The sequence below is a fragment of the Papaver somniferum genome, chromosome 10 (assembly GCF_003573695.1).
Source record: "Papaver somniferum cultivar HN1 chromosome 10, ASM357369v1, whole genome shotgun sequence".
In the NCBI taxonomy this organism is placed as follows: domain Eukaryota; kingdom Viridiplantae; phylum Streptophyta; class Magnoliopsida; order Ranunculales; family Papaveraceae; genus Papaver; species Papaver somniferum.
The window spans coordinates 146,343,609-146,415,697 of NC_039367.1; the positions used below are offsets into that span (position 1 = coordinate 146,343,609).

Consider the following 72,089-nt stretch of genomic DNA (forward strand, 5'->3'; position numbering starts at 1 on the left):
GGTCCTGTTGCGGACACGCCAGAAAGAAAAGATTTAGGTGAAAAACGAGATTTAATTGACAATATTTCATTGACTATGAAGTTATTAAGTTTAATTCAGAGACATCCTCTAAACTTACGACATATAAACTCTCCCACATTTTCGTGGTTGAACCCTCAACAATTCGGAGTCCCATTTCCGTCACCAGTACCACCTCCTCTCAATTAGGGAGAAGCTCCAAGGTTTTATATCAGAGTTTTTTTTTTTCCTTATGTTGATAGTTGGAATTTTTAACTGATTTTTTTCCATTATTAGGATGAACATTTGATTGTATGAAAGACAAATAAAATTACCAAACACTTGAAATATATATAAATTTATTATGTAAGGATTTTTTTTTTCATATATCTATTGTCTACTTGATTGAGTTTTCATAAATTTAGGTTGATTAAGTAAATCACAAGTTTATCTTATAAGATAAATCTTTCTCACAAAATGGATCAATATCCGGGAGGAAAGATTAAAGACAATTAGGGTATCTTCTATCTCCGAGTGCAAACCTATATAAGAAATTAGTCCAAGGAATAATAAAAAAGTTAGGGTATATCCCAAAATTACGATTATTACATCAAAAGATATTTTCAAATGCTCAAGTTAGAAAGTTATGGGTTTGGGTATTAGTGAATGAACCCAAAGATATAAACGTTAATCTTTTAGGTCCATGAACTAATCATTGAGTCTTTGGAGTAAAAGAGAGAAAATATAACTTATTAGCCTTGTAGGTTCACGAAATCATATAGGTAGCTTCACGAACTCAAATGTTAATAAAGTTACACGGGAAACCAAAATTTGTTAGGTTCACGAACTCACAAAATAGGATTCGTGAACTCAAACGCAAATATGTCTCAGGAGCATTATTTCTTTGTTAGGTTCGCAAACTCACCATGTTAGGTTCACCAACTCAAATGATCTAAAAATATCAGGAGGATTCTATTTGAATGGGTTTAGAACTATATTGGTTCGCGAACTCAAATGACATTGAAAAATCAGGACATATTTTTCTTCCTACGTTTGCAAACTCACCGTAATAAGTTCACGAATTCGAAAGACAAAATTTTCCAGAGAAACTCTCTATAATAGGTTCGTGAATTCACCATAATAGGTTCACAAACTCAGTGACCTTATTTGCCTTGAGTTATGATTTTAGTAAGCGTAAGATTCACAAACTCAATTCTTTGGTTCGTGAACTCAATAATATCTTCCTCGGCTCCTATTAAGGAAAATAAGCTAGGTTTGTACACTTTTTTTTGTTAAAATAGCAGCTTCTATTTTGAATTGGAAACTTATTCAGGTTTTTTCGGATCTTAATCTTATGTTGATTCGTTCATTTTTTTTTGTTTGGAAGAGACTACCGCTCTCCGTCGTCTCTGGAGAGACCATCCGAGGAAAAAGGTGTTCATAATAATGGATGGGGAAAGTGGTGGTGGTGACCCAGAACAAGTTTTGGGTGCTTCTCTGGTCAAAGGTGAACAAGCATGGAGGAGAGTGGGCATGAGTTTATCATCAGTATGAGGGTTATCTTTATTGGTATAAATAGTACTCAACTACCAAAGCACAACCTTACAAACTAAAGAATGAACTTCCAAGCCTTGAAATTTTCAATTACACTTGTGTTTGTCCCTCAAGATTAGTTTCAATTTCTCGAAAATCAAGTGTTTGGAAATCGAAATACCACTAGACTTAGCAAGAAGCTAATTTGTGATATGATCTTCTTTGAATTATAATCAACTACTAACTTCCTCGATTTTTCTATGATTAATAAATAGATATACGAAAATGATTTCAATAGGAAACAACTAGTATTTTTTATATATCTCGATGAAGCTTCTTCATATTGATGTCTAAGTGTGATTTTTAGTTCATCATCTGTCTTGAGTAAGTTGAAAAATCCTAAGACTCTACTACCTACTCTATCCCAAACCGAAGTTGACTTTAGCAGACTAATATCAAGATATAATTTTGGCATCTAAAATATGACAACATGCTTGAACCGAGCATTCACTCTAACACTAATAATTATATTCATTCATATTCGAAGAAATAATGATATCACTTTTAACAAATATTTAAGGAAATGATTGGCGCAATTATATCAACGGTTTTTCATCTTTATACCCTAAATTATTTTGCTTTCAGCAAAAAATAATTTAATTTACGAATAAATCAATTTATGATGCAAACATACAAATGCCCATATGTCTAGACAACATGTGTTGACTGTTGAGTTATATGTCAGATTTTAGTTCAGTACAAGATTAAGATATGATGGCATATTTTTTAATACATCAAAATTTTTTGGTTGCAATATGTATGGGTTATAGATGCTTACTGTTAAAGCACTGCTCGGTTGAACCCACAAGTGTTGGTATGTCAAGCTTATCGTCAATGTTAATGACCAAAACTATTTCTTGAATTTATGTCTATTAAAGTTAATCCCAGACTAGGTTTAGATTTAGATAGCCGAGTCTCAGAATTCATCGGACACCCTTGTCAAAAGATGAGGATACCAAGTACATTACCAATTCTTTTGTAATAACTTATATTATAGTACATTGTATAATCTTATCGTAATAATAGCGACTCAAGATTAGTTCAATAAGGTTATCTTGGATATAACCTACAAAAAGCTTAAGGTATAGATTATGGGTCCAATATGCCCTACGACTACAACCAATCTAGCCAACACACGTAAATCACCTAAAAAATCCAATGCAAAGTGTTTCTTTACCCCTGAAAAGACTTCCTGCTTTCAATTCCTTTGGGACGTATTACAAACAATAAGGGACCAATAATTATTTGCTAACACGCTAGCTCACTAGTCCAATCACAATACCATATGTAATATTATTAATTCAGAGTCAAGGGTCTGCCGCTCGGATTTGTGATACCAAGATGAACAAGTATCAAATATAAAACTCCTTGAAAAATAAGATCAGTCGAGTTTTATGATTGCAAAAGTAATCTAAAGGATTAATTAAATAGGGATTAAATGGAAGTTTAAAGTTAGTTAGAAAAGAATGACAGTGTTAGTAAATAGATACATTCCAAGGAAATGTGTTATAATGAGATAGAAAAGGAAAACATATAAAGGGATGGAAAAGTAATGTGGAGGAGATCTTCTCTCACTTACTTCTCTAGGAGAGCGTGTAATAATTTTTGTGACTATGAAAGGTTATCCTAATATCAAATTACCCCTAAAATAGTTTGCAACCAAGACAGAAGACTTGTCTCCAGCAAGATGCACCAGGAAAGTACCAGTTTAAATGCGAGAGAAAATCAGCTGGTTAACCCCAATGAAGTAATGATCGAAGTCGCGCGAGATGATAGCAAGGAAGAGGTGATAGTAGGTGAAAAGGCGAGGGTACCCAAATATACCTCAAGCTAAAACTTTTCCTATATATAAGTCCTTTCACCGAAAGTGATTGTCTATGGACTAAGTCGAGACAATACAACTAATCGGTTCACACTTCGTGTAATCGTCCATGGATTCGAGATCGAGACAATACAACAACGAAGTATGTTACTTGATAAAAAGGTTCGGACATAACCAAACACAATAGGATTCACTTATCAAGTAAATAATAATTAACGTTTGTGTAATTTACTTTAGTTATAATAAAACAATTATAATGCGGAAAAATAAAGTAAATGACACAGCAAGATTTTGTTAACGAGGAAACCGCAAATGAAGAAAAACCTCGGGACCTTGTTCAGAATTGAATACTCTCAGGATTAAGCCGCTACACAAAATTACACCTAACTTTGAGACCAAGCAACTAAACTTATAGTTCACCTGGTTCCGTCTACATTCCCACGCCTCTGACCTCAGTCACGTACTTGGAACAATTCCTTTGGTTCGTATTCCAAACAGTAAAGGAACAACAAATCTGTTTGGTATCGAATCTATTCAACCAAGTGATATGAGTTGGAAAAAGGCTCTTCTGTTTATATTAACATAAACTCCTTCATCAGGTCCTTAGATCTATCTTATGTTCAATTACCGAAGTAATCGTTTAAGATTAAGCCAACAACACTATTAATCCAAAGAATTGTGTTCAATCCAATCTATCACAAAGATAAACCGATTATTAATTGGATCCTCTTTTACCGAAACAAGTATTGTGCACACCAAAGATAATGAACCCACAAATTAGAAATCTTCAATATCTTCTTCATCTTCAAATCTTCTTAGATCTTCAATAATAGCATGCACACAATCACTTGAATCTCTTGTGATCAATCACATACAGAATGGAGTCTGTTAACAATGGATTATCACAAGATCGTCTTTAAAACTAACAACAGTCTAAAGATCCATGTTGAAACTCTGAACTAGGTTGAGTGAATCTTATATCAGAAGAGAAGATTCTCAAGCATAAACAAAGTAGGTGCAATTAAAGTTCAACCACCGTTAGTCAATCAAATCAATGAAAACAAAAGATAAACCGCAATTATCTAGTTTCCCACCAACGGTACACGCCAGAGCTTCTCAATCCCAAGAAGACGAGCGACCGTAAGAGATTTCTCCTAATTAGGTTACTCTCCTCTCCGAATAGGCGGATACACCAGTAACAACACAACAAAAACGAAGCTTGTTGTTACGAAGGATTAGTTTGCTAGAAAGACAAACTTCAAGTATTTATAGACAAGGAAGTTTGGACACCAAGGAATTTCCAAAACCGAAAATATTCTCAATATATTCATTAAAGCACAAATTCAGTTTTCATAATTCCTGGAAATGCTCTGTCCAAAAATAATGATCGAAATCTCTCGGAAAATCTCTAATTAGTAAATGCACATTACTAATTCTTATTTCCCTACAAAATGAAGATAAATACCTTAATTAAAAGATTCTTAACTTATTTATGTTTCGATCCTGGGATTCTCTTCCCTTCGGTATTAAGGAATAACTTTGAACAATTAAATAATAAACATTCATAGCACGTGTTCAAAGTATGTCGGCATCCTTACTTTGTAAGTTCTTTTTCACACTTACAACCTCGAAACCGATTTTCCACACTTCCAAACAAGTTTAGAATTGGTTCATCCGACTTTCAAGAACTATGCGATTGATCAAATAACATTCAATCACAATCATGGGTTTATCGGTTCTACCAAAACAAGTTTCGGTTCTACCTTCCATGTGAGTACTGTGCATAGTCACACTAGCTTTCCAAAATTAGATTGACTAGTTACTAGGATCGGTTCCCCGCTTATATATGGTATCTAACTTATATGTGTCGCACATAGCCATAGGATCGGTTCCCCTTTGCCTAAAAACGTGTTGCACATGTTCATAAGATCGGTTCCCTTTCTGCTATAAACCTTGTTGCACCTCATACAAGGATCAGTTCCCATTTGTGATGTACTGCACCTCTTACTAGGATCGGTTCCCCTTTCCTATATTTGGTCAGTCATAAAATCACAAACCCGATCATACCATCTCAGGTGATTACTTAAGATCGGTTTCACTAATAAAAGTCATACCAATACATAAGTCAGGCTTTTGTGAATAGCTCTACCAAGAACACAAACAAGTCGTGAACGGTTATACTCAATCACACATATTGGTTGTTCATAAGATATGGAATGAATAACAAAACCAATAACGCCTGACAATTTCCTTTTCGGTTCACAAACAAATTTATGAACTTACTTCCTTAGAACACATGTAAAACATTGTTCTCTCGGATGAAATCCTCACCTCATACCCATACATAATCACAATAGCATTCAAATGATTATGGCGATGCTTTATCTACAAAGTTTAATGGTTAAACAAATAAACCTCGTATTGTATTCCTTAATACTATGTCTATCTAGAGTTCAAATATGCTTCGCGGTTTTGTTTTCAATATGCACGACTTGAAAGATACGTTAGGGAATGAAAAATTTCAAGTAAAATATCACTAACCTCAAGTGGAAGGATGATTGTTGTCGTTGTAGCTCCTTGCTTCTTCACATCTTCAAGACTTCTCAATACTTGTAATGTCTCATATCCTAATACTTTCAAGCTAACCTATACGAAGTTGACTCTGGTACATAATCAAGCGACTCTTAACATGAGTTTTGATTCACTAAAATATGACAACCAAACTTGACATACCAACGCTTGGTGAGTTCAACCGAGCAATGCTCTAGCAATCTCCCCCTTTGTCAATTTTAGTGACAAAACTCTTACATCATATGGATAAACAAATTACAAGAATTCATTACACATACGCTTGATTCCCGATTCAACAACACAGTAAACTGCTTACATTCAACCCTTGAAAAATGCCGATGTTGACATTCAGGATACATGGTCGAGATATCCTCTTGGCACTGGCCAATTGCGATTCTTGGTATTGTTATGGGTACTTTTGGATTCCTGGACAGGTGGTATGGAACATGTGCTCAGAAGGTCTAAATTGTTGTTCATGACAACTTAAAAAAACCCGTGATTTCTGAGCATCTGGTATGGGAATTTTGCTCAGGAAATCCAAACCGAAGAGATTGTCCACAATAGTTTTGGTTTTGAATTTCGGGGAAGAAATTCTTTGAAGGGGTGAAGAGTGTAACACCCCGTGTTTTTATCATGGAGCATGCTAAAATATGTGTCATTGCTCGAGATGAAGCTTCATCCAAAGCTTCTGTTGCATATGAGATGCATTTGTCCCAGGACCAATATCCGGTGCCAAGTAAGGCACATCGCGCATGCATATTGGCTAAGGACAATATGACACTAGTTGGACGCTACATTGGACAAGATCCAATCTTGCATCAAATGATGCATTAGACCAGTTGGGTAGATGGCCTTGAATATGTACATACAACATGGCTGGACATCGGGTTGGTAATGTACAGCCATCACGGCTGGGCATAGGAGTGGCCTACGGGCCAAATCTATAATACAACCATCCTGGCTAGACATCGAGTTGACATTTGAATGACCTATGGGACAAAGTAGGAAATACATCCATCACGGCCCTTCAACGGGTTTGGCCCAAGAAGTGTTCAACAATCCTGGACGGGCATATGAGCTAGCATGTGAGCCAGAACTGAATGTACATCCATCTTGGCCGGTTATTCAGGAAAATACATGGAAAAGGCCATGAATAGTAAAAGTGGGGAGTTGATGAAGGATTTTTGCTCCCCCAATTTGAGTTCTAAAAATGTCAAATTAACATATATTGGGAAGGGTAGTTGGTTGAAGGTGCATATGCGGACCATGTACCAAGTAAGCTTCACAGCTTAGCCGGAACGCCATGAATGATGCCTAAGGCCCATTCTAAGTTGCGTAGCCTTACGAATGGAGCATATGATGCGGAGGAATCACTATGCCATTTCACGGACTCGATGATGCATCACTTGGATGTATTTGACGGAACGGCTTATACGGACTAGGCCATTACCACTATTTTTTGACCGCAACCTAGCAAACGAGTTGGATTAAGTTTATGTCCCTTCGATGATGAACTACGGTCTGTGTTTGATTAATTTAGAGTAGGGAAGGATACGTAGGAAGCCGCAATGAGTTGCAGCATTGCCGGTCCAGCATGTTGGCCCCTCATATCATCTAAGTTCGGTAGCTCGATGCAAGATATGATTGGGGTCAGACTTGATGAGGAATGTCGCATGCCAGCAAGTGGATGATCATACTTCCTATCAAGATACGAAGAGTCGGTAAAGCGGCGTAAGAGAATGGCAATAGGCTTAGAGCGGCCTATGCCTAAGTCCGTGGCTTATGCCTTAAGTCTGAATATGACTCGGGAGCTGACGGTTGCTCATATAGATAGGAAATTTAGTGATGAATTCCCTACATTGAGGCACAACCAGTGATGCGTGCAATACACATTGGCCATAGCCTCTATGGATTTAACTCTTGGCAACGGCCTAATGACCTTATACCCTTCTGCGGACAAGGGTGACTTTCGAACGGTGTGGAAGCTAAGTTAGTTGTATCATGCTCCACGAGCATGCTTGCAAGGGAAAGATGAACGTGCATTTTCCTAGCCTTAAAGTCCCGAATCGTAGCTTCATCATGGCGCATCGGGGAATTACGGCCTGCGGGGCAACGCGCCAAATGCGTAATTTTCCGGTTCGTCACATCTAACCTATACGAAGTTGACTCTAGTACATAATCAAGCGACTGTTAACATGAGTTTTGATTCACTAAAATATGACAACCAAACTTGACATACGAACGCTTGGTGGGTTCAACCAAGCAATGATCTAATAGTAGGAGCTATAGCCAGGAACCCGATTGCGCATGGGCCACAAGGAGGAAGAGTAGAAGTTGCTCACGATAAACGTAAACAATAGGCAGCTGAGGGCGCATCTCTGAATCAACCGTCCTTATAAGATATACAAAGGGAATTGGAAGGCCACATCCGGCGCCAACATGAATTAAGAATATTATAAAGCAAACAGAGGAGGCACATAGGGGTACAATCAGGAAAGCACCAAGGAAAATCGGGAATGATGAAAACTCGACTCAAGGGATGTCACAAGATGCGATTGCAAATAATTTTATAAGAAAATTACCGCGTACTAATGCATGATAGTTATGATTCTACGAAATCCCCATACTCGACCTAAGTGTGCGTCTGTCAATATCTGGAAGACTATACATCACGAAAGTCTAAAACTTAAAATGAGCGTGGGATCGTGCGAGAACACTTTAGTTGATTTCTGTTAACTATGAACACCCACGTAACTGGTGAGGATTTATTTCTGAGGGAGTTCCCAAAGTCACTATCAGACACTCTATTTCTTGGTACGACAATGTAAAACCCGGGAGCATAAAATCTTGGTCAGCAATGTTCGCCCTTTTTCTAAGGAAGTTCTACCCGACGAAGAAGAAGGTCATGACTATAGATATCAGCATGTTCAATTAGCGGATAGGCGAGGATATGGGAAGTTTATCACTCGATTTCAGAACTTCTCGATTACCATAAAGATAACATAAAAGAATCCCAAATATAATTATGTGTACGCATAATGATTTCTATACGCAGGTAGAATTTAGTCAACTTCACATTTCAAACGTTTGTCGCGTTGAAAGATGGAGCAGCAAGGATAGCCGATTGTGTCGATGCCTTAAACTTGAGCAACATGGGCCATACTTGGAAATACTCGGTGAATACGGCATCGACACCATCTTTCAACAACCGCACTGATGATAACCAAGCTTAAGACTGTCGAAGAGCATTTGTGTTCCATAGGTGTCATGTTGGAGGAAGGGTAGCGCTAGCCTTTACGAAGGACTATAAGAAAATTTCTAAACCTGTAAAGGTCGTTAGTTAAGGGAAGGGGAATCAAGTTCACATGGTCTTGTTAGATCCAAGATATATCGGTGCAAAATTACTGCTGATTAACTTGAAAATTATATTCGGTCCCAAATATATTCAAGTCCAAAGTCTAATAGTAGACTAGTATATGTAACAACTACATACAATATGTGTTCAAACTGGACGAGGTCACGAGGTTTTCTATTACATTGTTTTCCCCATTAAAAAAAATTCATGATTCTTATGTTATTTTGGATCAAGAAAGGGATTATTGGGACACGATGCAAATTATGACTCACTTATAAAAAGATGGGTCACATGGTAAATTAGGTCATGATAAAGATTTTCTCTAGGCATATTTTGGTGCATGTATAATATTTTGAGTTACATATAAATTTAGAGTCACGATAAAGTTTACAATAGTATTACGATCGACCGCGAGGCATGCATACTTTTTTTTACAGTTAATTAATTGTCCACGTCGCATATTTTTGATCACCTGAGAAATTTAGAGGCACGGGCATATCAAAAGCAACTCGCAAAGTTCGGGCACATGATATATTTCTAAACAATGTCAAGTCTTGATGCATATTTTTGATTTGATCACTAAGAATTTGGATCATATGGGATAATCTTGGGTCAAGTGTTAACTCTTGGGTGCGCAAAAATATTTAACCACAAGGCTGATTTCAGGTCACTATGAACAAATTGAGACATGTTGTATTTTGGGTTACGTGGAAAAAAATTCGGTCATAAAACAGATTTACATCCCAAAGCAAACATTAGGGCATGATACATTTTTGGTCACTTAGCATGTTTTGAGAAGCTGAATATTTTTTGGTATTGTGTACTTCGAGAGCCAAGATGTTAATTTTTGGTAAGTAAGGTCATGTACAAGTTTCAGTCATAACGACTGGTTTCAAGACATAATATTGACTTTTTCCCACGAGGTGTAAATTTTGTTTCACAACATATAATTTGGGACAAAATGTAAAATTTCATGAGACAACATTTTTGCTAACGAAGTAGATTTTCGCACAGTAAACAAGCATGGTGCGTTAAGCATATTTCAAGTCATATTTCAAAAGTCAAAATTTTGAATAATTGAGCGCTCAATGACAGATTATTATATATATGTTTTTAGAGCATTGCTCAGTTGAACCTACAAGTTTTGTTATCTCAAACTTGTTGTCAATGTTACGTGATCAAAACTATATCTTGATTTCTAGTCTACTAAGCCAAGTTTCAGATAGGTTAGAATTGTAGTTGAGTATCAAAGATCACCCTAGAAATATGAAGATCGACGAAGACGTTTAGGAGAACTTATGTATCATGTATATGAAGACTGAACCATTCTATTTTACTCACTATACCGTCATTCTATCTATTGAGACTATGTCGTATCACTTATAGTAGATTAACAAAGAAGATGTTTCGAGTCAAGCTTGTCTTTTGAAAAGACTCGAAATATGATTTAGTGATTGGATGTTCAAATATACTTAACATTATTAGTTTTATGAATTAATTTTTGGATCAATTGAAAATTACCCATGCAAATGATTATATCACTTCAGAATGTTTCAATCATTAAAAGAGAGATATATGAACTTAATTATTGAATTTCTACTTCGGGTAGGTTAGCGAACTCAGTTTGCAAACTATTGATATAAAAGATTCAGAAATACAGGAAGGTTGGCGAACCAGTTCGCAAAACACAAGTTCAGTTGGCAACAGTTCACGAACCTGGTTGGCGAACCGTGGTAATCTGAATTTTATAGGTTGAATTAATTGGCTGGAAGTTGGCGAACCCAGCTCACAAACTGTGGTCAACTGAGTTCCGGAGTCTAGTAGGGTTGGCAAACTCAGTTCACGAACCGTTTCACCCTGACTTGTGAACAAGCCCTACTGTTAGCGAACCTTTTTGTTAGAGCTCTTCTCGGTCGAAATCGCAAGCGTTGCTATCTCAATCTTGTTTGTCAAGTTTAGTTGCCAAAACTATAAGTCTTGATTTCTAGTCTACTTATAGCTATGTCTCGGACTAGGATAGAATGTGTAGTTGAGCTTTAGACTTCACAACGTTCATCGATTGATAACGAAGAACTACTAAGGGGAACTTGTGGAACTTCATCAACAAAAGGTATATAAAGACTTGAACTCATCTATCATTCAGAAGTCTATTTCTATTCTATCTCCTATTGAGACAAAAGTCGTATAATTATATAGACTTTATATTATACACATTTGATATTTCGAACTGAATTTAACTCGCTTACATATTTCTCGAAATATGTGTTGGTAAGCTTTCGCTTTAACCAAGTACATCTTTATGCTTGACGAAATTCAAAAGATAATCATGTGAAAATCGCCTGGTAACATCTTACATGTTTGTGTGAGACAGTCATTTGATGTAGATTCGGAATGTTTCGTATTGATCTATTGATCACTTGAAAATTACTTTGAAGCTAATAGTTTATGTGAGACAGCTATTCCCGTATTCCAAGAATGTTTCAATGATTAACATGGAGTTCAAAATGATTAACCATTAATTGGATATAACACAGTATGCGTACTTGTATGCTAACTGTTTCAAGTTATTCCAAGTCCGGGAACCATAGTATGCATACCCGTATGCGTACCAGTTTGATAGTTGAAGTCCGGGAACTTAGTATGCATACCCGTACGCGTACCGGCTTAAAAGTTTAAGTCTAGGAATTCAACTGAGTTTGGTCATCTACGACAGTATGCGTACTCTTTCGCATACTTGAGTGGGTTAAGTTCTAAAATTGGTTTGTTCATGAACAAACACATTTAAGGAACGCAATCTTTTTCAAACCGTGACTATAACGTTCATGAATTGATTCGAGTGAATCAAAATCGATTTTGGTTCATTTGTGTCTTGTATACTTCTATGAGAATATAAACAATTGAACAACTATAGAACTAGTTTCATTTGAGTCATTTGAACTAGTTGTGATTAAGATGAACAAGGTTGATATGAAAGTATGCATATGGCTAACTTCAGTTAACTATTGTTGAGCTAACTATGTGTACACGTTTAGGTCCGGTTACTCATATCTAAATGAGGTCACATTTCATTTGTGTAGAACAAGCTAAGTTCGATCTAACGGTTGAAAGATATTAACTTGACTCTAATCAGGTTTTCATCTAACTGTATATTGAATGCTTTGTTACCAAGGTATAATTGATTGCAAACCCTGATTTGAAGACTATATAAGGGAGAACACTAGCAACTGGGAAACCTAATCCCGACACCTCATGTGTGATACTAGTTGCGACTAGAGTCGATTCTCCTTTAACCTGGGATTTTCCTAAACCCATTATAGGTTAACGACTTAAAAACTTCATTGGGATTCTAAAGCCAGACCCAACTATTTTCTCTGTAGTTGCGTGTTCTGATCTTACTTTGTTCTATCGTATTGAGTACTATGTTCTCTAAGATTTGCTCGATATTTAATCTCTGATAGGTAAGATAAAAAGTAGTCACAAGCATATTCGTCTCATCGTTTTTGATTCCACAATATCGTGTTTTGCTACCATACGATTAAGATTATTGTGAGGTGATTAATATTACTAGGTTCTTCTTCGGTAATATAAGTCTGGTGTATCAATTGATTTATGTTCACCTTGATTTATCTATTCAATAGACTTTTCTGTGTGAGACAGATTTGTTAATCAAGTCTTCGACTTTGGGTCATAGCAACTCTTAGTTGTGGGTGAGATCATCTAAGGGAATCAAGTGCGCAGAATCCAGCATGGTTCAAGAAGCGTAAGGAACGCAATTGTACCTTTGTCAGTGTGAGATTGGTTAGGGATCAACAACATTCCAATCCGGAGTTAACTTATAGTAGGCTAGAGTCTGTGGGGTCTTAATACAGTGTGGTGTTCAAATCTGGACTAGGTCCCAGGGTTTTCTGCATTTGCGGTTTCCTCTTTAACAAAATTTCTGGTGTTTGTGTTATTTCTTTTCCGCATTATAATTTTATATAATTGAAATATCACAGGTTGTGCGTAGTTCAATCAATTGGTGAATCCAACTTTGGTTGTTGATTGAAATTGATTGACGCTTGGATATTGGTCTTTGGTACCATCCAAGTTATTTCTCATATTAATACGACTCACAGATTTCTATCTGTTCGATTTCAGATTGATTTGACAAATTGAGATATAACTCTTTGATGTATTTTCCTTGATTGAGTCTGAATGTCTAGTTGATTCTCTTGGAAATATATCGGAGTTAGTCCATATAGATTGCCTAAACGAAATATTGGGTGTGGTTGTTAGACCCCGCTTTTTCAATTTGTACCATAGAAGGAAGACACATTTAAGACCTCATAAGTCTGTGTTTGTAGCAATCTGACTCTATGGACAGTAGTGCTATCTACGACAAACACATCACCAGAAACAGAAGTTATGTTTCTGTGAAATATATTAAATAGAAAGACTTGTCTATCTCATATATAGATGAACATTATGTTCCTATGAAACAAACAAGTATTGATATGTATTACCCTGATTATTTATTTTTTTTTGAAACTGAAAATTTGAATTAAAATTAAGAGTGGGAAAGTACATAGTTTGCTTCCTCCTGCACTTTGGCAGAGATCCCTTGTAGAGGTTCTAGCAACCAAACACTGCTCAAACACTCAATTCTAGAAAACTTGGATAACTTATCATCTACTTTATTTTTCTCTTTGGGCACATAAACACAATTCCAAGAGGTAAATCTACTAAAAAGAGTATTAATATCAAGAATTAAATTACGTAGCCTCCAGTCGATGTTGAAGCTGTAGTTATTAACTGTGTTTACTACTATATTACTGACGAATTTGATTCTGCAATAGAAAGAGAAGAATCCACAGAGAGTGCAGCGATTCTAAAACTTGTTAGAATCCAGGAAGTTGAAATCAATAGGCTGAAGCACAAGGTCAATACAATGGTTGGTATGGTAAAAGATCGTGATTTCCAATTAAGGGTTCTTCGTGAGGAAAATGTTGTAGTTTTTTCATCTTGAACCTTACTCGAGGCTAAACTCAAGGAAGATTCCCATGAAATTGAACGACTATTGAGTAATCTCTCTATTCAAGATAAAGGTCTTCCTGGGGAATCTGTCATACCAACTACTTCTGACTCTGCTGTGATATTAGAAAACATGACTAATTCTAATCATGTTTCTCTAATGAAAACAGCTTCAGAAGATAAACTTCAAACCCTTCCTATTTTTAAAGAAGTGCTTGGTTCTTCCACTGATCATGGATTTACCATGTCTCATGGAAGGAAGAACCTCCTAACGATGTTTCTAATGCAATACACTCTAATCACTCCGATGATCAGAAAGAATGTCTTTTTTGTGATTCAAAAGGACATGTTCAACGAAAGAGCAAACTGAATCTGAATGACAATTACCTTGGTCGACTTCAGCACACCTTAGATTTAATACTCAAAGTTGTAACTGACATTCGGATGTCTAAACCTATTGTTTTTTGTACTCTCCCTGTGAATTCTTCTAGGAAAGTCAGTTCAACATGCTCGTCGAACGTTCCAACCAATTCTAGCATTAATAAAAATCATTCAAGGAGATTTCAGAAAGGTACTTCTCAATCCAATGTGAAGAATGATGTTCAAGATGTGAAAAGGTACCAATAGGTGGAAGCAACAATGGAGATATGATAATTGAAGGATACAAGGATCTTATCAACAGGCTGTCAAAATCCTCCATACAAACTTCTTCTGGTAAGGATTCGAACTTAGTCTCATACTTTGATGATAATAAGTTTTATGATACTTTTTCACATCATAAAGGGTTTCCTTCAAATATTAGAAGAAAAAAGAGGATTAACCATGAAGAATATTCATTTGATGAGCATAAAGATCATACTTGTGCTAATTAATCATAAGGGTTGAATGTTTACTCATAAAAATCCCGCTGAGTAAGATTTGGTAATAATCAGGTATACTTATTGGTAAAATGCTTTCTGATTAGTCGAGTTATTTTCTTATCGTCCATAGCTAAACTATTGTCTACAACAAGCTTTGCTTAAGTATTGTGTGTGTCTCAAGAAATTTTTTTATTTTTTATTTTTTCTGAAAAGGTTTTTGTTGCAACTATGTTGCCTGCTACTCTTGTGCTCTAAATTTTTCTCTCTATGCAAATATAAAATTTATTGAGCCAAAAAATTGTGAAAGGGAATCTTCATGTAGCAAAATGATACTGTTTTGTTTTACCTTGTTAAAGGGTTCGTTACGGTTTTAGTTTTGTTTTTCTTTTGGGTTCGGGTTGTGTTCGTACCGGTACCCATGACTTACTTGTCACGAACTTCCTTTAGAAACCCTAAAAGTTACCGTCCCTAAGAAACCATTTAAATACCAAACCTATTGAGTCACGTACGCGTACTCTAGGATATTTTCTTTTTGTCAATAATGTCTTCACCTTCTCGCACTTGTGATTTTGCAAGAGGTTTTCTTGATAAAGGTATTGGTTTCGAGTCCAAAGGGAGGAAGAAAAGAACCTTAGTAGATGTTGATGGTCAAAATCCTGATTCCTCACACTACTATGCTTATTCTCATCAAGATGTTGATAATGAGGAGATGGTTTCGTCCGAATTGGTTCATGGTTTTCTTAAATACTTTGAGGGAGCAAAACTGCAGCTCGTTGATACTATGAAGGGTCTCGATGTGTTAAGAACTAAGTTGAAAAAGGTTAACTCTAACCTTGTTCTCATGAAAACACATGTTAAAGATCTTCTCAATGAGGATATCTTCTCTGAAGAAGCAATGGATGCTATCAGTCACAAGCTCAAAGGTCTCAAGACTCGTGAGGGTTCCGGAAAATCTCTTTGATTTCAGTTCATGATCGGTTTTGATGGTTTAGGAGTCTTTCTGTTTTTAGCTTGTTGGTTTTTATTATGTCTAGGAAACTTCTTATGAGAATTTATTCTTGTATTTGAAGAAGGATAACTAGAGTTTGGAATAACATATATTGTGATTACACACATTTTTATTGCCAACGATTTCATCTTGTAATGTTTTTAAATTTATTTATTCAAATTCTAAAGTTTATTTGGAAGATGGTTTTGCAGTATTAATCTTTATTGGTTTTATGTATTGCAAAAAAATTATTATGGGATATGTGTGTTTGCGTCCGTGAACTATGATTTTCCCATATATGTCAAAAGTTAAGTCTATTATGTCATTATACAAATATTGATGAAAGATAGAATAAACTTTTGATTACAAAGATTAAATATATGGTATCATTATGCAAATATTTGATGAAAAATATAATGAATCTTTGAATATTCCGCAGTATTGATCTTTCCCTGATCCACTTCTATGTGAAAGTACTGTATGGTTCCGTAAGTTCTCTTATGTTGAGCATTTCAGATTAAATTAATCATGGGTTCTCTTGTGGTTAATTTAATTGAGTTTTCTGAATACAAATTCATATTTCATGTGATTTTTTAATTTCCAAAGAAATCCTTTTTTTCTTGTAAAAGTAGGGTCGCTTTTGGTGTTCTTTCGGGAATGACATTTTATTGGGGAGAGTTCTTAATTGAAATTGTTCTTAATTGCCAAATCTTTGTGGGGACTGTGAAATATTGTAGGAGTTTTCTTGTATCCTTATAAACTCCTTGATGAATACACTAAGTTTCGACTATGTGAAATCATCGAAACAAAGTTGATATGTTCTCTTTTATTCATGAAGTATCTATATGAGAATTTCATTATGACCCCACTACTTTTCGTACCTTTGCCAATTTATATTGACAAAAAGAGGGAGAATTATTGTGTATTTCACACTAAAAATACATATGGTTTACATATCATTATGTAAGGGGGAGTGGTTTTCATTGTGAGATGAAGTATTGACTAAGGGGGAGTGATACATATCACCGTAGTATTATTATCAAAGTTGTGATACAATTGGACTTTCATGTTGTGTAATAATACTATGACACTGTATAAAAATGATTGAGAACAATTTTTTTCATATTTTTATGGCTACGGATCTTCAACAACTATGATGCTGAGTTGAACACGTTCAGAATCACTGGAGTACTTGGAAGTGACGAAGATTTCGAGTAATGTTGAAGAACCAAGGAAATCAAGCATTTGGATGAGAATTTACAAAGTTTATTTATTTTGTAATCCATATGTATTGATAGTTTTTTCACTAAAATTGACAAAGGGAGAGATTGTTAGAGCACTGCTTGGTCGAAATCACAAGTGTTGCTATCTCAGGCTTGTTTGTCAAGTTTAGTTGCCAAAACTATAAGTATTGATTTCTAGTCTACTTATATCTATGTCTCGGATTATGATAGAATGTGTAGTTGAGCTTTAGACTTCACGACGTTCATCGATTGATGACAAAAGGTATGTGGAGACTTGAACTCATCTATCACTCAGAAGTCTATTTCTATTTTATCTCCTATTGAAAAAAAATTCGTATAGCTATATAGACTTTATATTATACACATTTGATATTTCGAGCTGAGTTTAACTCGCTTACATATTTCTCAAAATATGTGTTGGTAAGCTTTCGCTTTAACCAAGTACATCTTTATTCTTGACTAAATTCAAAAGATGATCATGTGAAAATCTCCTAGTAACATCTTACATGATTTGTCTGAGACAGTCATTTGATGTAGATTCAGAGTGTTTCGTATTGATCTATTGATCACTTGAAAATTGCTTTGAAGCTAATAGTTTATGTGGACAGGTATTCCCGTCTTCCAAGAATGTTTCAATGATTAACATGGAGTTTAGAACGATTAACCATTGATTGGATATAACACAGTATGCATATGCGTACTTGTATGCTAACTGTTTCAAGTTATTCCAAGCCCGGGAACCATAGTATGCATACCTGTATGTGTGCTGGTTTGATAGTTGAAGTCTGGGAACTTAGTATGCATACCCGTATGCGTACCGGCTTAAAAGTTCAAGTCCGGGAATTCAACTGACTTTGGTCATGTAGGACAGTATGCGTACTCGTTCGCATACTGGTGAACCCAGACCAAGTCCGGAACTTAGGTATGCGTACCGGTTTGCATACTTGAGTGGGTTAAGTTCTAAAATCGGTTTTTTCATGAACAAATACATTTATATATTAAGGAATGCAATATTTTTCAAACCGTGGCTATAATGTTCATGAATTGATTCGAGTAAATCAAAATCGAGTTTGCTTCAATCATGTCTTGTATACTTCTATGAGAATATAAACAATTGAATAACTATAGAACTAGTTTCATTTGAGTCATTTGAACTAGTTGTGATTAAGATGAACAAGGTTGATATGAAAGTGTCCATATGGCTAACTTCGGTTAACTATTATTGAGCCAACTATGTGTACATGTTTAGGTACGGTTACTCATATCTAAATGAAGTCACATTTCATTTGTGTAGAACAAGCTAAGTTTGATATAACGGTTGAAAGATATTAACTTGACTCTAATCCGGTTTTCAACTAACGATGAATATTGAATGCTTTGTTACCAAGGTAGCATTGATAGCAAACCCTGATTTGAATACTATATAAAGGAGAACACTAGAAACTGGGAAACCTAATCCCCATACCTCTTGTGTGTTACTAGTTGAATAACTAGAGTCGATTCTCCTTTAACCTTAGGTTTTTTCTCGAGACCCTGTAGGTTAACGACTTGAAGACTTCATTGGGATTCTGAAGCCAGACCCAACTATTTTCTATGTAGTTGCGTGTTCTGATCTTACTTGTTCTATCGTATTGAGTACTATCTTATCTAAGATTTGCTTGAGATTTAATCTCCGATAGGTAAGATAGTAGTCACAAACATTATCTTCTCATCGTTTTTGATTTCAAAATATCTTGTTTCGCTACCATACGATTAATATTATTGTGAGGTGATTAATATTATTAGGTTGTTCTTCGGGAATATAAGTCCGGTATATCAATTGGTTCATGTTCACCTTGATTTATCAAAAGACGGAACAAAAACTCGTAGGTATTTCTGTGAGAGACAGATTTATCTATTCAATGGACTTTTCTGTGTGAGAAATTTTTTTTTATCAAGTTATAGACTTTGGGTCGTAACAACTCTTAGTTGTGGGTGAGATCAGCTAAGGGAATCAAGTACGCAGAATCTGGCGTGGTTCAAGAGGCGTAAGGAACGCGACTGTACCTTAATCAATGTGAGATTGGTTAGGGCTCAACTATATTGTAGTCCGAATTTAAGTTGTAGTAGGCTAGAGTCTGTAGCGGCTTAATACAATGTGGTGTTCAAATATGGACCAGGTCCCGGAGTTTTTCTACATTTGCGGTTCCCTTGTTAACAAAATTTCTGGTGTCTGTGTTATTTTTTTTCCGCATAATATTTTTATATAACATTTTAATATTTCTAGCATTGCTAGAACTCTCTTAAACACTTCTAAGAGTTCACTGATTTATTAAAACAAATAGGTGTTCGAATCATGATTAATTTTTTTGGTGTTTAAATGAGCATCAAGTAGCTTTTAGTTATTTGGCTAACTTGCTAAACCAAACAGTCATTATACACGGTTCATTAACCGAACCTATGTGTATAATCTTCTATTGTACATAGTTTGAAGACCTATTTTGTTTGCTTGATTCTCAAGTTATCTTATCTTGAATTCTAAGCTAACCCTGGTCTTTGAAAACTATAAATAGAGCATCTCTGTCAACTGGGAAAATCAATACCTGAAACTTTGTGTCCTAGTTGATTCTAGAGTCGCCACTATTGACCTTTTAGGTATACGAATAAAAAGACTTCGCTTGGGTGTTCGTTAAGCCAGGTATGACTATTTATACCTTGATAGTTCTTGAATCCTGATCTTGCTTTCTGTTATCGAGGTTTTCGTAATCTCTTTCAGGCAAGATAGGTAGTAATCACAAAGTTCTATTCGTCTCAGACTTTGTGATGCCTCAAGATAGATATATAAAGACTGATCTCAGTTGATCTTTCGAAGATTGTTCTTGAGAGGTGGTTAAGAATCTAGGATGCTCTTCGAGAGTCGTAAGTTCCGGATTTGTGAGGTTTGCAAGCTTGCTATTGCAAACTTTTTTCCACACCTTGATCTAAACGAAAATCAAACAGGCTTATCTGTTAGAGGACGATTGGTATCAAAAGTCTTCACTTCGGCTGAAGCAACTCTTAGGCTGTAAAGGATGTTAGCTAAGGGAATTAAGTGCATAGAACCTTGCGAGGTTCAAGAGACGTAAATAGCGCGACTGTAACTGAAACACTTGGAGGGTGTATTGGGTCCAAACTACATTCCAGTCCGAAGTCTGATAGTAGGCTAGTGTTTGTAGCGACTTAATACAATGTGTGTTCAAATCTAGAAAATGTATCGGGGTTTTTCCGCTATTGCGGTTTCCTCGTTAACAAAATTTTTGGTGTCTTGTGTTTTTCCTTTTCAGCATTATATTGTTTATCTTTATAATTGGATTTACACGAGTTTGTATGTATTAAATCTACATAGATAAGTCCGCTTAATTGTAATCGATTACGAGACTAGTTTCTTGTAGAGTTTGTATATCTTGAAAGATAGATAACAAGTTTAACAACTTGGCATAATTCTGATTGAATTATTTGGATATTGATTTTTGAGATCGTCTAAGTACACTGCTTAACAATCAGGTTCACGGACCTTGTGTCTATATATATGTTGATTGAGTAGAGGTTGAGGTATTAACTCTATACATATTGTCAATGATCAATAAGTTGGTCTACTTGCAATTGTGTTAAGTTTTGTCTATACAGGTTGCCCAACGAAAAAGTTTGGTGTATTTGGTATCCCCTGTGTTTTCAGATGTTATGTAAATTTTGTTTCACTAAATAAATTTGTGTTAAACGGAGAAGATATCACAATAACACTCGGATCGGAAAATTTTGTGTTTGGAAATTGACCATGCCAACATAAATTCCACAAGAAAGAAACTATCGACTAAAACATATATGGAGAATTTATAAAGTACCCCGTTTTATTGACCTCGTTTTTTTGTTACCCCCGTCTTTTACAAATTTTCTAAAGTGCTCCAACTGTTTAGTTTTTCATCCTAATTAGTCAACACTAGTTTACTTTCTTTAAAGTTTACTTCTTTACCATTTACTTGTTAGTACGTTTACCTTCTACATCATTTTTCCAATTTGTCGAGCTCGCTTCAGGATCGTGTCATCATTTTCAGGTTTGTTTCATCATTCCCTGAAAGGGTTCATCATTCCCAAGTGTCTTGGGGTTTTTGGTTGGTGGAGAATCAATCTTCTACAATATTTTTCCGGTTAGTCGAGTCCGGTTCAGGGTCGTTACACCACTTTCAGGTTCGTCGAGCCTAGTTCAGGATCGTTACACCCTCTTTCAGGATCGTCGAATCATTTATCCTCTCTACCAAGGAGATTAGTTCAGGGGTAAATTGGACTTTTAATTGGAAAGATAACTGCCACCTAGCACTTAACAGAATGGAATTTGCTTTTTGAATAAAACGGGATACTTTAAAAATTTTGTAAAAAACGGGAGTACTTTTAAAGTGTACATTTCAAAACAGGAATACTTTATAAAATGTCCCAACATATATTCCTCTAGGCCATAAAAATGAGTGTGTTAGGATTACACAACTCTCAAGGAAAATGTGAAAGAGAAATGTATTTTTTTTTCTACACAATTATGTGTCAAAATTTTGAATTGACATATCAATGTTAAATCCTTACACATCTTTCTACGTAATGAATATAAATATGACTTTTGGAAAATTTAGATAACAATAGTTATTAGCAACGATAAATTTGAAAAATAACACGTGAAAATGAAACACATACTTTGTGCAGGACAAAAATAAAACAGTGTTTCTAAATAAACCGACTAAAAGACAACACAAAAACAATTTGAACCCAAAGTAACTCCTGAAAGGGCTTTTTACGGAAGGGTAACCCTGCGCATGGGTGGTCAAGTACCCACCCTTGAGTGTACAAAGTACAAACTCTACAGTGAACTTATAGTTGTGAAAACTACAGCCACACCGATTTTTGAGTTTTTCTCCACTGTGAAACCCACAGTTGGAAATCTTCAGGGGTGCCTAATTTTCCCTTTTGTTTAAATCAGGAGGAAGCAACATGAGAAGTCTAATGTGCATCCAACGCTATTGACGCTTCAGTGAAACGCAACCGAGCATTAGTTTATGATTGCACGCAAGTTATAACTTAGGAAAACATAACTCAATTTGACCTATGAAAACATGTAACCTACAAATTTCCTGCAGGAAATAAAATTACATTGGACGACAATGAACATCTTGCTTGTAATCTGCTTGGCTATTTCCTTTGTGACTACCCATGTCATTTGTGTCCACAGCTTTGTTGCTGTTCTTGTTGTTCTTCATACTTATTTGATCGTTCCTAGACTGTTCAGTTGCTGCTGGTTGCTCTTCTTTTTTGTGTACATTTTCAGTCTTCGTTTCTTCAAGCTCCATCAATTCTCCCAAGAACAGGATGTGGATTTATACTGGCATGAGCCTGTATTTTGTTCTGAATGGAGTTGATCCGTGTCATACAATAGACACAGGGAAGAACACATGTACAGTACATATGATGACTCATCATATTCTGGCTTGGTATATGCGATGACACGTTGGTGTTTTCCTTTTTGGAGAAAAAATAAAATTTGTTAATGCATACAATTCCATCCCCTGATAGGGTGCAAAGGGTGGCCACTCAGGCATATGATCAAAATAAATTAGGGTCTGAACTGGATTCCCTTGGGTCATCATGACTCATGAACTCTTCTAAGCCGACTGTTTACTTGTTTCAACCACTTCTTAGCAATGCATTCAGCAGTTTCAAAATTACATAAGAGTTTTAATTCATCATAAAGATCTAGCTCCTTTTGACAGTGCGAAAACTAGAAGTCATCATAAAGATCTAGCCTGCAATATTCACACTTCGTTGAAGTATGAAACATCCACAGTAAGTTTGAATTAATTATGTAGAGGTGGACAGAAAGGAATTTAACAGGAAACATTTTATGATAGCACTTTAAGATGCAATTAAAGGTTTTCCCCGCATTCTTTTCTCTTCTTAAGTAACATGACTACTGCTGTTATGTTGAGAAACTAAAGCTTTGTATATTGAGGAAAAAAAAGAATATCACGAAAAATACCGATATGGGAACTAGTGAGTCAAGCATACTGGACCTTACATAATTCCATAGACTTATGCAGTACCTAGCAAAATCATAATTCCATTCTAAGAAGAAACAAATGCAACAAACCTAGTGTCAATAACAGGCTAGCCATCTTTGGCAGATCAAATCAGGGTGCCAGAGTTACCAATCTTTTATATCTGAGTTACTCACCTCCTCATACCCTAGCCTCTTAAGGTGAAAAAAATAAAAATTATATAATGAAGACATTATTGTCGGCCGATGAAATTCCACAGACTTTTGTGTTAAAAATGATGCATCTAACCGAACCTCAGTGTTAAACAAGAGCGGAGGTAGACATAAAATATGGGATAACTACGATTATAAGAAAAGGCATCCAATCATAAAAGGATGACAAAATCTTTGGTGCCAACAGTTACTGCATCCTTGGTACTAGCTAGTGTGTCAGGTGCCTCACCAGAAATGATCCCCCTAATGGATATGGAAACATAGGTTACTTACATCGCATTACTTTGAAACTTGAGAGTATTCAACAGTTGTAACGCTTATCTTGATAGCTATAACCAAGAATGATTAGCGACTTAAGTTCTGTTCCGTGTTCGGACATCCAATTTTATGACACGAAAGTGATTCTACCTTACCATAACACGTGGAGGTGCAAACTTGAATCCTCAAATAATCAAATTATCTATTACTTAAGCGAAACAAGTTACTGAAGTACTCATCACATTCTCCGATTGCATTTAGATCGGGTGGGCAAGGCAACAAATTGCACATCCAAAAAGCAGTATAGCTCAACCAAAATAAAAAAGTATGCCGTCAGGTTGAGATTGATGACATAAAACAGACAAGCGGTAAACTTTATATCAAAATGTTATCAACCCTGCCAACAGGCTAGCATAGTAGCATTGTTTAAAGACACAAAAGTAGCTTGGTTGTAGTTAATGATAGAGTTAAAACGTAAATCATGATCGCTACACAGAGAACTCTGCCTACTTGACACTGTCGTTCTTACTAAATAACTGACGAATGATGCCAAACATTAGTGTTTTTTCCTATTCAAGCTTCTAGTTCTGTGCTATGAAAGTGATTGTATCTTAACATACCATGTGGAGATTCAAATTTGAATTGTATCTGCAGTAGTGTGGTGTTTAGTGATGCAGAAAAATTACATTTGCAGGTCTTTTGACATGTTTGTAGAAGTTTTGCCCAAAATAGAAATGAACTAAATAAAAGAATACAGTGTATTTGACTTATATTACGCCCATATATGATTTCACCAAGTTTGTAATTTACAGCAAGAAAGAAGAAAATGGGCAGAAGGCAGACCGAAGTGCGATATCACAAGACACTTTCAGGTTATACAATTATAAACATTCGGGTATTCTGTCTTATCAGGATTCTTAAACTCCGGGATACTGAGAATGAGAAGCTGCAAGAAGAGCAGCTCCAATTCCAGAGCCATCATTTGCATGCTCAATAACAACCGTGTGTGCAACTTCATCTCCGAGTAACTCATTGAGGGTGCTCTTCAAACAGGATCTGAATTTGGTGTAGTGCTCAAATAAACCTCTATCCACGGCTACAACACTTCTCTGCTTATCTCCTTCCTTTACCGTGTCTTTTCCCATCTTCTTCAAAATACCCAAGATCCCTGCAGCCGAAAGACGGGCAGCAAGTGTTGCAACAATGTTGCAGAGATCTACAACCAATTTTCTTGTTTCAAGGTTAGTATCAGATATCCCAAAGATGTCCTTCAATTTGCTTCCAACCACTGCCAAATCAGGGGATGTGTCATGATGCATGGCAGACATTTCAGGAGTCCTCAAAACGAATCGAGTCTTAAGTTTTGATGGAACAATATCACCAAAAAATCCAGCCTCTTCAGCCATTTTGCAGAGGACTCTACGCACAATATCCCCCAAGTACATCCCAGAAATTATCTTCTCAAAAATCTGTTCACCAACGTTAAGACTGTCCTGGTCCAAAGCCTGATCGTATTCAGTAACAGGAAGGTGTGATGACCGGAAGTTACCCCACTCCGTGTTGATTACCATTTCTCCTGATTTGGGAATGGCATGTGCACGCTCTACATATGCTGCGTTTGTTCCAGTTCCTAAAATAACTGCAGCTGCAACATCATTATTGAAGTATTCGCCTCCAGCTAATGTACCAATTGTACCGTTCACCAGAGCTGCCACACGCATGTCAATCCCCTGTCTGTCTAAGGCCTTGGTTAGTTCTACCACTACATCTTTACCAACCGCGTCGTCAATGGAGAAACCCTTTGTCCACCTAATAAGAGTTCCAGACGCGATTGATAATTGCTTGACAGGGAATGAAAAGGTGAAACCCAATTCCCTCTGACTACCAGGAGGGAGGAAAAAATCTTCTTCTGTAGCTATAAATCTTGCGAGTTCCTTCGCAATGAAATCAAATAGCTCACCTGAAGTGGCAGTCATCAGTTCAGGAGGAATCGAGACTTCGGTAAATTCTTGTTTAGCAACACACCCATCTCTTCCACCCAACTGTACACGCAACACACGGAAGTTTGTGCCGCCGAGATCCAAAGCATAAAATAACCCATGTTCATGTCCAGTAGGGAGATTATGAACATAGCTATTAAGCATCTTAAGCTTGGTACCACCTTCAGAAGCAAGACCAGCATGCATCTCAGCAGTCATAGCATCAGCAACTTGTCTCAGTTTTCCAATTGGTGTAGAACACTTCTCTTCAAACTCTTTTAATATGGACATAGCTTTTGTCATCCTATCCGAACTTGTCATCCTGTGTGTTTCAGTTAATGTAGCTGCAGCACATACTTCTGCTGCACGAATATATTTTTGAGTATCACAAACACGCTTCATCAGCTTACTCAAGGTAGCGTTAGGTTGAAGAGTTCCTAAGAAAATTGGCTTGAACCGGGCATTAGCAAAGAGGAGACTCGACTGCCAAACCTTTTGATCTTTTTCTTTGATGAATTTAAGAAAACTCTTTCTGACTTATTATTAGCTGACCAATCTGGATCTATTCTTCCTCCTGACATCTTTTTGTTTACGCTGCTACAAATAAAAAGTTGTTCACAAGACGTACAACACAAGAAAATATAATACTCAAGCAAGAACGTAATTGAGTGAAAGATTTGGTTAAAACTTTGTGTATTTATAAGATGTTCAAAGACTAGATCTGGAAGCCTTTTCAAAAAACTTCCTCTCGGATTCCCAATTCGTCTCTAAAAGGGAAAAGCTTTTCTCAAGTCGAAACATTGCTAATAGGTTACCTAATTTCTTGGGGAGAGTACAAATCCAATGTTTTGTCTTATTGTGATTTTGGTATACCCCGAATCAAATTGGTATCCCCCGACCGATGTTGAAAGATGGGTTGTTGCTAGATTGGGTAAGCCGCTTAAAAGCTACTAAAACCGACTGGTTCCTTCAGTGAAACGACCCGAGCATTAGAAGACCTTGAAGCCATGAACCAGACTCTAATAGTCAGACAACGCCAAAGGAACGATGAGCTGCAAGAAGCTCAAAAAGAACTAATCAGTGTGAGCTGCCTCTCTTTTCTTCTCATCTCTTTAAAAGAAGGCTGTTATTGGGGCGTCACACTCCTTTAGAGGGGCGTCACCTAATAAGACAAAAACGGATCACCCATAAGTAATATCAAATACCCCTTATCTTATATAATTTTGCGATGACCAAACAACCCTTGTTTGGCTAATTTTAATTTAGCTTAATTAATTACGCCTAGGTTGGACATATAACAAACCTAGGCGTAAAATTGGAATTATGCCCGGAAATCAACTAAACCTATGTGTAAAATTGGAATTACGCCTGAAATCAACTAAACCTAGGCGTAAAATTGGAATTACGCCTGGATATCAACTAAACCTAGGCGTAAATCGGAATTACGCCTGGAAATCAACTAAATCTAGACTTGAACGACATGTAAATCAAAGTTTACGCTTGAATTGAACTAAACCTAGGCGTAAGTTCTTCAAAAACTAAATTACGATTGAAAAATCTAGTACCTTACCCAGGCGTGACACTAGCAGAAAGTAAATAAAATCCTAATTTTACTTTGATTTCATTCGATTTAAGCACAAAAACGAGTACAAAAGATGGGTTTGTTCGATTATTACCTTACATAGACCATGGGTTGTTGTTGAGGAGTTTGAAAAATTCATTCTTCAATTGATTGAATCGGTGGAATGAGTTGAGGATGAAGTTGGGGTTGATTGAGATGTTGATTACCATCACTAGGATCAGTTTGCTTCTTCCTCATCTGTTTTTATTAGTTTTAATTGAAGGGTCATTTTGGACAAATTGCTATTGAATCAAAAGTATCCCTTAATCAGAATTTTGGTCACCAGATATCCAAGTGACGCCCTTTTAAAGGAGTGTGACGCCCCAATAACAGCCTTCCTTTAAAATCTGTAATCACTTGGCACAATTTTCATTGGTGTACTTTCTGTTGAAAAGCAAATATTCTAAAAGGTCGATTATGGCAAACAGGAAGGCCTAGGTAAGATTGCAACTGCATCCTTGCTGCTGAATGGAATATAATTTTAGATCAGAATGGCATTCTACAGGTTTCCTGGCAGACTAATTCTTCTTGATTCTAGGAACTGAAGAAATGAGTAATCCTGCTGTCATACGAGTTAAGAGAATGGTAAACCTTTCCTTGATGCATGCAAGAAGAAGTATAGTAGCGATCAAGCAGACGTGCAGGCTTCTCTACTTTGCACTGATTGGCAAGAAGTTAAAGACTCGAATTGCTTTCCTTTTGTAACTGTCAAGTAGGGGAAAACAAGTATAAGGTACTCTCCCTCACTCTCTCTTAAACTGTTTCTACAACTTGTTGCCGATTGGACTTTTAACCAGCCTTACATTAAAGGAGCTGAACGAATACAATGGGAGTGGGAGGTACATAGTCCCTAAATTACAAGAAAAGATGTGCATTGAATCCAGTATAGTTGTACAACAAATCCTATTCTAATTTGAGACGGCGCAGTGTTTTGTGAATAAGTATATCTCATAGTAATCGTAAGTTCTTTCTGTATGTTTTGGATCTTTATTAGTATGGTTAAACATTGCAGTTATAGTGATTACGGTTATCCTCTATAGTAGTAGGTCTTTGTCGTCTGTTTTTATACTGTTCGGCAACAAGATCCCTGTGGTTTCATTTATATGAAGATTACCACTGTAAATTCTGCTAATTAAGAAACTAATATTTGATTTGGCTTTCTGTAACAACTACCACTCTGACTCTTGTTTGTCATCTCCTATGATCCCTTTTGGGACATTGGAATTCTGATGGTAGATGGGTACTTCTTGTTCTTATTCTTATTAGTGGAATGGTTGGTGATTTCTAGAAGGATGGTTGGTGATTTCTAGAAGGAATGGTATGATTTTTAGGAGCATTGCAGTACCTAGACAGGCATTGTTCTTCCCAAGAGGCATACAGGAAGAAAGACTTGGTTTCAACTCTGTTGACATATAAAATGTTGCTCCTGTTCTTCATAGTAGTCATTCTGCTCTGTTAGAATTTTGTAGCGTTTAGTGATGCACTGAAAACAGAAATCAACTGAAGTAAAAGAACAGTCTCATTTCCCATTTTATTTAGAACAGAAGGGAAAAATACAGTGTATTTGACTTATATTACGCCCATATACGAAGCCATCAAGTATGTAATTTATAACAAGAAAGAAGAAAATGGGCAGAAGGCAGACCGAAGTGAGATATCACAAGACACTTTCAGGTTCTGCAATTATACACAATTCAATCCACCTATCACATTAACCATGCCCAGCGACTGACCAATAAAAAAAGGAGAAAGAAGTGACTGAAAAAGAAGAAAAGAAAATAATATTACTCAACAAAATATTTGTTTCCTCAATAGTGTCTTATAAGGATTCTTCGACTTCGGGATACTGAGAATGAGAAGCTGCAAGAAGAGCAGCTCCAATTCCAGAGCCATCGTTTGCGTGCTCGATAACAACGGTATGTGCAACTTCATCTCCGAGTAACTCATTGAGGGTGCTCTCCAGACAGGAGCTGAATTCAGTGTAGTGCTCAAATAATCCTCCATCCATGGCAATAACAGTCTTCTGTTTCTCTCCCTCCTTCACTGTGTCTTTTCCCATCTTTTTCAGTATACCCAAGATCCCTGCGGCGGAAAGACGGGCACCACGTGTGGCAACAATGTTGCAGAGATCTTTAACAACTTTTCTTGTTTTAAGGGAAGTACTAGATATCTGATATAAGAGAACAGAAACCATCAAACATTTAGAATTGCACCTTGTGAACAAACAAATATGAGTAAAGAGTTCTACTATATAGGAGGAAACAAACAAAACCATACCCCAAAGATGTCCTTCAATTTGCTTCCAACCACTCTCAAATCTGTGGATGTGTCATGATGCATGGCAGACATTTCAGGGGTCCTGCATAATTCACATTTCCGGGTTTGTTTACCAAGAATTCAAGCAAAACCTAAGAAGTGGGTAGTCAAATGCAGAACTTGGTAAATAATTGCTTCTACTACAGGTGAAATGGATGGTATACCTCAAGATGAATTGAGTCTTAAGTTTTGGTGGAACAACATCACCGAAAAATTCAGCCTCTTCAGCCATTTTGCAGAGGACTCTACGTACAATGTCTCCCAAATACATCCCAGAAATAATCTTCTCAAAAATCTGTTCACAGTAATGAAGGATACGAAATTCAAAACCACTGAAAATACACCAGCTAATTATTAATAAAGAAAAAGAAGACGTGCATACTGTACCTGTTCACCAACGTTGAGACTCTCTTGGTCCAATGCCTGGTCATATTCAGTCACCGGAAGGTGTGATGAACGGAAGTTACCCCATTCCATGTTGATAACCTAAAGAATTAGAAAGCAATATTAGAATATATCTTTTAACTGCCAGATGCATTGCTTTATTTAGGTGTTTTTAATGACCAAATTGATCACTTAAAGTAGAGGAAGCAAATTCAAATTAAGATAAAGTTCTAAAGAGTAATAACAGGTGAAGGCAACATACCATTTCTCCTGATTTAGGTAGGAGACCATGCCACTTAGGAATCGCGTGTGCACGCTCTACGTATGCAGCATTTGTTCCTGTACCCAAGATAACTGCAGCTGCAACATCATTATTGAAATATTTGCCTCCAGCTAATGTACCAATTGTATCATTCACCTGCATCAACAATGCCAGTTAAAAATCGGAACTGAAGATCCAGTATGGAAGGATAGCATCAGAAAGCTCTGAACTAAAGAAACAAAATTGACTTACCAGAGCAGCCACGCGCATGTCAATTCCCTGTCTGTCTAAGGCTTTAGTTAGTTCTCCCACCACATCTTTATCAACCTAGCACAAGGGCCAAAGGAATCATCATCAGAAACATGAAATTGTTCAGGAAGTTCAAGTTCGAAAAGAGTAAGCAGCAAATGTATAAAGAGGATAAACAGCAAACTATATAGTTATTAACTGCAAACTAGAGGCAGGTACGAAAAAACTAACCGCATCAGCAATGGAGAAACCCTTTGTCCACCTGATAAGAGTTCCAGATGCGATTGATAACTGCTTGACAGGGAATGAAAAAGTAAAACCCAATTCCCTCTGACTACCAGGAGGGAGGAAAAAACCTTCTCCTTCTGTAGCTATAAATCTTGCGAGTTCTTTAGCAATGAAATCAAATAGTTCCTGAAATATTTAACAAATAGAAAACATCAGCAAACAACATTACCAAAATCGACACAGAAATCAAATTTATCAGAACCACAATTACACATACACTTGAAGTGGCAGTCATCAATTCCGGAGGAATTGAAACTTCTGTAAATTCTTGTTTAACTACACGCCCATCTCTTCCACCCAGTTGTACACGCAACACACGGAAGTTTGTACCTCCAAGATCCAAAGCATAGAATAGTCCATGTTCATCACTACATTAACATAGCACACACATTCAATAAGTTAAAATCTCCTGCAAGCTACATCGCCAACCAAATAAACCCAATTTCATATTGCACAAACTCCACCTACCAATCAATTACAATTCAAGAATTAAACATACCGATTCTTAAAAAGAATGTACATGAACAATCAATCAATGTGGGTTTATCCTATTATGATCCAAATCAATCCAACCCAATCCAATCAATAATCAATTAAACAGATATAGAAACTTTAAATAAATCAAAAAAACAAAAATCAGAAAAAATTCCAGAGAGTTTAAGAGATGTATACCCAGTGGGGAGATTATCAACATAGCTGATAAGCATCTTGAGCTTACTACCACCTTCAGAAGCAAGACCAGCATGCATCTCAACAGTCATAGCATCAGCAACTTGTCTGAGTTTCCCAATTGGAGTAGCGCACTTTTCTTCAAATTCTTTTAATATAGACATCGCTTTTGTCCATCTCCCTGAACTTTTCATCCTATGTCTTACAATTAATGTAGCTGCAGCACATACTGCTGCTGCACATACTATTGTAACTCCTACTGTTACCTTCCCCATCACAATATAACCAAATCCAAATTCAAAAAACCTTAAAAACTAAAAATCCAAACTTTCTCTAACAAAACTGATTATTACAAACCCTCAGATCTCAAAAACCAAAAACAAAATAACCCTAAAATTTTGGATCCAAGATTTTCTTTTGTGATCTAATAAACTACACTATGAAAAATTGAGCTACAAAATCTTGATTTCTTATCTGATTCAGAATTGGAGAAAAAAGAAAATTGAAAACCCTAGATTGAGAGAAGAGAAGGTTAGATTTTTGATCTTGATGTTTTTAGGGTAATGAAAGCTATAAAAAGACAGAGGAGGATTAGATAGAAATTAGGATCAGTAAAACACCAAATTTATACTAAATTAATCTCTATCCTAATCTAATCTTCTTGGGTAAAATACTATTTCCACCCAATCCACTTTGATCAAATTTACTCTAATCTTATTTTCACACCCCACGGCCGTACAACCCCGTACAGGTTGTAATTTTATCCTCCGGGGATAATTATCCAGTAAAATATATATCTCTTTATTAGAGTTTGAACCATATCGAAATATTGTTCTAATTATGGTTAGTAATATCTTGATTGTTATCTTAAATTTGTTAAAGAATTTGATATATTTATGGATTGTTTGAATTTCAGTCTTATTGAATAAGTTATTTTGGTAAAAAGTCCCTGGTCCAAGAAATCGTAAATTAGATGAGGAAATTATGGAGGATGAGGTGATGGTGATGTCCTATTTACCTGGTTTGTCGGAGAATTCTATAACTGTCCTAAAAATATTTACTGTTGGCTCTTGTTGTAAAACCGGACAGACTTCGACGTTATTTTAGTGAGGACAGTTGGCACTTTGGTAGAGCACAAATTTAGTGAGGACAGTTATTTTAGCATCCAAAATGGTGAAGGTCAAAATTTTGCTTTTAACAATATAAAATGGCTTAAAAGCATACATCTAACTTTTGGTTGTAAGCAAACATATACTGGTATAGGAATGGTGAAACAAGAATTGAGAATAACAAGGGTGAAAAAGTGGTGCAAAAAAAGATTCAGAAAGCTTTTTGTAAAAATGGCAAAATCAGAATTGAAAATAGAAAAAGCGAAGCAAAGAAAGGTTTGGAAGCTTTTTGATAAAAATGGCTAAACCAGAATTAAAAATAAAAGGGTGAGAAAACGATATAGAAAAGGATTTTGAAAGCTTTTGGGTAAAAATGTCTAAACCAAAATTGAAATACAATGGGGAAAAAGCGATGCAAAAAAATATAGGTAAACAGATTTGACGGAGAATCCCTTCACATTATCTCACATTTTAGAGGATATTTTTCTCAAAAAAAAAACTTAAACCGTCGAGTATATTTGAAGCTAATATGAAGACATGCTCGTCTAACAAAGCTCTACATACTCTTAAAAATGAGCACATTCCGGAAAATTCGATGATCTTCGACAATTGATTTGCAAGGTAATATATTCTGGAATTATACATTTCGGAATGTGCTGATTCTTTGTGAATATGTAGAGCTTTGTAAGATGAACATATTCCCAAACTGTTAACTTCAAATACGCCACATTTGGTTTTTGTAAAAAAAAAAAAAAAAAAAACGAATGGACGCTCGTGATTGATACTTAAAATGTGGTCGAACTATGTTTGATACTCTGATAATGGCTCTCTTGCCGCTAATGGTCACAACACTTCTTGACCAATCTGTGCAAAAAATGAAAACGCATTACCTGGCGAACACTATAGATGGCAGTGGCACAATGGCCCATCGTGGTGTAAACACAGGATTGAACGAGGTAGATTGTGCACGGTGCAGCAAGAAGGGAGGCGTTCCCAACTCCCAAGGTGTTCTTGCCAATGATCAATACTCACTAAGAAGTAATATTTGTCGAGAAAATAGCATGGCCGCTAAAGGGGTACCAATTTATTGGAGACATGGTTTTATTTGGATTCAACTCATCTGAATCTGATCCAGATATGTTTGTTTTCTTGAATCAGATGTGACTCAAAAATCTAGTTCGCGACTTGGTTTCACGGGTCAAAGGTGTTTTGTTCCCTGACTCAAATAGATCCGAATCAGGGGTTAAGTATGAGTCAGATCCGACTCAATTTACTAAGCATGTCTTGGTCGACAACAAGAACACATGCACATTTGATTATTGTTCGAAAACACTCTTAACATATTAACACATGGATTACCAAATTTTACGGAAAATTATTAAAAAAACGGTCCGCGAGTTATAACCCCAAAGGTGTCACATCCATGCACAAAAACTCCACCAAAACAAAATGTTCACAAAAACCCCATTTAACATAAACTGTCTACATTACCCTTCTATTATTTAAATAACCCCAACAAAAACAAAAATCAACCCAACATTTAAATTTTATTATATTATCACCACGAACAACAACCCACCACCAGCAACACCACCACCGCCCGTCGTCGCCGCCGCCACCGACCACCTTCGTCGGCTCCACCGACCACCACCGCGCCACCACCAGAAAAAATGATGAAACCAAAAATGATTTCACCAAAATAAGATGAAGCCAAATTTTGGTTTCATCATAAAAGAAAGGAGAAAGAAGAAGAAGAAGAAGAAGAAGAAGAAGAAGAAGAAGAAGAAGAAGAAGAAAAAAATGAAACACAATAAGATGAAACCTTCCACCACCCGTCAACTGTGCCGCCCCCATCGCCACCACAACCATAATCACCACAACCACCACTACCATTACCTCCTTAACTAAGACTACTTTCAACAAAAAACAATCCACAATAAGATGAAACCTACCACCACCGTCAACTGCACCACCCCCATCGCTGCCACAACCACCAGCACCACAACCACCACTACCATTACCCCCTCAACTACAACCAGTTTCAACAAAAAATAATCCACCTGTATCCCACCATCAAAAATTGGCTTCACAGATATTAATATTCAACAAAATGAAAAAAATACGATGAAACCTAATTAGGTTTCATCAACTTCAGCCAATTCATTACACTTTTAACAATGCAGACATACACCTCTTTAATTTTAACCCATACCGGTCCTTTATGCAACACCTGAAGCTCAACTACAACTCTCGTTGCATTAGCACCACTCTTACTCAGTTAATCCATTCTTTATCACTTCCATAACTTCAGTTAAGGCCACCACTACCAACAAAACTTCTTCATCAATACCTGGAGTACCAGTACCAGACCCTGCTATACACATTCTCCCAATTCATACACACATATAATCAAAACCACCATTGTACATACAATCGAAACCACATATTGTCATTTCACCAACATAACTTCAATGATGAAACCAAACATGCCGTCTTCCAAGTCAGACCGAATAAACTAGACAAAAATCAGGTGAAACCAAAATTTGGTTTCATCATAAACTTAATTTTCATCATTAAAATCTTTGGTTTCATGACAGAAAATAGGCAAGTTTATGATGAAACCAAATTTGGTTTCATCATTAGTTTACTGTTTTCACCAACCAAAAACTGTCAGAATTTGATGAAACCAATTTTGGTTTCATCATAAATCTGTCATTTCCCAATACAATATTGATTTCGACTTTGAAGATGTATCATCATTTGCTGGTGATGAAAACATCATAAGGTGGTGGTGGTGATTCTAGAGGATTGAACGAGGAGGCGGAGGTGATGTTGTGAGCGGATTTGCAGGTACTGGTGTTGATTGTAGATGAGGTGTTGCTGGTGGCCGATTTGAAGGTATTGGTGGTGGTTTTAGATGATAAAAGGAGGAGGTAGAAGTAGTGTTGGTGGCGGATCTGATGTACTGGTGGGAAAAACAAAAATAAGAGGAGGCGGTGTTGTTGATGGAAAATCTGTAGACGGAGAAGAAGAAGGTGATGATGGTGTTAATGGAGGAGAAGGAGGTGATGATGGTGTTAATGGAGGAGACGGAGGTTCTGTTGGTGGCGGATCTGGACACATCGGTTGGTTTGGTGGTGGCGGAGCTACTGTTGGTGATAGATCTGAATAGAAATAGAAGAAAAAGAGACGAAGGTTTCGTGGAGGAGACGAAGGTGTTGCTGCTGGTGGTGACGGAGGTGTTGTTGTTGGTGGTGACGGAGGTGTTGCGATGGTGTTCATGGAGAGATATTTGTTGTTGCTGGTGTTAATGGTGGTGGGGAGATGAAGACCGCATAAATAGAAAAAAGAAAGGAGAGAAGAAGAAAAAGAAGACAAAGTAAAAAGGGTATGTTTGGCTTTTTTTAAAGTAATAAAAACTAAATTTGTACATTATTATTTGACCTGGAGTTTTTGTCACTTTTTAATTAAATGGTTTTCATTTATTAAAAATAATATGGTTGGATTTTTTGTACCACATGTTTGGTCACCTTGGTTTTATTTGACTAGTTTTGTTAAAAAAATAAATAATTTTAACCAAAGAACTTATTGGATTGGTAATTCCATGCAAACAGCTTTGAAAATATTTACTATGGCAATAATTCAAAATAAGTCATGAAGATTTTATTAGAACACAAAGTTGACATTAGCCAAAACATGACTTCAAATTTTCAACCCTAGCTTTGATTTATTAGCTGTTGTTTGCTTACTTGTTTATGAATCTTCAAGGTTACGTAACTTCAAAATGATATACATATCAACTTCGTTCGACATTTTTCCAACATGTTCCTTGGCCCTTTTCCATTTTATAAAGAAAATATACAAAAGTTGGTTGAAATGCAAGCTATTAAAATAACATTATAGACGTCATATATTGACCCCTGCTTTACACATACCACTTGTGGTTGTTGACGTCGCATTGAGTTTGACTATGAATTTTAATGTATTTCAAAAAGATAAAATTGAGAACATATTTTATCTTCTTTTTTTTCTCTTTTTTGACATGGTCGATCAGTTCATGAACTTAGCCAAAACAAACATAACTGCTAATGGGGTAACATTTTGTTTGGGGGTGTACAAATCCCTTATCAAAATCTGTTTTGTTTTATATGCAATTTGGTACAACCCAAACAAAATGCTACCCACATTAGCAGCACTGAAAACAAAGACATTGCATAGCTATATGGATCAGTAATATCTTTTGGCACCTTTTGGGCTTACAGTCAAAGGCAAGCTCTTTCAAGTTTATACTTGGATGATCGAATCCTAAAAAAAACTTGTAGGAATGAATATACTCGTGACCAATAATTTGTTACTGTAAAAGTTTCATCCTTTGATCCAAATATGTTTAGTGGATCTGATTTGTAATCTGCCTTAACCACCTGAATTTTATAAGATGAGCAAAAAATTCCTCAATGCCCCTCAGATTGCCTATAATTTTTGAAATGATATCTAAAAATGAGAAAACTTATGTAAAGCAGAACCTTTTTATTTTTAACTTTTGGAATTGACTTTTGTTTGCGAAGAAACAGTTTTCCAGAAACACTTCTATTTCTGAAATCCAAACATGCTCTTAGCATTTTCATCCGCACTCCCGTGTAGGCAATTGTTATACATGCTTAATTTCATATGCTTCATGGGGGAATGCTTGAGATCCGATCTCCTTTCCCATGCAGCTGCTTGATGGTCATATACTCCACCTGCTTCGATAGATTTGCCCTTTGCTGAGGATCTAGTCCAACATGAATAAAGGCTCCTTTCGCATCATGGCAAACTCCTGCAAAGTCATGAAGTCCGTCCGCGAATAAAAAAACGTAACACCCCTTCCCAAAACTGACCCTTTATCTCAAAATCTGCGAGTAAAATTTGAGGTAGATTTTATCTACAGCCGACATCCGTACAGGTTGTACTTTATCCTTGTGGGATAATGATCCAGTAAAAATATCTTTAGGCTAGAGTTTTAACCATATGGAAATACTGTTCTAATTATGGTTGATAAAACTTATCTAAATTTGTTAAAGAATTTGATACATTTATGGACTCTTTGAAATTCAGTCTTATCGAGTAAGTTATTTGTAGAATGAAAACCTTGAAAAGTCCCTGGGCCAAGAAATCTATACTAGATGAGAAAATTGTGGGTGATGATAATGTCCTATTTACCTGGTTTGTCGTAGAATTCTATAACTGTCCTAAATTTTTACTCTTGGCGTTTCTTACATGACCGGTTTGTATATGACCAAACAAACCAGGAAAGGAGCAGTTGCCCCTACTTGTCACCTGTTTCCTAAAGTTAGATTTATCTATTTCAAGTACACAATAAGCATGCATGCACTCTACATCTGATGGCCATCCACTTTGTAAGGGTAACTGCCTCAAAGATTCCTCACCAAATGCCCAACAAGACCCATCCAACTTACATTCAAGATAATTGTTAATTCGTGATTTAGTTATCCACGGCGGCAGGAAAAACCTTTAAATTTATACTGTCGTTCAACAGAACTCATTATGCTTTTCTTACAAACTTAAAAGTCTACATTAGCTGCCACTTCCAAATTCCAACTCAATTTTGATGCGCCTAGTTTTACTTTTATTTGCTGTTCTTTGTTTACTTTTATCATTGAATCTTTACATTTAAGTAACTACTAAATGACATAGTCTATCCTAAATAACTTAAGTTGACATTCTACCATCTTCCTTGGCTCTTTTCCATCAAGAACTACACAAAAAGAAAAGTTTGCTGAAATGCAAGTCACCTGAATAACAAGATGGAACTCGACGTTTCAACCCCATGCTTCATGCATACTACTTATAGCTGTCGTATTGAGATGAGTTTGAGTATGTATTTCCTCATATCTCTCTTTTTCTCGTTTGATATGGTAATTGATCAGTTCATGGCCCTAGCTAACCAAAAGACAGTCAACAGGAAAGACGAGAGGGAAAGAGAAATAAATATGGGCTTGGGCTTTCTATGGGAAAACATCTCTTAGTTGTAACATTGAGCTCGCAAAACTATAAAGGGAAAGTTAGGTGCATGCCCAAAATAAATAATATTCTTATTGTCAGGTCCACAATTAATTTTAGGTAACGTGACACCTATAATTATTTCCGTGACACCCATAATTATATGAAATTACTAAAAATGTCTGCGTGACGGATTATGCATCCGCATGACGGGTTACGCATCAGAGGTATAATTGGCAACGCAACTTGGATATAACATATCTAAAAATCCGCGCCTTGCAATTTTGCAAATTTTATATCGTTGGAAATTTTTGTAAAAGAGCTACGCAACGAGTACAAACAAGAATATCAAATTTTTGTTTTTCACGAAAAAATCGGAGGTGATCATCATTTTAGGCAAAATTTTCGAAAACTTAATACATAACCATTATGCAGCCACCAAAAAGATGCATAAACATTCTGCAGACGCATAACGAATTATACAACCATTTTCTCCACTGCATAACAAATTATGCATTTGGATAACAAAGTTATGCATCTATAACAAGTTATGCAACCATTGTTTTTGTTGATTTTAGTGCGTACATAAAAATGGATGCATAATGAAGTATGCATCCATATTTACAAATGCATATCAGGTTATGCATCTATTTTCTCGATGCATAAAATATTGTGCAACAATTTCTCGATGCATAATGCATTACGCAGCCATATTTTCGAATGCATAACAGGTTATGCATCCATTTTTTTGGTTAATTTCAGTGCTTACAAAAAAAGTTGATGCACAATGCATTATGCAGCCATATTTTTGGATACATATCAAGTTATGCATCAATATTTTTATTTCACTGCTTACAAAAAAGTGGTTGCATAATGCTTTATGCATCCATTTTCACGACTGCATAACATGTTATGCAGATATTATTGTAGGTGCATGACAAGTTATGCAATCTTTTTTTTGTTGTTGGTTCCAATACTAATAAAAAAATTGTTGCATAACGTGTTATGCACTCATTTTCTGAACTGCATAACAAGTTATGCAACAACTTTTGTAGATGCATAACAGATTATGCAACCAATTTCATATATGCATAACAAATTATTCAATTATTTTTATAGCTGCATAATCCATTTGAAGAAAATAAATTAACAAGAATTCTTCGATCACAAAAAAAAAAAAATGATAAGTCTTACATGAGATTATAATTAACTATAGCCAATTCCAGACAGTGGCTTTCCTTATTTGTTGCAGGAACCCTTAATGCATGATATCATATTCACTCCTTATTATTCGATTAACATGGATCGATCAAGTTCTGCATCCAATAGCCAACGCCAAATGATAAACACTGATGAATAATTGGAAAATACACGGGTTTATATTATTTTATTAAGAGATTCATGAAAATTACATAAAAGAAATAAAAATTGGAGTTTGATATTAAACGTGTGGACCAGGTGAACTGACCATACTGGAATGCTACTCTCATGCTTATATAAAGTGTATAAAGAAATAAAAAGCAGCGTGCGTATGTCACATGCCCATTCCCACCACCACTACAGACTGGTTTTGGCTGTTCAAGTCCTGAAGAGCAATTCCTATGGGAATGAACAAACTCAAATATTTGTTCATCCACGTGGATGAACAAATTGAATTCTCCACTATGAGAAATAAAGCAAAATGAACAAATTGGGCTCCACTAGTGATTTTATTAATATAAACTAATAAGAGTTGGGTCCCACTAGTGATTTTATTTATATAAATTATTAAGAGTTGGGTCCCACGAAATATTTAACTAATAAAAATAAATATTAAAAAATAAACCCTAAATATCTTAAACGGGTTTTGGAGAGAGAAAAGCATTGGGCGTCATGGCTGTTGACGCCAACGTTATTAAGGATGGCACGCACTATTACAATAGACGCGCGTCTGTTGGTGCGACTCAATGTTCAAATGAACAGATCTGTTCATTTGATAATCCATTTTCTTGGTTTGTTCATTCCATAGAGGGAGCAAAATGAACAAACTCTGAATTTGTTCATCCCATATGAATTGTTCTAACAAAACTCCATACTCCAGTATTGTCATTGGTCCCCCAAGCCAACCCCAAACCCATCTGCCCATCTGGCCATCACCCTCCATTTAGGTTTAAACCATGGCTCCGTGTCTATATTGTGGTTATCCTATTCCTATTATGCACCCATCAAATAATTTGTAAAATGAAGGACGACATAAAAAGGATACTGTTTTATTTAGTTAACATTATTGTCTAGTAACAAGTCAAAACTAGGGAATTCAAGTTAGGGTTTCACCACCCTTTATCTAACTAGTGAATCTTCCCATATCCACGCTGAGGTATGAATACCAATGGTAACACGAATATCAAAAACCCAGACATCATCTTTACTTGTTTGGAACCACTATTTACGGCTTTTTTGTCCAATTCAGGAAACAATTAAAAGGACAATAATTTCATAATCATGACGCTGAAGAACCTCCAGTAAGTACAGCTAAAAATTACAAACGCCATGCCACTCAAAACTAGAGAATTGTATACAAGAAAGTTAAAGTTCCTAGAAGTTTCAAAGCAATTGCCTAATAACTGATTGCTCATCTACACACTAACACAAAATTGCATCCTGGAAAGTGATAGTACTGCAGCTGCTGTTAAGACAAATTTATAGTTTAAGCAATAGTCATGGACAAATCTTAGTAGGACTACAAAAAGGCCTAAAATTGGTATGGCCATGACTAACCTGTGTCGTTACATTTTCCCAGCTAAGGCAGGCCGATCTCGAACCCATGACGAATGCCAATTTTCTTTGACAGCTAAAGTTCGTCTATCATTTTGAAACTTTTCATCTGCTTTTTCCTGTAATAGCTCACACCTGGTCTCCTGCAGATGTTTAAATTGTACCTCATAAGCATTTTCTTGAACAGTAAACATCCAATTTAGAAAAAGAAGCTTCTAAAATTGGAACCCAAAAAAAATAAAAATAGTTACAAAGAGTATACATAATAGTTAGGTACTGGAAATCATAGTTAAATCATAGTTGCAAAGACTATCCGGCAATACGCATTCCGTCAGTGAAATTCGAAAACTTTGAGACCAGTTTCAACTTTCAACTGAAAATCTGTGAAATATTTCTCTGCCAAACGAACAACCATAAAAAGTTATATACGGTTCCACCATTACCAATCTTCATCGTTTCCATCGGCAGAAACAACAAGCTCGACTGATCGATTCCATAATTCAATTTACCAATCTGTGAAGTATTTCAAGGAATCTATTATAATTCAATTTTCCATTAAAAATGAAAATTTACCTGAAAGTGCTATGGAGAATACGAAGACACGATATGCCAAGTATGAACAGATCTAAGGAAAAATCAAATCGAACGAACCTGGAAACTCATCTCGAATAGATCCGTCCCCTGTGAATATCTCGGATGTGTTTCAGAAACCCTATGGATTTCAAAAAGAAAAAACATGTGAAAATCAAAGTTCTTCAGCAATCGAAATCGGTTTATGTTGATCAAACAAAAGCCTTCTTCTTTGATTAAAAGACTGAAGATGAAGGAAGAAAGAAATCGACAAAAAAAAAGACCCAAAGGAAAAAGAAGCCAAATGAAAATTCTAATTATAAATAATATGGGTGTTAGAGAAATTTTTTATCAAAAATAGGTGCGCCCCCGAAGATATCTGACCGTGAGTTTCATAGTGGAGAAAAACTCAAAAATGAGTGTGGCTGTAGTTTTCAGTTAACAAAAGGAGAAACACTTGCCTAATCCAACAACAACCATATTTCAACATCTATTAGGGGGTACGGTACCAATTTGATCCGGGGGTATACCAGGATCCTTATACGGCAAAACATCCCAAGCATTGTATTTGTACCCCCAAGAAATTAGGTACCCTTGGGAAGAGCTTTTCCCATTTATTTACCAAGTTCTCTAATTGACTACGAGATAATACAATGACTTTACTTGCTCTCTAAATAAACTTTCTCTCTCTTAATTTCTTGTTTAACACTCATCTTCGAGATCCCCCCTTTACACAAATTCCTTCCCCTTATATAGGGTACTACATAGTGGATGACAGCTAATAGATCCCCTATTTTTGAAATCACTGTGCGTTACAATCGCTCATGTACATACACTCGATCTCGCATACTTTACTCCTTCGCATAGATCATCACACTTTACTCGTGATTATGCTGACATCATTAAATACGTCACCCTAATTTTAACATGTGTGATAACCCTCGCTTAAGACAAATGACCTTTACTTCGCATGCATAATGAATGTGCGATATTTCACTCCTACATTTTGCCTCTTCTCATTTCGTTCTCTTTATAAAGTGAGCGATATGAAGAATCTCCATCTATTAATATCGCACATGCTAAACTTTTCATATTCTGCTCTACCGACACATTTCCAGAATTTGAGCTTTCTTTACTTATGCGTGTCTTTTTATCCACTCGTAATCTGACACATCCTTATAACCGTATATTCCTATCCATTTATTCTTCGCATCAATGAGATAAAATCTCGAAAAACGAGAGTAAATTTTCCTTATGTACCTTCTTTCATCTTCTTCTTTCTTCTTTTTACCTTCTTCTGTCTTTTCTCTTGCTTCTGCACTTTAACTGTAATTTCCGTCCGTGATCTGATTAAGATATATTTTTTTTACTGTGATTTCGTTCACCTATATATCTCTCATTCCCATTCTTATAATGGCTCCAGCCGGTAAAAAGATGGAAGCTGAATGCACCAGTTTGAAAAGAGAATTTTGCACAAGAGGCTTTTCGCTTTCTCTTCCTTCCCATTCTGATTATTCATCAAAACTCAATCTTGAATTAATAAACTATGGACAATGGTCTAATCAAAAGATCATCATTTCATTAGGACAACTCTTGAATAATTTTCCCATCCCGTTGTATAATCCAGAAATTCCCTTATTCTATGAAATTCTATCCGATGATCGATTCTCAAGAGGTATATTTTAATTAAGTGGAGATGCTATTAGAATAGATTTAGAATACTCTCGTCGCGCAGCCGGATTAGGAACATCTTATTCTTATGAAGTGCGAAATGCATCATACCGTGATAAAGACATCAACCCTTCAGAGTATATTGTTGATAATGTTTTTCAAAAATTACTATGTTGCGATAATGAAGAATGAATCAATAAAATGGGCCATTCGCTTAAGAAAAAAGGATGGTATCGCTGAAGACCAAAAAATTATGCGAGATGTTGATTGGAATGATAAGTCTAATAGTACTGCTCGCAGATCTAATGATTCATGCTGGCTTAATTTCCCTGTCATTTTAGTTGGTCCTTATGTATCTGGAAGAGCTGCTGATGGTTCTGATCTTCCCCTTCCTGCGAATCTTTCAACTTATCAACCTTGGAAATTTGTCTTATCTGATAATGAGAATAAAAAGATGGTATGAAATCTTCGCATAACCTTCCTAATTTCGCATAACCTTGTTTTTTTTTATATTTCTTACTTTCCTACTCTTCTGACTTCAGGCTGCTAAAAAGGCCAAAACGTCGCACAATGCATTATCTTCGCAGAATAATGAAGTAAGAAACATTCCCTTTCTTAATTTAAACAATATTGTTACCTCTGTTTTTTAATTTAAACAATATTGTAGCCTCAGTTTCTTATCTTTATTATTCGCGTAGGCTGAAGCTTGGGGTTCTAAGGATGCTGGGAAAACCAAGAAATGAACCAAGAGACTTGCATCCAAATATGGGTCCAAAACTTCTTCTTCTGATATTTCAAAGAAACATAAATAATTCTACCCTTCTTCAAGTTCTGAATACAGTGATGATGATATTCTTGCTTCTGAAGATCCATCAATCTCTTCTTCAATGAAAGAATTCTCCAACCTTTTTCTGATCCTATGTCGGATCTTAATGATGATGATATACGACACACTTTTGGTATAGTCTCGCAAGTCTGCGATGCTCCTATTTTGGATGATCCATCTCTTCGCGGAGCTTCTTCTGCTGTAAACCCAAGTTTCCAATATGTGATTGGATCTTTGGTAATATCTGTACTCTTTTTGCTCTTTATAATCTTCTTCTCCGACACATAACGTCTTTCTTATACTTTTACAGGTATCTCGCTTATCATATGCGGTTTCTTCAGATTATCAAAGGAAACTTCTCAACTTGGGAAAAGAAAATACCAAACTTAAGGCTGAAAATTCTACCAAAGTTGAATTACTTCGCAAGGCTCGAGAAAGAAATGATGAAATTATTGATATGTAATCTTTGATTCTTTGATTCTCCTTATTTTACGTGATAATTAACATTCCTCATTTCTTTATACTCATAGATATTTATAACCTTTCCGATGAGGCATCTAACTTTTCTGACGAGGAAACCCTTTTAGAACATCTTAATTTTTCTTTAAATAATTATCCAACCAAAGGATTTGAGATCCTCATCCTGGAAGAATTAAGGTTGAACTATACTGATCTTAGAATGGATCATAGACCCTTACTGACTACACTTAATAACTTCAAACACCGTCTTCATGAAAAGAAAGAGACAATTCAACTTTTGGAAGAAAAGAAGAATAAACTCATTACTGAAAAAGATGAGGTCGCTTTCAAGGGTGCGAAAGCATTAGAAAAATTCCAAGAAGCTATCCTTAAATTTCAGAATGAACGTGATTTAGCTTTGAGCAAAAATTTCGCACTCATTGAGGAAAGAAACTTAATCCGTTCTCGACTTCTCATAGAAAGTGAAGCTGAATTTAGTTGGGCTGCTAGAGTTCTGAATGATACTAGGGAAAATTTAGCCGTAAATGTGAGCCTTCAATCTGAACATTTTGCGCTGGTTAAAGACATTATTTCCAATCACGAAGGTCACTTGCCTTTTCTTTCATATTTGTCATTTCTTGAAGATGACATCTCCTTTAAGTCTAACCATTTTGCATATATTTCGCAGATAAAGAAAAGAAGTATCTGGAGAAGATTGAAGAGTTAAAGACACAACTTGCTGCTAAAGAAAAAATACGTCTTAAAGAAACCGAGAAGTTATCAATAGAGTTATCTGCTCGCAACTCCAAGTATAAGCAGTTGAAAACGAATTATATCCTCACTTTTTCAAATAATGGTAAGGATGCCATTCGCGCTCGTGATGCAACAGTTAAGAAAGTCTGTGTTGACAATGGCATTCCTCTCTACATATAAATTCGCAGACGTTCCTCCCAACGATGTTGTTCCTAATATTATTGATAGTGAAGAAGAATATGAAGAGTACGAAGAAGAAGGAAATCATTCTGAGGCTGAACATAATGATGAAGATAATTAATTATTTTTCACTTCATGTAAATCCTTCTTCTGCCTCTTGTATATCTTCATGTCTTCTACAATTATATACCTTTAAAATATTAATTTTCAACCCTTAATTATAAATTCCCTTTAACTTATATTCACATTCGCAAATATCAAAGTTCTATCTATTTCGCACATGCATCAGACTACCAAATGGGGCAAATAGTACTCTTTTTATATTTGCATTCCCATTCTTACCTCTGCTAATTGTCACAGATGGATAGGCTGATGAACATATTGTCGCTTTCTACTTCAATCATATTTTGTATCGTGCGAAATACTTATTTCTATCAATTCCTGCAAAACAAAGTTAACTTATATCATATTTTTCTCATGAGGTCTTATTTTTCCTTCCTAATTAAAGGTCTTATGTTGCCTAAAATTTTCTTTGTTCTTGCGCGGCGAAATCGCAGGAAGTCTTTATACTGTAGTATATAAACCCATTGATCTCGCCTTATTTTTTTCTTGTATTATTGCCTCTTCAGGTTTATCTTGTGCGTAAATATGACAAGTATTAATACTCCCATGAGTGAAAAGCCTCATGATATTTACGTATTTTGACACAATTCAGCTCCCTAATAGAGGGTGTCGTCCTTATATTCCCCCTGGTTTCCCCTTCAAGGAAGCTTACCTCTACCGGGTTAAGGTTGGATCCTCCCATAATGCAACAACTAGTTGATTTCACAGTCTCTTATCCCTTTACCAATAAGGTTTATGGTTACGAGACCGCACCCTAAGTGGGGTTTCTTCGGACCGAGTGCATCATAGTCATGATTTGTCAAGAATGGTAAGATAGGCTCCAAAGCCCCTGCACTCTTGAATCAACCGTGTACCTCGGCGCCCTGATCGAGTTTCTGCACTCCTTAGGAGAGACTTTCTCACCTTGGTCTTCCAATCTAAGGTGATAAACTTAGACTGAAAATTTAAGGCACCTCTCCTGGATGGGATTTTTCGTTTTTCTCATCCCAAATCTCCATGACTCAAGTTCCAGGGTCGATGTAGCTTTCCCTTTAGTCATGCTTATCATGTTTTCCCCAAATGTGACGTGCGATAGGTCTTACTTTTTTCCTCTTGCATGTATGCGAACTAGGGTGCACGCCACAGTTGGATGCCTCTCTTCTATGGTTATATACTATGTTGCCTTACACTAAGGTCTTACTTTAAGGTCTTACATTTGCTTCATGAAAATGATATCATCTTATGAAAATAGAAACTTTTTATTCCATTCTTATGTGTGAGTTGTATAACTCTAATACATAGAATTCTCACTGATTTCTCATACATGAAGAAAGATATTCATATTACTCATCTGCTCCTGTCATCTTTTGTATTTCTTTAAGTTCATTGATGTTTCTCAGAACATTATTTCGCATGATATATTCAATTTCCCATGTGCGAATATCATCGCATATGGTACTTTTCTTCTGAGAACACAACTTTTTCCTCTGAACTCGCTCTTCTTATTTAGAAGTATTCTTCCTGACTCGCTTGATGTTATTATTTGCAGAAGATTCTGCTTCAAAATCCTTCTTGTCTATCTTCCCAGATTTAGACACTACATCCACCATTAATCTTTCACCCCTTTGACTATCCTTAGCATGTTGCTTCCAATTTCTTCGTTTGTATTCTCGCTCTTAACACTTATCAATATCAATTTCCTAACAATTTCTACCTTCATTTGTATCTCCTCTTATTATGCCTAGACCTTGTGGTAAAGGAAATTTTATGCATTGGTGAAATGTCGAAGCCACACCCAAGATACTATGCAACCATGGTCTTCCAATCAGAGAATTATATGGTTATTCAACATCAACAACACAAAATACGATTTCTGTTGGCAGGCTTCGCAGTGGAATTCTCATTTTGACTTCTCGTTTTGGTTTGTTCGCAGCTCTATTGAATCCATAAATCTTGTAAGTTGAAGGAATTAACTCGTCATCCCTTCCTCCCATGGTCTTGTATGTATGATAAAAGAGAATATCAACAGAACTCCCAGGATCTATGGGTATTCTATTTATAGCCCAAGTATTCGCTTCATCTTCTTCTTCATAATCATCATCATCATCTATTTTTGCTTTTGGATTTATTCCCAACTTCACCACTAATGGACATTCATGTAATTCTCCTCCTCCTGGTGTTTCTTCCGCATTGAACGAAATGACTTGCTTTTTCCAATCTTTTAATGGTGATATCTTCGCAAGGTTAAGAATTTCTCTTCCATCATTATCTCTCGCATATACACGACTTAAGATTTTGTCATGAAAATCTTATATATTTTTGAAAGATTGTATAATCGAATTGCAATAAAGGTTCCTTGCCTTCGCACCTACTTCAATTACAAATGTATTCTTTCCTCTTTCCTCACCATATGTATCTCCTCCTGGTGGTGGTGGTGGTAGATTCTGCGGCTGCTGTACTAAGGAGTGGCTCAATTTTCCTTGATCAATCATTCTCAGTATGATCTTCCTCACAATTCTGTAATTACTTGTTGTGTGGCCATGAAAGCGATGATCTACACAGAATTCTTTGCTCCTTCTACCCGGTGGTGGTTCATCTCCTACGTTGTGTGGTTCAGGAATTTCTTCCATTAGTATAACAGCTTCCCAGACTTTGTCTACTGTAGTATTCAACTTTGGCAAACTTATTTGTTCCCAGACCACCTTTCTAGTTCCTTGTCTTTTATTATGATATGGTTGTTCACCTCCATAACCTTCCATGGGATTATCCATTCTTTTAATCTTGTTATTTCTTCCTCTAGCTTGGGATTGTGCTTCTTTATATTCTCATTCGAGTTCATCCTGATCTGCACTACCCATTGCTACCAGTTTTTGTTCCATTTCTGTACTTTTTTTCCTTGTTTCCCTGCGATGTACTCACAACATCATTTGTCATCCTTGAGAGTAAACTTTCATTTCCAGTGTTCGCATTAGGCATTGCAACTGGATAAGATTCCATGTCTCTCTGCTTCTCCTCAGTTGCAATATACTCTTCTTGAAATTCACGCAACTCCGACATTATGATGGAATCTTTTATCCTGAAAATCTGTGTATATAATAAATCTGTAGGAAAAAATCATTGACAAATGCTAGTATAAGAAATCGTTCATCTACTCGTCTTGCCATTTCACTACACATGGTTCTCCATCGTGTTGTTAGATGATGCAAACTTTCTGTCTAAAGGTCGTCTCAATTCCTGGTCTTGACATATTATTACTTATATATTGTCCTAAGAAGACGTTCTGTAGATGAAGAAATGATCTAATAGTTCCTACTGGTAATCCTTAAAACCAATGCAAGGCTTCTCCTGTCAAGCTCGCAGGAAAATATTTACACAACACCACATCATTTTCTTCCCACTGCAATAAAGATCGGTTATAGGCATTTATGTGTTGTACTACACATGTACTACCATCAAATATACTAGTGAATACAGGTAAGTTGCATTTTGGTGGTATTATTGCAATTTGAATTTGCCTTGCAAAAGGTGTCTTCCCAGCTTCCTTTACTGCTTCCTCTAACTGTCTTCTTCCACCATTTTTTCGCATAGTCATCATTTCTCTCAATTCAGCCATTTCTTTGAGAATTTCTTAGCTCATAGTTTGGTCTAAATCTTGTTGCATAGGTCTTTTTAATCTGGATTGTCTTAATCTATTCTCATGATTATTCTGACGTATAGCCTCCTAAATCTCTCTTTCTTCTCTTCTTCTTCTACTCTTTCTCGTTCAAATATCACACGTTCGCGCACAACGTTGTTTCTCTCTTCCTCTTGTTCGCGTGCATATTGATCCCTCAACATTTGTCTACCATGTAATAAAATTCTCCCTTGTTCCGGATCATGTTCTCCATCATTATCTGATGCGTAATGAGTACGATGACGTGCGATTGCATCTTTAAGTCTATTGTTCCTTTGATCTTCTTGTCTGCGACGACTCTCATGTTGCTGTTCATATCGGCCATTTACTGTGCGTCTCTAGTCGCGTTGATCTTTTAGATTATCATCTTCTTGCAAATCCTCATCGATATTATCTATGTTTGTTCTCGCCTGGCATTTCTTCGATTTGATCGACTTTGTCTTGATGAACTTCTGTTGGTTCTTGATCTTGATCGCGTAACGCTTCTTGATCTTTGTTCGTGTAATCTGAGATTTTCTTCTCTTAAATCATCATTCTGTCGTATCAAATTCGCACGCTCTTCATCTTCTCTTTGCCGCTCATCAATCAATCTTTGTCTAAGTTCTTCAAGTGTCATATTTTTTTCATTTCCTTCAATCCTTCCTTCATCTCCAGTTCACTGTATTTCATCTTCGGTAGAGTTCGTATGTGCAGTATGAATACTCACTCTATCATAATCAATATCATTATTCTGCTCTTGTGTACGTTGTAGTCCATTCAGATCATTATTTCTTTGATTTGTTCATTCTCCTTCTTCTAATTGCTCATGAATTTCTCCTCTTCTTCGTTCGGAAATTATTTTACTTCTTTTGGCTGCTGCCGCTTACTTAACAATAGATCTAATTCTTACCATTATCTTGTATTATCGAATGAAAATCTCAAATGTTGAAAGAAAAATTCTAGGTTTTTCAATTCTGGAAACTTTATTTTTAAACAGATTCACCAACAAGATATACCACTCCAAGCTGTTTCTAGCGCCAAAATGTAGTTGCATGAAATCCTACAACCACACCCTTATGAATTTGGACAAGATTCTAAGTAATCATAATGGAATTATTTTATTATTTACCAAGTTCTCTAATTGGTTACAAGATGATACAATTACTTTACTTGCTCTCCAAATAAAATTTCTCTCTCTTAATTTCTTGTCTAACACTCACCTTCGAGGTCCCCCCTTTACACAGATTCCTTCCCCTTATATAGGGTACTACACAGTGGATGACATCTAATAGATCCCCTATTTTCGGAATCACTGTGCGTTACAATCGCTCATGTACATACACTCAATCTCGCATATTTTACTCCCTCGCATAGATCATCACACTTTACTCGTGACTATGCTGACATCATTAAATACGTCACCCTAATTTTAACGTGTGTGATAATCCTCGCTTAAGACAAATGACCTTTACTTCGCATACTTAATGAATGTGCGATATTTCACTCCTACATAAATAGTCTATGTTCTCATATCCATTGGAAGGCTCATTTCTGTCCAGGCACCTGACACACGAGTACCAAGGATGCAGTAACTGTTGGCAGCAAATATGTAGTCATCTTCTTATGTTTGGATGCCTACCTCCACTCTTGATACTGAGGTTCTGTTAAATCTTAAATTGCAGCATATTTAAAACAAAAGTCGATGGGATGTCACCAATATGTGTATATATATATATATATATATTATTTTATTTTCCACCTTAGGAGGCTAGGGTATGAGGAGATCAATAATGATGAAAGTTCAATTATGTGTTTAGACAGTGACTCGCAACCGATTATACCTCTTAAGATCCTGAATGAATTGAAAAGACTCGGTCTCTCGGTTGAGATAATTCCCTCCCCTCCTTCAAAAACAAGAGGATCAGCTGCATCTAGGGGTAAGTATTGTTCTCAATGAGTCTTAAGATTCTAACTTGGAATGTTAGGGGTCTAAACTCTAGTAGTATAAGGACAGTTGTACATAAAATGATTCAGCTGAGCGGGGTTCCCATTATAATTCTTCAATAAACAAAGATGATGGATTGTTCGTCTTGGGATATTAAGCAGATATGTGGGTATCAAAATGTTGGCTGGACTTTACAACAATCTGTAGGAAGCTCTGGTGGTATGTTGATTCTCTGGGATAGAGATTTTGTGGAAGTTAGTGACTCGCTCGTTGGTGAATATATTCTTTCAATTTTTTGTACAAACAAGATTGATAACTTCAAGTGGGTGCTTACAAATGTTTATGGTCCGAACAATCCAGTCGAGAGAACTGATTTTTGGATTGAGCTTGATAATGTATGTAGGTATTGGTCTAATATTCCTTGGTGTATTGGTGGTGACTTCAACACAATAACCAAATGTGACGAGAAGAAGAATTGCAAGAAGATCACAAGGAGTATAATAAAGTTTAACAAATTTATATTGGAACATGACATCATTGACTTACCTCTAAAAGGGGCAAGATACACCTGGTCAAACGGGAAAGCAAACCATGTCATGTGAAGATTAGATAGGTTTCTTATCTCCCCTTCATTTGAACAACACTACCCTTTTGTTACCCAATTATCCAAAGCTAGACCTACCTCTGATCACATCCCACTCCTCTTAGATATTTCTGACCCATCCTGGGGACCTAGTCCTTTTAGGTTTGAATTTATGTGGTTCTTGGAGAATGGATTCTTACAATTACTAGAAAATTGGTGGCTTTCTTTTTGTTTTGAAGGTACCCAAGCATTGTGCTTTGGCTAAAGTTAAAAACACTTAAAGAGAAGCTAAAGGTCTGGAACAAAGAAGTTTTTGGTCACACCAACACAAAGATGAATGCTATCCTCTCTGACATACAAACACTTGATGGTCTTGCGGAAGATAATATCCTTACTGAAGAGGAACGGATTGTTCAACTTCAACACAAAGCTGAGTTTGAAAAGATTTCAAATATGGAGGAGACTTCATGGAGGATCAAATCAAACACTAAATGGTTGAAAGAAGGAGACCGGAATACTTCGTACTTTATCGACAATGCATCAGCTAGAAGAAGATACAACAGAATCAGGCAACTCTATATCGGTAATGAATTGGTGTCTGATAGAGGTAGGTTGCAAGATCATATCGTAGAGTACTACAAAAATCTTTTTACCGAAGAAGAAGTTATACAACCAGATTTAGAGGGAATTGAGTTTGATATTATTACCTCTACGGAGGCCAATATTTTAGAATCTGATTTCACTGAATAAAAAGTTTTACATGCTATCAAAGATTTATCTAATGACAAGTCCCCGGGTCCATATGGCTTCCCTATTATGTTCTTTCAGAAGTGTTGGAATTTTATCAAGGGAGACATTATGGGTACTGTGAATGAGTTTTGCACTTCAGGTACTATCAATTCTAAACATAACTCTACTTTCATTACTCTTATACCAAATAAGGACCATATTGAAACTATAAAAGATTGTAGACCTATTTTCCTTCTTACTAGCGTTTACAAAATCATTGCAAAAGTTCTAGATACAAGGCTGAAACTTTTTATGGTTAAACTTATTTCCCCGGTACAATGTGCATATATTGAAGGCAGGAAAATAATTGATGGTACTTTAATTGCTAATGAATTGGTAGATTCTAGAATAAGGTCTGGAAATGATGGTATTGTGTGCAAGATTGATCTTGAGAAGGCGTTTGATAGAATTAACTGGAGATATCTCGAATTTGTTCTACATCAAATGGGTTTCAGTAGAAAATGGTGTAATTGGTTGAGGTTCTGTTATTCTACTTCTTCCTTCTCGGTACTTATCAATGGTTCTTCATTTGGCTACTTCACAAGTACAAGAGGTGTACGACAAGGTTGTCCGATATCTCCTCTTTTATTCAATACATCAGTGGAAGGCTTTTCTAGATTCATGGATAGAGCGTCTAACCAAAGTTTTTTCAGTGGCTTCTCTGTTTCACCCATAAGTATCATAGTCAATCACCTTCACTATGCAGATGACACTATTTTCTTTGTCGATAATAAGAAGGAGGAATTACATAACTTGTTTTCTGCTCTACATTGTTTTGAATTCATTGCTGGTCTAAAGGTAAATACTTCTAAAACTCGACTCATTGCTATTGGAGATGTTCCTAACCTAGCTACTTAGGCGGAAGAATTTGGTTGTTCAACTGATTGTTTACCATTTATGTATTTGGGGATGCCACTTGGTCAAAGTCTGGCTCAAAAAGAATATGGGATCCAATTATAGAGAAGTTTGATGCTAGATTATCTCTCTGGAGGAAGATATCTTTATCTAGAGGAGGTAAACTTGCTCTTCTAAAATGTATCTTATCTTCTTTACCCACTTATTACTTTTCGTTATTCAAGGGACCTATTTCAGTTATTAAGATTCTAGAAAAGAAGATGCGTAATTTTTTTGTGGGAATTTAAGGAAGGTGCAAAGAACTCACACTTGGTTAACTGGGATCTGGTTCGTGCAACTAAAGAAAAAGGTGGCCTTGGTGTTTGTAATCTCAAGATAATGAATTTAGCTTTATTGGCTAAATGGTGTTGGAGATTTGGTGTCAAAAAGAATAAACTTTCGTATAAGATAGGTGAATACAAGTATGGTACTGATTTCTCCAAATGGCCCGGGAATATAACTCAAACATATGGAGTATCATGTTGGCGTGTGATTGCTGGAACTGCAAGTTTAATTAGTGAAAATTCAACACTCTTTGTGCATTCAGGCAGTGCCATTGCCTTCTGGAATGATATTTGGTGTGGAGAACATCCTCTTGCAACTGTTTCACCCAATCTATACAAGTTATCAAGAAACAGAAATGTTACGATAGCCGACATGATATCGATGGAAGGGAATTGGAAGTTTGAATTCAAGCGTGTTCTCACAAACCTAGAGGTTGAAGAATATGCTGCCCTACTGACTATTATTGGAGACAATCCTCTTGTTCAAGATGCACTTCCAGACACAAGAAGGTGGAAGCTTCAGAACTCGGGTATATTCACAGTCAAGTCGCTTTATGCAAAGATGATTGCTGAATCTGGTGTTGATAACTTTCCTTATCAATTTATTTGGAGGCCATCAATACCTCCAAAAATCAACATCTTAATGTGGTGCCTACTACATGGAAAGCTGAATACCATTGATGTGCTCCAACACAAAGGTATGGATCTGTATAACTCGTGTGTGTTGTGTGGAATTGGTGTTGAGTCACAAGACCATTTATTTCTCCACTGCAAAATCGCATACAAGATTTGGTCCGGTCTTCTCCCTAATACAGGATGGGTTTGGGTTGTGCCTGGTGCAATGAATGACTTGGCAGATATGTGGCACCACAACCACTTCTCAAGTTCTGGTAACTATATATGGAGTTTAATCCCTGCGGCAGTTGTTAATACAATTTGGAGGCGGAAAGGAATTGCAGAAAATTTGAGGCTCAGTACATGTATAAAACAGATGGCGACCTGATTCAAGAAGCTAAATCATATGTCTTGGCATGGGCTGCAGCTGCAGGTCACTGCATCCACCTAAACTTCTCGAGTTCAGTTCTATCTACCTGGGACTCTATTTTCATGTAATCCCTAGTTCCTTTGCTTAATTACTTTTATTTGTATTCATCTACTTCTGGTAGATTTGTTGTACATCCTTAATCTTCTTAATAAATCTTCTCTTTTGATCAAAAAAAAAAGGAGATCAATAACTCAAACATAAAAGCTTGGTAACTCGGCACACTGATTTGAATGGACATTAGGTCTGTTGCATTTGTTTCTGTTAAACGTGCCTGCTCATATGATATTACTTGTTCCTGCGTAAGTCTATGGCATTATGTAAGGTCCAGTATGCTTGACTCAGTAGTTCCCAGCTTTGTTTTCCCTATAATATTCATTTTTCCCCCTCAATACAAAGCTTTGGTTTCTCAACATTACAGCAGTAGTCATGCATCTTAAACTGTTACCATCTTTAACATTACTGGTTGTGGATGTTTGGTACTTTCAACCAAGTGTTAATGTTGCAGGCATGGATCTTATTTTACATTATTTTGCAGGAGCGTGCTTTGCAAACCTGAAATCTCATCTTGGACCAGGAAGCTAGAGCAGGCAGAAGCTCTAATTTTGGTTAAAGCTGTGGAGTGGTTGTTTTATACATCATGTGCAGCTATCTCATGGTTATTATAAGAAGGGGATCAATGGTTGTTTTATACATCGTACTTTCAACCAAGTTCCTCAACCCAGGCTCTCGAACGTTTGTAATACCAGTTTAGTTTTACTCCTATGTAGCTCGAGTTTTTGCCATTGTTGATCACAATTTAATTCCCAGTTTTATTTTTCAACGTCATTTTATTTTTCAGTACAGAGATGTAAACAAGAAAAGGATTCATAATCCCAAAACTCGTCTTTGTTTTTCTTCCCCATCAGCTTAATCGTCGTCAAATGCAGTTTTATATCCTGCAGGAAGGTTCTAGGTTCCATGTTTCCAAGGCCAGCACCATCATAACCTCTGGGAGAATGAATTATGTTTTGGTAACTTGCTTAATCATAAAGCCCAAAGTGTCTCTAATGCTCGGGTGCGTTTCACTGGAGCGTCAATAGCGTTGGATGCACATTAGACTTCTCATGTTGGTACAAATTTGATTCGGGGTATACCAAAATCCTAATAAGATAAGCATTGGATTTGTACACTCCCCAAGAAATTAGGAAACCTATTAGCAATGTTGTTTCGTTTTCCCTTTTAGAGCCGAATTATGAATCCAAATGAAGGTTTTTGAAAAGGCTTCCAAATCTAGTCTTTCAACATGTTATAAATACAAAAAGTTTTAACCAAATCTTTGACATTACAATTACGTTCTTCCTTTAAGAGTCTGCTAATAATAAAGTCAGAAAGACAGTTCTTAAAATTTTCAGAGAAAAAGATCAGAAGATTTGGCAGTCGAGTGTCCTCTTTGCTAATGCCCGGTTCAAGCCAATTTTCCTAGGAACTCTTCAACCTAACACTACCTTGAGTAAGCTGATGAAGCGTGTCTGTGATACGCAAAAACGTATTCGTGCAGCAGAAGCCTGTGTTGCAGCTACATCAATTGAAACACATAGGATGAAAAGCTCAGAAACAAAAGCAATGACTATATTAAAAGAATTTAGAGAACAGTGCGCTACACCAATTGAGCAACTTAGAGAAGTTGCTGATGCTATGACTGCTGAGATGCATGCTGGTCTTGCTTCTGAAGGTGGTAGCAAGCTTAATATGCTTAATAGCTATGTTAATAATCTCCCTACTGGAGATGAACATGGCCTATTTTATGCTTTAGATCTTGGCGGCACAAACTTCCGCGTATTGCGTGTGCAATTGGCTGGAAGAGATGGGCGTGTTGCTAAACAAGAATTTGCGGAAGTCTCAATTCCTGCTGAACTGATGACTGCCACTTCAGGTGAACTATTTGATTTCATTGCGAAAGAACTGGCAAGATTTATATCAACAGAAGGAGAAGGGTTTTTCCTCCGTCCTGGTAGTCAGAGGGAATTGGGTTTCACCTTTTCATTCCCTGTCAAGCAGTTATCGATCTCATCTGGAACCCTAATTAGGTGGACTAAGGGTTTCTCCATTGATGATGCGGTTGATAAAGATGTGGTGGTAGAACTGACTAAGGCCTTAGACGGACAGGGGATTGACATGTGTGTTGCAGCTCTGGTGAATGACACAATTGGTACATTAGCTGGAGGCAAATACTTCAATAATGATGTTGCAGCTGCAGTTATTTTGGGAACTGGAACAAACGCAGCATATGCAGAGCGTGCACATGGTCTCCTGCCTAAATCAGGAGAGATGGTAATCAACACAGAGTGGGGTAACTTCCAGTCATCGCACCTTCCTGTAACTAAATACGATCAGGCTTTGGACCAGGACAGTCTTAATGTTGGTGAGCAGATTTTTGAAAAGATTATTTCTGGGATGTACTTGGGGGATATTGTGCGTAGAGTCCTCTGCAAAATGTCTGAAGAGGCTGGATTTTTTGGTGATATTGTTCCACCAAAACTTAGGACTCGATTCGTTTTGAGGACTCCTGAAATGTGTGCCATGCATCATGATACATCCGCAGATTTGAGAGTGGTTGGAAGCAAATTGAAGGACATCTTTGGGATATCTGATACTTCCCTTGAAACAAGAAGAGTGGTTGTAGATCTCTGCAACATTGTTGCAACACGTGCTGCCCGTCTTTCGGCCGCAGGGATCTTGGGTATTTTGAAGAAGATGGGAAAAGACACGGTAAAGGAGGGAGAGAAGCAGAGAACTGTTGTAGCCGTGGATGGAGGACTATTTGAGCACTACACCAAATTCAGATCCTGTTTGAAGAGCACCCTCAATGAGTTACTCGGAGATGAAGTTTCGCACACCGTTGTTATTGAACACGCAAATGATGGCTCTGGAATTGGAGCTGCTCTTCTTGCAGCTTCTCATTCTCAGTATCACTAAGTTGAAGAATCCTGAAACTTGTAGGGTCATATTGAATTGTGTATAGTTGCAGAACGTGAAAGTGTCTTATGATTTCCCACTTCGGTCTGGCTTCTGCCTATTTTCTTCTTTCTCGCTACAAGTATCATACTCTGGCTTCGTATATGGATGCAATATAAGTCTATACACTGTATTTGTCTTCCTTCTTGTTCTAAATGAAATGTGTGGATATGAAACTGTTCTTTTATTTAAGCTGATTTCTATTTTAGGCAAAATTTCTACAAGCATAGCAAAACACCTGCAAATGTAAGTTTTCTGCCTCACTAAACGCTACTACAGAGTGCAGAATGCTAACAAATTTGTAAATTATACTATAAAGTTCTGTTGCTCAGGATGACATTTGCTAACTGTAAACATATTTTGTTTATAAGCTGTAACCAACGCTTTCTTCTCACATAATTCTTCAGAAGAACAATGACTTGCAAGATTTCAATGCTTCTGACATGGCTGTCGTATTGGAAGTTAATGTACTTATTGAGGAGAACACCAAACTCCATATAACATAAACAAGAAAATCTGTTGTCTTATTTTGAATTTGTACCCCATATTAGCAACGTTGAAAATTTGTATCAAAGGTTCATAAATTTTACCTTCATGTGACGCCCATAGTCGTTGGAGAAGAAATAATCCTTTGGGCAATGAAATCATTATCGTCCAAGGTAGTTGCGTCTACTGCATTCTGTTTCGTGTAAAATTTAGTGTTTCCCCAAATGTAATTCAAGGTTTTCCGATAGTTCTAGAGAGTTTGTGCATGGAACGTCCCAGACTCCCAGGGGGACTCTAGGACTCTTAAGGTCCCAGAAAATGGAACATCTGTTTAAAAATAATCAGATAAAACCTTAGCCATAAAGACGAAAAAATGAGACAAAACAACAAAGATACCTGTGATGCACAGAAGTGTCAATGAATCTCACAATTGGCCGGAGAAATTACAAGATTCATAGATGTGAACATTGCCAATTCCAACTGAAACAGCCTTGTAAAAGAAAAAAATTACAGGACGATATTTTTACTCAACGCAAATCAGCCTTGTAAATTTAGATACTACCAATGGTAAAAGCACAAATTTTGTGCCACGTCAACAAAAAAAAAAAACACATCTTATTTTCCTGATATTTCTTTCTCATAATTTTGAAAACCACATTTACTTTACTCTCTCTCCACATCTAAAATTCTCAATTCTCTCTAAACCCTAACATATCTTTGTTAATTGATCCCTCTTCTTCGTTAAGTAAAGTAGTGCTTATCATTAAATGTTTTCCATTTTTGCATTTTTGCATGCTTCTTATTTTTGCACAGATTTCTCGTTAATTATGCAATTCATAGATGGTAGCATTTTCTCTTGTTTAATCTTGCTTCTTGTTAGATGACTTGTGTGAAATGGAATCACTTCATCTTGATTGACTGTGTTGTTCCTCTGGCCTGATTCAAATTTCGTTGTTTCTATCTTCGGATGGTTTTTTTTTTTTTTGAAAATAGAAATATATTACTTGAAACATACAAGGCTAATCATTTGATTCAGTCTCATTAGGAGTAAGCTCAGATAGAGTTGTCCTGCTGATAATTGAATCTGTAAGATTAGCCTCCTCTTGAACTGATACAAGATTTGTACTTATATTACAAGATTCGTAAGCTTTGAACGTCCTCTTGAACTGATACAAAATTTGTATTTATATTACAAGATTCGTAAACTTTGAACGTGTTAAAAGCAATTGTTGGAATTAAAAATAAGGGAGCTTGGTCTAACCAAGAAATTGCAGTGTTATTTTTTCTTCTTTTCTTTGCCAACTGGTCTGCCACTTTGTTTGCTCGTCTGTCTACGTACTGGAAACCCAAAAAAGATACTATTTGTTCTACTAGCTTCTTTACTTCATATAGGATTCCAATGTTTTGCCATTGGATAGTTGATTCCTTTCCCTGTAAATACCGAATTGTTTCCCTGTTATCTCCTGACCAGATGTTGTATGTTATGTAGTTTGGCCCATTTAGCTGCTTGAAGGAGAACTAGAGATTTTTCTTCTTCCGTGGTGGAAGACCTGAAGATCCCTAATTCTACTCCTTTGAAGGTTCCTGTCCAATTACGAAGAACAAAACCAAAGCCTGCATTAGTATTTCCAAACAACCAAGAAGCATCACAATTTAGTTTGAAAGTATTTGTGATTTGGAAGGTCTGATGTGGTATTGGTTTGATAGTTCTGTCTTGTGTTTGATTCGAACTATTCAAAGTCATTGGATGACATTACTCATAGTGTCTTGATATCTCTAGTGCTAACTAAATTGATGTTCTAGATTTATCTTCAAATACCCTAAGACACCTTTCTTTCCAAATAAACCATCACTTTGTTGCAGCTAGTGCCATTGAGATGGAATTCAAATCTCCTGCTAACCATTCCTTATATTTATGCAAGAAAGAAGTATTAAGAAAAGCTGAGTTGTGAGGTACTCCCTGAACTGCCATTGGCTATAGATTCCATACAACTTTAGCATAGTCACAGTCAAAGAACAGATGAAAAGTAGATTCCACCGCAGTCTTACAGAAAATGCATTTGTTGTCCACTGATTTTAACTTTTCTTTAGTAGGTAATTCATCTTGCATGCATTTCTAAATAAACAGTTTGATTCTCTGCGAAGTATCCATGCTCCATAATCCTTTCCAGAACCTCTTTGTTTTGTCAGGGATGGTGTTCGATGGATTCAGTAACTTTGCATATAAAGATTTAACAGAAAGTTCACCGTTTCTAGTAAGTAACCATCTCAATTTATCTTTTTTTTTCTTCAGTTTTCCATCCCTTTGTATGTATAATCTTATGTTCATTATTTCACTAACCAAAGATTTATAAAAACTTGAAAGTAACAAAGACTCATTCCACTTCTTTGTGTCATGATTTATCAAACTAGACACAAGTGTTATATTAGAGTTACTAGGGACAAAACTAGCTAGAGTTTGTTCCCTGTTTGTAACCATTTATCATCCCAGATATTTATAGAGAATCCATTTCCTACCTCCCAAACACTATACTTTTATATGCTCAATACCTTGTAAAATGCATTTCCAAATCCAAGAAGTTGTTGATTTCTTTTTGGATTGAAGAGCTCCTGTTTTTTTAAAGTATTTTCCTTTTAAAATTTGAGCCCATAAATCATCAGGACTACTCACCAATCTCCAGGTTATCCTGCTAATCATAGCTTGGTTCACTTTGTTAGCCTCTTTAAAACCTAACCTCCCTTGGTCAATTGGTTTACACAAGAAATCAAAAGATTTTATGTAAATACCTTTAGAATTAGTATGTTTTCCCCACCAGAAATCTCTCTGATTGGTAATTTTTTTAGGCAAAACAAAACAGTCCACGCTAAAATTTGGCATACTAGAAAGAACAGATTTATTTAGAACAATCTTACTTGGTTTGGATAAGATTTTTGCTAGACAGTTCTTAACTCTCTGTTCCATTTTTTCTATAATGCTATCAAAGGACTTAAGTTTTGATCTATCTATGAATAAAGGTACTCCTAAATGGGTGTCTCTGATATTTATTTTTTTGATTTTCATTAACCTAGAAATAATACCTTGGTGTTTATTATGAACTTTTTTACTAAAAAACAGACCATATTTTACAAAATTTATTACTTGCCAGAGGCTTTACTAAAAAGATTAATAGCTTCCAGAAGATTTTTACAGCTGCCTAAATCAGCTCTAGTGAAAAGCAAAAGGTCATCTACGAAGAATAAATGAGAAATAAGTGTTGATTTTGGGGTGAGTTTGATACCTATTACTTGTTTCACTGATTACAAATGACAGAGGAGTCTAGAAAGAACTTCCATACATAGGATGAATAAATAGGTAGATAAAGGATCCCCCTGTCTTATTCCCCTAGTTGGTTTAAACTCCTTACACGGGTTCCCATTTAGTAAAACGGATATGGAGGAAGTTGAGATACATTGATAAATCAATTCACTCCAATGGCTGGAGAAACCAAAGGCCTTTAGAGTTTTTATCAAGAAGTTCCAATTAACTCTATCAGATGGCTTAGACATGTCAATTTTTGCTCCTAAGTTTCCTGTTTTCTTTTTACTTTTCTTTATTGAATGGGCAATCTCATGAGCAACAATGATGTTGTCTGAGATTTGTATAGAAGAGAGGAAGGCAGATTGAAGGGGAGAAATGATTTTTTCTAAAGATTTTTTGAATCTGTTAGCCATTAATTTAGCTATGACTTTGTAAGGAGTGTTACAAAGTCCAATTGGCCTAAAATCTGCAGGGGATTTGGGATTTTTAATCTTTGGAATTAAAAACAAGAAAGTCTTATTTAGATCCATATGTAGTTGTTTATTTTTGAAAATATCTTGTACTACTGCTATCAGTTGTGTTCCTACAGTTTCCCAGTTATGTTTGAAGAAGCTCACTGGGAAGTCATCTGGCCCAGGTGCTTTGTTAAATTTAAGTTTTTTCACTACATCCCAAATTTCTTCTGAAGTTGGGATATCAGTTAAAGCTAGATTTTCTTCCAAAGAGATACATGGCTTAATATGTTTAAAAATTTCATCCTCTGTATTAACAAAGTTTTCAGAAAAAAGATCAGAAAAGTAAGATGTTAGAACATCTTCAATTTCATGTCTAGAAGTAACCACTTTATCATCTCTATCCTGAATGCAATCTATATTGTTCCCTTTTCTTCTTTTTAAAGTTGTGACATGAAAGTTTTTTGTGTTTCTTTCTCTTAAGGCAATTGTATTGTTCCTAGATTGTTGTTTAGCTATTTCTTCTTGAGTGTCATAAAGATTTTCTAATTCTATCATTTTCTTGTTAATCAACCTTGTTTTTGAGTCTCCTGAATTTTTAGCCTCTAAATTCTCAATGATTCTTAAGAGATTCTTAATCTTTTTATTAAATTTTCCAAAAACATCCCTTTTCCAGATGCCTAGATTATCCCATGGAGTTGAAATATTTTTTAACAAATCTTCATCAGGATTCTCAGTTGTTACATGGTTCCAAGATTTCTTTATGACCTGAATACAAGATTCTTCTTTTAGCCAGGTATCATAAAGTTTGAAAGTTGGACTCATATTTATCTGATTAGAGTTCATGGAAAGGCATATAGGCCCATGGTCTGAGCCTATAGCCACCAAGTTTTCAAGAAATGCTTCTTGGAATTCAATATTCCATTCAGCATTTTCCATTGCTCTATCTAGCCTTTGCTTGATGTTAGCATGACCTTCCCTTTTATTACTCCATATGAAACTATTTCCTCTAAAGCCTAAATCTTCCAAGTCTGTTCTTTGAATTAGATTCAAAACAGGTTCAACTTTTTTCCTATCAAAAGGAAGGGCCCCTTCTTTTTCCTCACTATTGAATATTTTGTTCAAGTCACCTATTACTAACCAAGGCAATTGATTATCGTTAACTCTGTGAGCAATTTCTTCTAAATAACCCATTATTTCTAGTTTATTTTCATGTTTAGGTACTCCATAGAAACAAGTTAGCAACCACTCGTTAGGGTGAAAATTGTTTTTAACAATGATGTTAATCATGTTAAGGTTCCATTGAACCACCTCAAAGTGAAAACCATCCACCCATGCAATTGCTAGTCCCCGGGCTATTCCATCTGGGTCTACAATGTGGGTGTTTGGGAAAAAATTTAAAATGTTTCTCATTAAGATCCTTTGAGGCTTAGTTTCAGACAGAAACAAAACATCTGGTTTTTCAAAAGCAAGAATAGTATGCAGGTGTTGTTGTGTTTTTTTCTGGCCACACCCCTGAGTGTTCCATGCCAGGATTTTCATATTGCCAACAAAATTAATAAATTATCAGCTCTTAGTTATCAACATGAGAATGAGCTTTCTAAGTTGTTTCAAATAACAGATTCAAGAAGCCAAGCTAAAAAAAAAGAAAAACTATCTTATCCCGAGCTAGCAACAATGTAGCAACTACAGAAACCAAACCGTGATAGTCTCAGATTAGCGCAACCACAAACGGAAGAAATATTTTAAGAGTACTAGGATATCAGGAAAGCATGAAAGGAAGAGATAAAAACAAGATTAGATACTTGTAGGATTGAAATCAAAGAAAGAGATCGACTCACCTTTGAGTTTTATCGGGTCAGAGGAGCGTAGGTTTAGATGTGAGGTTTTATGGCATTCATATATGTGATAAAATTATTCAATCAAACAAGCGAAAAGAAAAAATATGCAATTGAAACTAGCTCTACGTACAAAATATGAATGGTTCTATTTAATCACGAAAAGGAATAAGAAAGTATCTGGAAAAACCAATCTCTAATTAGCCTAGAAATTTAAAAAGGAATACACTTAAAATTACAATAGTCCAAAACAGAGACGTCAAATTGCGAACCTATAGCACCACCAATTAACGGAGCTAAGATGACAAAATACACTCCACTAACTTTCAAATAGTCCTCCATGTAACCTTTAATCACAGAGAGAAGCCCCATTTAAACTCGCTCTACTCACTTGACATATAATCGAACCATATCTGTAACTAACAAACAACATAATTCGAGCCTACTGGGAGAGAGCCAAGGATCACCATTTATAGGTTACCGAACCATCCTTCTGAGAGTCGAAAGGAGATAAAATAGTGAGATAGATAATAAGTTAGAACGACGGATTCCGTACACTAAGGTATCTAGGGAAGTACCCATCAATTCTAAGACAACCAAGAAGATAAAAACTCAAAAAAGAAAAGATAAATAGCATGTATACTTGGAAAATGCCCATATCAACAACCATTTTCTAAGAAATTCCTAAAGAAGCACAACTAACTATTTCATTTCAAGCCAAAGAGATTGAAGTAATCAATCAATACACCACAATTGACAACAAAAGCGGTAGAAAGGTTCATTCTTTAGCTAAAACTCCGAATCTTCCATGTCAGAAGACCCAATACTAATCTATGGACAGTTACAAATAAATTAAGATTTAAATTTAATGGTTTCTTCCTTTAAACAAGTGCACATACACTTGTTTCGTAAAACACACCAAACGGAACCATATTCTGCCAACCCATCATGGTTTGCTCACTCTTAGTTGTTAAAAAGGGACCCATATTCTGCCAACCCATGACAAGTACATAGGCAACAAACATATGCTTGACTGATTGACTCACTAGTTCCCATCTCTGTTTTCCCTATGATATTCTTCTTTTTATTTTTTCAATACAAAGCTTAAGTTTCTCCACATGGCAGCAATAGTCATATTTCTTCAGAAGAGAAAAGAATGTGGTAAAAAACTTTGCATCTTTAACTGCCATCATGAAATGTTTAAGCTGTCTTTAAATACAACCAAGCTAGCTGTTTATCTAGAAATAATTACGTTTCCATGTCCATAGGATGGAGTAACTTCTTATGAATGATTGCAAAAAATTTGCCATCTTCTTATGAATGGTTGAGTTTTCATATAATTGTAACTATCCTCGCATTTCATGCTGGGATGTCACCCGAGTCCAACAGAAACGGCGTAATTAGATATTTTTGTTCCTTTATTTTCACCCTAAGAGGGTATGAAGAGACCAGTAACTCCGATATGAAGATTGGTTGTAGTTGCAGGAAATCCTACACTACAACCCTCATAAGATTTCATTGTTGATCGACTCATTTTTAGGTTTATATTCTTAATTTTATTGATTAATTTTTGAATGTTCTTATAAGAAAGATAAAGAAGTCAAAAATGATCTCTGATCTGAACTTTCTCTCTCCTATGTACTTGTTTCTTACTCAAAAAAGATCTCTCTCTTTTTTACAACTCGAATGACTATTTATAAGGAAACACATAGTGGATGACAGCTAATCTGTCATTTATTTTCGGATATGGTTTGCGACATTCTCGCAACCTTACAGATGTTAATTTCTCAAACTCTCTAATCTTCGAAAGACTATCACATCTTTCTCGTGACCTTAGATGACGTCATTTATTCTATCATTTCTGAAACTATTCTACGACGCTGCTATGCTGTGTCATTGATAACTTCGCTGAAACATTGTCATTGCGAAATTCTGATCCTACATCTTGCCTCTTCTCATATCTTCTCTGCAAAGTAGAGAATGATGTGAGAAATGCCGCAGATTCTTACCTTTTCATATTCCACATTTATCACACATACTCTCTCTTCCATTTATTTCTTGACACGTCTTCTGTAACCGCTACTTTTCAACCGCTCACGTCTCTTCGTCTTAATGGTGTTTATTTCTTCGAGTAAAAAATCTTCTTTATATACTCTTCTTACCCCCTTTTTCCACTTTTCTTTTTACTTTCTCTTCTATTTTTATTCTCTCATCTCTGCAACTCTGTTAGGGATGTTCATGGTCGGTTTTGGTTCGGTTTCTAGCCAAACCAAAACCGAAACCAATATTATTGGTTTCTAAAAATCTAAACCAAACCAATCCATTAACCATTGGTTCGGTTTCCAAATGGTTCTAGTTGGTTTCGGTTTGTCTCAGTGGTTTTTGGTTAACCAATAATTATGTCAAACCAAAAAAAAAATACACAAATTTATAGATAAAAAAATCGTAGTTGCCGATAGTATTGGTTTACACAAATACAGACAAAAAAAAATACAAAATAAAAAATATCAAGAATAGTTAAAGATTACTCTAATTCTAGAGATCAAAAAAAGATATATAATATATCTTAATTTAGTTATTGACAAATAAAAAAGAAGGAAGACGGGAAGAAAAAAGTCGAGTAGCAGCAGCTGTAGTTGGGGGTGGAGAAGGGAGGCGGCTGAGAGAAGGAGAAAGAGAAAGAGGGAGAGCATCATAATGAAATATTAGATTTAGGGTTTCTATTTTATCCTCTAAATCAATGGGTAGAATCTAATACTTGTAAATCGACGGTAGAAACTAAGTTTAAAAATTAATCGGTTTTCCAATGGTTTTTGGTTCGGTTTTAGAGGTCAAACCAAGCCAAAACCAACACTATCGGTTTTCCACTTTCTACACCGTAACCAATCCATTAGTAAATGGTTCGGTTTGGTTTCTTCCTAATTGGTCTGGTTTGGTCCGGTTCCAGCGGAAAACCGAAACCATGTTCATCCCTAAACTCTGTTATTCTTCTGCAAATTCTACTGCTGTAATTTTTTCTTCCTTCAATCCTTTTACTTTCTATACATTCCCATGCTCTATATTCAAACATGGCTCCAAGTGATCATAAATATGAGAAGAATTTACAAGATGTCCAAAAAGATCTTGCTGATAAAGATTTCACACTCTCCACCATTCTTGGTGAGAATGCCAAATCAATTCTTTATGTCAAGCTTTTCTCTGATCAATATTGTGATGATCAATCAATCATAATCTCTCTAGGTCAAATTCTCGCAGGTCTCCCTATTCCTCTTTATAACCCAGATCTTCCTTTATTTTATGAAATTCTCGCTCATTCGGGATTTTCGCGAGCCATCTTCCAACTAAGTGGGGACTGCATCCGTCTGATGCTAAAGTTCGCTAATCGTGGTGCTGGTAGAGGATCTCTTTATTCCAAAGAACTTAGGGATCCAAAATTCGCAAACCTAGAGATAGTTGCTGAGAAGTATACAGTGGCGAATTTCTTTGAGAACTACGAACTTATATCCCTGAAGAAAGAGAATATTCGTTGGGGTATTCGATTAAAAAGGAAAGATAACATTGATGAAGCCAAAATTCTTATGCAAGATATTGACTGGTATTCTGGTAAAAACACAACTCCTCGCCAATCCAAAGATGATAAATGGTGTGTTTTTCCTTTAATGCTAAAGGGACCCTAAATTGCTGGATAAAACGTTCTTCCTGCGAATCTCGCTGCATATCAACCTTGGGTTTTCTCTTGGACCGAGAAGGAGAAAGGGTATGTTTCTCCCCTTTAACTCATTTTATGTTTCTTTGTTGATTTTTACTATTCTGTTCGCTAACTCTTGCGACATTCCGCAGATCCAAAAACTGAAGGATAGTTATAACAGGAATGGGAAATCTAGTACTCTGTTAGCTCTTCGCTCATACACAGATGAGGTAAGAAATTTTCTCTTATGACTTTAAATAGTACTGTTACTTCCATGCTTCCATTTCTTATTTCTATCTGTGTGTGAAGATTATTGTTGAAGTAGAAGAATCTGTTGATGCTGCGAAGACTGTGATAAAGGTAAAGGTGCTCTTCGCAGGGAAAAATCAACTGGTCCTCCTCCAAAGAAAATAAAAGTTCGTTCTTCTTCTCCTTCAAATGTTCCTTCTAACGAAAATTTCGAAAGTGACAAGGGTGATGAGGATAACGATGATCTTGCTGCAACTGAAGATTCTCCACCTGAATCTTCTATGGCTAAGCTTTCTGGCCTCTTTTCTGATTCTCTACAAGAAATGGGAGATATCCAATTCGCAAATACCTGCAAAGCTCTCGCTACCCTTTGTGATATCCCTTTACTAGATGGTGATAGCTCTCTTCGTGGAGTTTCTAGATCAGTGACTCCCGACTTCTTTCAATCTCTCAATAGTCTGGTATACTTTTATCCTTTTACTTCTTCATTGTTATAACTCAAAATCTCTTTCTATATTAATATTTTTTATAGCTTTTCGCAGGCTGGAAAAGCTTCTTTTACTGTTGCCTCAGATCTAGAGAGAAGACGCGAAAATCTTGAAAAGAAGAATCTTCAATTTCGCAAAAAGAATGAAGAATTGGAAGCTGAAGTTAAAGGTCTTCGCGAGAAAAATAGACAATTAAAAATTGATTCTTCCTCATATAAGAACAAAATTTCTAGTCTTCAACAAGCTAATAATCAGCTTACGGTATGTTACTTTTCTCTTTATTCATTCATCCTGTTGTTTTATCTTATTTAAATGATCCTTTTTGCAGACATTTATGGTCTTTCTGATGAAGCTACCCTTCTTTGCTCATTTCCTAATTCCTTGGATAATGATACCCTTCTTGAACGTCTTAACAATTCCTTAAATAGCTTCTCAAATGATAGAATTTCATTTCTTTCTCTAAATAAACGTAGATCGAAATTTCGCCTCTTAGAAATTGATCATAGATCCAGTTTAGGCTTAGCCAACAGATTTAAGCGTCTCCTTATTGATTCCAAAGAGAAAAACAATGAGTTAAGAAACAAAATTAGCGGTCTCATAGATGATAAGGATCGTATCTCTGATCAAGGTGCCAAGGCTTTGGCGAAATTCCAAGAGGCTCTCCTTGAAGTTCAACTTGAGAGAGATGAAGCTAACCACAAGAATATTGAACTCTGCGAAAGGGAAAATCAAATTCGTTATCGTCTTCTCATAAGTAGTGAGGATGAATTTGTCTGGGCTGCGAAAATTTTAGATGATGCTAGAAAAGATTTAGGCGTAAATGTTAGTCTCCAAGTTGAACATACAACCTTGATTAAAGATATGATTTCTGACAGAGAAGGTTGTTAATTGCTCTTCTTTACTAATCTTTTGCTTCTTATGAATTTTCATCAAGTTAATAATTGATTGTCTTTTGTTCGCAGATTCTGAAAATAAATATCGTGAAAAGATTGAATAACTTGAAGCTGAAAAGGAGGAACTCGCAAAGAATCTTTCTTCTCGCAACGACAAGTATTCTAGATTAAAGAATCAAATCAAGATCACCGTTGCGAATTTTAAGAATGACGCTATGCATTTTCTCAATCAAACCATCCAAATGGTTTGTGATGATCATAATATCCCACATTCTGATTATCCTTGTCTTTTAGAAGAAATCCCACAGAATACTCCCAGTTTGATTATCTCTGATAGCGAAGCTGACGATGAAGAATCTGATAATGATGGAAGTTCTGATGGTGATGAAGATTCTGACGCAGATGAAGAAGGAAACAAGTCTGATGAAGATACTGAAGGATTAACCAAGAAATAGTCTTTACTTCTTTCTTTGATTCTTTGTAATACTTTTACATTTATTTCTTCTTTCTGTATATTTGTGTTTCTTTCATTTTGACCTGCGTAAATTAAAACAATTCTTCTTTGCAATACAGTTAATCAATATAATCATTAATTCTTGAATTTTTGAGTAAATCTTTCATATGGAGACAAATAACATTTTCTAATTTCATACATTCCCATACTTGCCTCTGTTATTTGAATCCAAATGAGAGATTTCATAAAAAAATTCTATTTGTATAATTTCGTAACCTTTTGCGAAGTGAATTTTGTTTCTTTTCAAAATCTCATTCCCGTGTGGTCTTATTTTTCCTTCCTAATTAAAGGTCTTATTATGCCACCTCTTGTCATTGCGACAAAATCGCAGGACTTCCTTGCACTTTCATGCAAAAACCCATTGATCTTGCCTTAACTTTTTCTTTTGTATTATGGCCTCTCTTCAGGAATGTTGCAACAATATGACAGGCCTAAATATTCTTGCGAAAATAAAGCCACATGACATTGTCGTCTTGCGACGAAATCGCAGGACGTCTTCGCACTTTCATGCGAAAACCCATTGATCTCGTCTTATCTTTTTCTTTTGTATTATTTCCTCTTCAGGATTGTTGCACAAATATGACAAGCCTTAATATCCTTGCGAATAAAAAGCCTTATGACATTTGCATCTTAAGACACTTACCAGCTCCCTAATGGAGGGTGCTGCCCTTATCTCCCCCCCGGTTGTCCCTTCAAGGAGGCGTACTTCTACCATACAAGGTTAGCTCCTCCCATCCAGTCTTAGCAACAACCAGTTGTTTTCACAGCCTCTTATCCCTTTTACCTATAGGGATTATGGTTACGATACTGCACCCTAAGTGGGGTTTTCTTCAGGCCAAGTGCAGTATAAGCCAAGACTTGTCAAGAATGGCAAGGTACGCCTCAAACGTCCCTGGCACTCTTGACTCAACCGTGTACCTCGGCGCCTTGATCAGATATGCAATCCTTGGGAGTGTCCTTATTACCTTAGTCGCCCAACCTAAGTCATATGCTTAAGTTGAGAATCCAAGGTGCCTCTCCCGGATGGGCTTCATTGACCCCAAATCTCCATGGCTCAGGTTCCGGTGGCGGTGTAGCCTTTCCCTGAGTCATGCAATAGGTACCCCCTTATATGACGTACATTAGGTCTTACATTTGCCTCTTGCGAAATTGTATTCGCGAACTAGGGTGTACGCCATAAAGGTTCGCCTCTTTCTCTTTTGTCATTCTTCTCTAATTATTTTCTGTAAAATTCATTATCTCTGCAGAGTCTCGCAAATCATTATATTGTATCTGAATTTCGCAATCTCAATTTTGTTGTTCAATCAAATGTATTTTTGAGAATTTTACTTATTGCGAGATTACCGCAACAACTTAATCATTCGTACATTTCTTGTTTTTATTACCTTTGCCATCCTATGCTTCTTTATTATTTTATGATATTGCTTCCTTGGTAGTGGTATGTTCATCCTTTTTATTCTGAGCTAGCATTAATTTCGCAACATCTCTTCTCCTTTATTTTCGATTATATCCACCATCAACCTCTCACTTCTTTGTACATCTTTGATTTTGTATCGCCAGTTTTCCTTCTTGTTTGCTCTTCCTTCGCAAGATTCTATCTCAGTTTCGTAACATCACTTTCCTTCAACCTAATCTCCCTTTATGATTCCTACACCATTGGGGTTAGGGAATTTGATGCATTGGTGGAAAGTTGAAGCTACACCTAGAATCTCATGTAGCCAAGGTCGACCAATTAATGCATTAGGGTAATTCTACATCAACGACACAGAATGAGATTTCAGAAGATATTCCCTTCAATGGAATTTGCATAGTAACCTCCCCTTTAGGCTTGTTAGCAGTACC

At 36.2% G+C, this 72,089-nt stretch overlaps 4 protein-coding genes and 1 long non-coding RNA gene across 6 annotated transcripts; 2 read left to right on the forward strand and 3 right to left on the reverse strand.

Annotated features, from left to right (window-relative positions):
• Positions 1-24,880: 24,880 nt before the first annotated feature.
• On the reverse strand, positions 24,881-26,263 carry LOC113314971 (hexokinase-1-like). The gene has a single exon (XM_026563298.1). It carries the CDS (start codon positions 26,261-26,263, stop codon positions 24,881-24,883), a length of 1,383 nt encoding a protein of 460 aa, XP_026419083.1.
• Positions 26,264-29,064: 2,801 nt separating this feature from the next.
• Positions 29,065-32,321, reverse strand: LOC113317926 (hexokinase-2-like). Its single transcript, XM_026566037.1, has 9 exons — positions 31,735-32,321; positions 31,280-31,430; positions 31,006-31,188; positions 30,778-30,852; positions 30,526-30,681; positions 30,267-30,365; positions 30,044-30,174; positions 29,841-29,922; positions 29,065-29,733 (listed from the first exon to the last, which is right to left on the reverse strand). The coding sequence occupies exons 1-9, from the start codon at positions 32,004-32,006 to the stop codon at positions 29,383-29,385; spliced, it is 1,500 nt and encodes a 499-aa protein (XP_026421822.1). The 5' UTR covers positions 32,007-32,321; the 3' UTR covers positions 29,065-29,382.
• Positions 32,322-39,963: 7,642 nt separating this feature from the next.
• Positions 39,964-42,617, reverse strand: LOC113317596. 2 transcript variants are annotated; one of them, XR_003343684.1, is made up of 4 exons: positions 42,246-42,616; positions 41,857-42,107; positions 41,598-41,737; positions 39,964-40,156 (listed from the first exon to the last, which is right to left on the reverse strand). It is a non-coding gene; the product is annotated as an uncharacterized LOC113317596 (long non-coding RNA). The 2 variants fall into 2 exon arrangements; XR_003343683.1 differs by lacking the exon at positions 39,964-40,156 and having other exon boundaries at positions 41,285-41,737; positions 42,246-42,617.
• A 10,576-nt stretch (positions 42,618-53,193) lies between these two features.
• LOC113316434 lies at positions 53,194-55,305 on the forward strand. Its single transcript, XM_026564614.1, has 2 exons — positions 53,194-53,922; positions 54,268-55,305. The coding sequence occupies exons 1-2, from the start codon at positions 53,194-53,196 to the stop codon at positions 55,303-55,305; spliced, it is 1,767 nt and encodes a 588-aa protein (XP_026420399.1).
• A 1,620-nt stretch (positions 55,306-56,925) lies between these two features.
• LOC113315094 (hexokinase-1-like) lies at positions 56,926-58,302 on the forward strand. Its single transcript, XM_026563411.1, has one exon. The coding sequence runs from the start codon at positions 56,926-56,928 to the stop codon at positions 58,300-58,302; it is 1,377 nt and encodes a 458-aa protein (XP_026419196.1).
• The last annotated feature ends 13,787 nt before the right edge of the window (positions 58,303-72,089 follow it).

Bases quoted from the DNA above. Each gene is read 5' to 3' on its own strand.
- LOC113314971 (XM_026563298.1), bottom strand. From the start codon at position 26,263: ATGACAAGTTCGGATAGGATGACAAAAGCTATGTCCATATTAAAAGAG.
- LOC113317926 (XM_026566037.1), bottom strand. From the start codon at position 32,006: ATGGGGAAGGTAACAGTAGGAGTTACAATAGTATGTGCAGCAGCAGTA. The intron at 30,366-30,525 runs GTATGTTGCCTT...CTAATTCTTTAG, and splicing joins TACCTAAATCAGGAGAAATG to GTTATCAACATGGAATGGGG. The intron at 29,923-30,043 runs GTATACCATCCA...TGAATTATGCAG, and splicing joins AAGACTCAATTCATCTTGAG to GACCCCTGAAATGTCTGCCA.
- LOC113316434 (XM_026564614.1), top strand. From the start codon at position 53,194: ATGGGTACTGTGAATGAGTTTTGCACTTCAGGTACTATCAATTCTAAA. The intron at 53,923-54,267 runs GTAAATACTTCT...TGGGAATTTAAG, and splicing joins AATTCATTGCTGGTCTAAAG to GAAGGTGCAAAGAACTCACA.
- LOC113315094 (XM_026563411.1), top strand. From the start codon at position 56,926: ATGAAAAGCTCAGAAACAAAAGCAATGACTATATTAAAAGAATTTAGA.